Here is a 68,520-nt window from a genome sequence, read left to right as displayed (position 1 = left end):
AGAGAATTTGGCAGTACGTCCAACCGGCCTCACAACCGCAGACCACATGTATGGCATCGTGTGGGCGAGTGGTTTGCTGATGTTGGTTTGCTGAACAAAATGACATTTTATGGATGGTCATTTGAATGCACAGAGATACCGTGACGAGATCCTGAGGTCCATTGTCGTGCCATTCTTCCGCCGCCACCACCTCATGATTCAGCATGATAATGCTGAAGGCCCCATGTCACAAGGATCTGTACACAATTCTTAGAAGCTGAAAATGTCCCAGTTCTTCCATAGCCTACATACTCACCAGACATGTCATCCATTGAGCATGTTTGGGATACTCTGGAGTGAAGTGTACAACAACGGTTTCCAGTTCCCACCAATATCAGGAACTTCACACAGCCATTGAAGAGGAGTGGGACAACATTCCACAGGCCACCATTGCACTGCATGAGGCAAATGATGGTCACAGCAGATACTGATGGGTTTGCTGATCTACGCCCCTACTTTTTTTAAAGCTATCTGTGACCAACAGATGCATATCTGTATTCCCAGTCATGTGAAATCCATAGATTAGGGACCAATTAATTGATTTAAATTTACTGATTTCCTTATATGAACTGTAACTCAGTAAAATTGTTGCATGTAGCGTGTATATGTTTGTTCAGTATACACTACCATTCAAAGGTTTGGGGTCACTTAGAAATGTCCTTGTTTCTGAAAGAAAAGCACATTTTTTGTCCATTAAAATAACATCAAACTGATCAGAAATACAGTGTAGACATCATGTAAATGACTATTGTAGCTGGAAATGGCTGATTTTTAATGGAATATCTACATAGGCGTACAGAGGCCCATTATCAGCAACCATCACTCCTGTGTTCCAATGGCACGTTGTGTTAGCTAATCCAAGTGTATCATGTTAAAAGGCTAATTGATCATTAGAAAACCATTTTGCAATTATTTTAGCACAGCTGAAAACTGTCATGCTGATTAAAGAAGCAATACAACTGGCCTTTAGACTAGTCGAGTATCTGGAGCATCAGCATTTGTGGGTTCGATTACAGGCTCAAAATGGCCAGAAACAAAGCACTTTCTTCTGAAATATATATATACCCTTACTATGTCTATGCACACCAGGTAAGACCTGGGCGGACCATCCCCTGTATTTTGGTTAGTGTGCTAGTTACAGTTCAAATCAGAAGTTTACATACACTTAGGTTGGAGTCATTAAAACCCATTTTTCATCCACTCCACAAATTTCTTGTTAACAAACTATAGTTTTGGCAAGTCGGTTAGGACATCTACTTTGTGCATGACACCAGTCATTTTTCCAACAATTGTTTACAGACAGATTATTTAACTTGTAATTCACTGTATCACAATTCCAGTGGGTCAGAAGTTTACATACATTAAGTTGACTGTACCTTTAAACAGTTTGGAAAATTCCAGAAAATGATGTCATAGCTTTAGAAGCTTCTGATAGGCTAAAAGACATCATTTGAATCAATTGGAGGTGTATCTGTGGATGTATTTCAAGGTCTACCTTCAAACTCAGTGCCTCTTTGCATGACATCATGGGAAAATCAAAAGAAATCAGCCAAGACCTCAGGGGATAAAAATTGTAGACCTCCACAAGTCTGGTTCATCCTTGGGAGCAATTTCCAAATGAATGAAGGTACCACGTTCATCTGTACAAACAATAGTACGCAAGTATAAACACCATGGGACCACGCAGCCGTCATACTGCTCAGGAAGGAGACGCGTTCTGTCTCCTATAGATGAACGTACTTTGGTGCGAAAAGTGCAAATCAATCCCAGAACAACAGCATAGCACCTTGTGAAGATGCTGGGGGAAACAGGTACAAAGGTATCTATATCCACAGTAAAACGAGTCCTATATCGGCATAACCTGAAAGGTCGCTCAGCAAGGAAGTTCAAACTTGGTCGCAAATGGGTCTTCCAAATGGACAATGACCCCAAGCATACTTTCAAAGTTGTGGCAACATGGCTTAAGGACAACAAAGTCAAGGTTTTGGAGTGGCCATCACAAAGCCGTGACTACAATCCTATAGACAATTTGAGGGCAGGAACTGAAAAAGTGTGTGCAAGCAAGGAGGCCTACAAACCTGGCTCAGTTACACCAGCTCTGTCAGGAGGAATGGGTCAAAAATCACCCAACTTATTGTGGGAAGCTGGTGGAAGGCTACCCAAATCATTTGACCCTAGTTAAACAATTTAAAGGCAATGCTACCTAATACTAATTGAATGTTTTCAAACTTCTAACCCATTGGGAATGTGATGAAAGAAATAAAAGCATCAATAAATAATTCTCTCTACTATTATTCTGACATTTCACATTCTTAAAATAAAGTGGTGATCCTAACTGGCCTAAGACAGGGACTTTTTACTAGGGTTGAATGTCAGGAATTGTGAAACTGAGTTTAAATGTATTTGGCTGGCCTCCCGGGTGGCGCAGTGGTTAAGGGCGCTGTACTGCAGTGCCAGCTGTGCCACCAGAGACTCTGGATTTGCGCCCAGGCTCGGGACGTAACCGGCCGCGACCGGGAGGTCCGTGGGGTGACGCACAATTAGCCTAGCGTCGTCCGGGTTAGGGAGGGTTTGGCCAGTAGGGAAATCCTTGTCTCATCGCGCACCAGCGACTCCTGTGGTGGGCCGGGCGCAGTGCGCGCTAATCAAGGATGCCAGGTGCACGGTGTTTCCTCCGACATATTGGTGTGGCTGGCTTCTGGGTTGGATGGTGCTGTGTTAAGGAGCAGTGCGGCTTGGTTGGGTTGTGTATCGGAGGACGCATGACTTTCAACTTTCGTCTCTCCCGAGCCCGTTGTAGCGATGAGAAAAGATAGTAGCTACTAAACAATTGGATACGACGGAATTCGGAAGAAAAAGGGCTAAAAATTAAAAAAGATATATATATACAGTGGGGCAAAAAAGTATTTAGTCAGCCACCAATTGTGCAAGTTCTCCCACTTAAAAAGATGAGAGAGGCCTGTAATGGCTGTATCGTCACAGAAACAAGATACCGTTCACTTTTAAATCAGTGCGATGGTTGATTTTCTTTAGGCTTGCCTGGGTGTCTGTCTGTAGCAAGTGCACAAACAGATCTGGGACCATCCTCAATGAATGGCAACCACATTTTCATTAGTGAGTTTCTGGGTAAAATTGAATTGGTTTATTTACAGTGGAGCAAAAAGGTATTTAGTCTGCCACCAATTGTGCAAGTTCTCCCACTTAAAAAGATGAGAGAGGCCTGTAATTTCATCATAGGTACACTTCAACTATGACAGACAAAATGAGAAAACAAAATCCAGAAAATCACATTGTAGGATTTTTTATGAATTTATTTGCAAATTATGGTGGAAAATAAGTATTTGGTCACCTACAAACAAGCAAGATTTCTGGCTCTCACAGACCTGTAGTAACTTCTTCTTTAAAAGGCTCCTCTGTTCTCCACTCGTTACTTGTATTAATGGCACCTGTTTGAACTTGTTGGACCGCAGAGTGAAGGAAAAGCAGCCAACAAGTGCTCAGCATATATGGGAACTCCTTCAAGACTGTTGGAAATGCATTCCAGGTTACGCTGGTTGAGAGAGTTGTGCAAAGCTGTCATCAAGGCAAAGGGTGGCTACTTTGAAGGATCTCAAAAATAAAATATATTTTGATTTGTCTAACACCTTATTGCCTACTACATGATTCCATGTGTGTTTGTCATCGTTTTGATGTCTTCGCTATTATTCCACAATGTAGAAAATAGCAACAAAAAAAAACTTGAATGAGTAGGCGTGTGCAAACTTTTAACTTTTAGATTACTTGTTAGATATTTCTTTATGGTCGGAACTAGAAGCACAAGCATTTCGCTACACTCACATTAACATCTGCTAACCATGTGTATATGACAAATAAAATTTGATTTGATTTGGTACTGTGTGTATATATATGTAATTTTTTATGTTTAAAAAAATGTGGTGTGTGTATAATATGTATATTTATGTTGTATCATGCAGGGCACATTTGAAAAAGAGACCTAGGTCTCAATAAAATAAAGGTTAAGTAAATAAATAATACTGATAAAAAGTCTTACCATCCCTATCAGAGGGTAAGAAGCTACCATAATACGTATCCTATCAAATCCTTTTATGTTTCTCAAATCAAATCAAAACCATTTTGATTTGTTACATGCGTCGAATACAAATACAACACTTTATGCATGATGGTGTTATAGCATTCACTTTTCACAGGTCGAAAATGTTTGTTTACTCCTTTGGGCTATGGTCACCGGTTGCTGGCATTCTCCATTTGTGGAATTTACAGTGCCGTTTCAGAATAAAAGTCCCACATTAAAAGTGACACAAACGAAATCAAATAGTGCAATCGTTCCATGTTTGAACTATATAATTATTAAAACAAGGTTGGAATGTTGTTGCATAATTTAAAGTCATATATAAGACTTAATTAGTTTGACAAGAAACAGAAAATAACTGTTTAAATTCCATTAGACTGCATATTGAACTCTATGGATTGTGCACCCATAAAATGGTGTATCAGCCTACTCAGTGACACCCACAGAACACAACTATGCAGAGTTTACACAAGTATTAGTGTCATAGCTTTTACTACAGGACCTTACCGTGAAATGCTTACTTACAAGCCCTTAACCAACAATTTAGTTTTAAGAACAATAAGTTCTTAATATTTACAAATTAAAGTACAAAATTAAAGAACAACAATCAAAGAACTATGACAAGGCTATATACAGGGGGTCCCAGGACTGAGTCAATGTGCGGGGGTACAGGTTAGTCGAGGTAATTGAGATAGCCATTTGATTAGATGTTCAGCAGTCTTATGGCTTGGGGGTAGAAGCTGTTCAGATGCCTTTTGAACTTACACTTAGCACTCCGGTACCGCCTGCTGTGTGGTAGCAGAGAGAACAGTTTATGACTAGGGTGGCTGGAGTCTTTGGCAATTTTTAGGGCCTTCCTCTGACACCGCCTGGTATAGAGATCCTGGATGGTAGGAAGCTTGGCCCCAGTGATGTACAGAGCTACCTACATCCGACGAGCGTCAGAGCCGGTTTAGTAGGATTCAATCTTAGTCCCTTATTTATGCTTTGCCTGTTTCTGTCTGCGGTCACAACTTGCAGACTTGTTTTCGAGTTGCTGTGCATTTTGTTGCCAACCTATTTTGCTACCTGACAACTTTACGGTTTTTACTTTTTAATTACTGTTTATATTTTTGTTTTTTTCCCTCAACTTTTTCACTCCGGACGCTTTATCTGGACACGATTCGTCAGGACCTCCAACAGCCGAAGCTAAGTTGTAACATTAACATGATGCCTTCTAATTGCAGTCGCTGTACTCACCTTACGGCGAGGATAGCTGTGCTACAAGCCCAGCTTCAGACGCAATCGTTAGGCAAGGGTAATTTCAGTGTAGTAAAGGATGAAACAGCGTCTGTGCCACCAGTAAGTACAGATAGTAGTATAAATCCCCTGGAAGGAAATGCTGTAGGAACGCTCAACCGGTGTCGCTCATTCAGCTGACAGAAACTTTCAACCGGTTTTCCCCATTAAGCAGCGATACGGAGTCAGAGGCCGAGTCTTCTCTGGTCTCGACTCCTCCCGTTATGGGGTCTGACACGCCGAAGCTTCCCACCATTAGCTCTGACAAATTGAAAACTAGTCATTGGCGACTCCATTACCCGCAGTATTAGACTTAAAATGAATCATCCAGCGATCATACACTGTTTACCAGGGGGCAGGGCTACCGACGTTAAGGCTAATCTGAAGATGGTGCTGGCTAAAGCTAAAACTGGCGAGTGTAGAGAGTATAGAGATATTGTTATCCACGTCGGCACCAAAGATGTTAGGATGAAACAGTCAGAGATCACCAAGCGCAACATAGCTTCTGCGTGTAAATCAGCTAGAAAGATGTGTCGGCATCGAGTAATTGTCTCTGGCCCCCTCCCAGTTAGGGGGAGTGATGAGCTCTACAGCAGAGTCTCACAACTCAATCGCTGGTTGAAAACTGTTTTCTGCCCCTCCCAAAAGATAGAATTTGTAGATAATTGGCCCTCTTTCTGGGACTCACCCACAAACAGAACCAAGCCTGACCTGCTGAGGAGTGACGGACTCCATCCTAGCTGGAGGGGTGCTCTCATCTTATCTCCCAACATAGACAGGGCTTTAACTCCTCTAGCTCCACAATGAAATAGGGTGCAGGCCAGGCAGCAGGCTGTTAGCCAGCCTGCCAGCATAGTGGAGTCTGCCACTAGCACAGTCAGTGTAGTCAGCTCAGCTATCACCATTGAGACCGTGTCTGTGCCTCGACCTAGGTTGGGCAAAACTAAACATGGCGGTGTTCGCCTTAGCAATCTCACAAGGATAAAGACCACCTCCATTCCTGTCATTATTGAAAGAGATCATGATACATCACATCTCAAAATAGGCCTACTTAATGTTTAGATCCCTTACTTCAAAGGCAATTATAGTCAATGAACTAATCACTGATCATCATTTTGATGTGATTGGCCTGACTGAAACATGGCTTAAGCCTGATGAATTTACTGTGTTAAATGAGGCCTCACCTCCTGGCTACACTAGTGACCATATCCCCTATGCATCCTGCAAAGGCGGAGGTGTTGCTAACATTTACGATAGCAAATTTCAATTTACAAAAAAAAAAGATGTTTTTCGTCTTTTGAGCTTCTAGTCATGAAATCTATGCAGCCTACTCAATCACTTTTTATAGCTACTGTTTACAGGCCTCCTGGGCCATATACAGTGTTCCTCACTGAGTTCCCTGAATTCCTATCGGACCTTGTAGTCATAGCAGATAATATTCTAATCTTTGGTGACTTTAATATTCACATGGAAAAGTCCACAGACCCACTCCAAAAGGCTTTCGGAGCCATCATCGACTCAGTGGGTTTTGTCCAACATGTCTCTGGACCCACTCACTGTCACAGTCATACGCTGGACCTAGTTTTGTCCCATGGAATAAATGTTGTGGATCTTAATGTTTTTCCTCATAATCCTGGTCTATCGGACCACCATTTTATTACGTTTGCAATTGCAACAAATAATCTGCTCAGACCCCAACCAAGGAACATCCAAAGTCGTGCTATAAATTCACAGACAACACAAAGATTCACTGATGTCCTTCCAGATTCCCTCTGTCAACCCATGGACGCCAGAGGACAAAAATCAGTTAACCACCTAACTGAGGAACTCAATTTAACCTTGCGCAATACCCTAGATGTAGTTGCACCCCTAAAAACTAAAAACATTCTCATAAGAAACTAGCTCCCTGGTACACAGAAAATACCCGAGCTCTGAAGTACCGTGCAGTACCGAAGAGCCCTTACTGCTGCTTGATCATCCTATTTTTCTAACTTAATTGAGGAAAATAAGAACAATCCAAAATTCCTTTTTGATACTGTCGCAAAGCTAACTAAAAACCAGCATTCCCCAAGAGAGGATGACTTTCACTTTAGCAGTGATAAATTCATGAACTTCTTTGAGGAAAAGATTATGATTATTAGAAAGCAAATTACGGACTCCTCTTTAAATCTGCGTATTCCTTCAAAGCTCAGTTGCCCTGAGTCTGCACAACTCTGCCAGGACCTAGGATCAAGAGAGACGCTCAAGTGTTTTAGTACTATATCTCTTGACATAATGATGAAAATATTCATGGCCTCTAAACCTTCAAGCTGCATACTGGACCCTATTCCAACTAAAATACTGAAAGAGCTGCTTCCTGTGCTTGGCCCTCCTATGTTGAACATAATAAACGGCTCTCTATCCACCGGATGTGTACCAAACTCACTAAAAGTGGCAGTAATAAAGCCTCTCTTGAAAAAGCCAAACCTTGACCCAGAAAATATAAAAAACTATCGGCCTATATCGAATCTTCCATTCCTCTCAAAATTTTTAGAAAAGGCTGTTGCGCAGCAACTCACTGCCTTCCTGAAGACAAACAATGTATACGAAATGCTTCAGTCTGGTTTTAGACCCCATCATAGCACTGAAACGGCAATTGTGCAGGTGGAAAATAACATTTTAATGGCATCGGACCGAGGCTCTGCATCTGTCCTCGTGCTCCTAGACCTTAGTGCTGCTTTTGATACCATCGATCACCAAATTCTTTTGGAGAGATTGGAAACCCAAATTGGTCTACACGGACAAGTTCTGGCCTGGCCTGGTTTAGATATTATCTGTCGGAAAGATATCAGTTTGTCTCTGTGAATAGTTTGTCCTCTGACAAATCAACTGTAAATTTCGGTGTTCCTCAAGGTTCCATTTTAGGACCACTATTGTTTTCACTATATATTTGACCTCTTGGGGATGTTATTCGAAAACATAATGTTAACTTTCACTGCTATGCGATGACACACAGCTGTACATTTCAGTGAAACATGGTGAAGCCCCAAAATTGCCCTTGCTAGAAGCATGTGTTTCAGACATAAGGAAGTGGATGGCTGCAAACGTTCTACTTTTAAACTCGGACAAAACAGAGATGCTTGTTCTAGGTCCCAAGAAACAAAGAGATCTTCTGTTGAATCTGACAATTAATCTTAATGGTTGTACAGTCGTAAATAAAACTGTGAAGGACCTCGGCGTTACTCTGGACCCTGATCTCTCTTTTGAAGAACATATCAAGACCATTTCAAGGACAGCTTTTTTCCATCTACGTAACATTGCAAATATAGAAAATTTCTGCCAAAAATGATGCAGAAAAATGAATCCATGCTTTTGTCACTTCTAGGTTAGACTACTGCAATGCTCTACTTTCCGGCTACCCGGATAAAGCACTAAATAAACTTCAGTTAGTGCTAAATACGGCTGCTAGAATCCTGACTAGAACCAAAATATTTGATCATATTACTCCAGTGCTAGCCTCTCTACACTGGCTTCCTGTCAAAGCAAGGGCTGATTTCAAGGTTTTACTGCTAACCTACAAAGCATTACATGGGCTTGCTCCTACCTATCTCTCTGATTTGGTCCTGCCGTACATACCTACACGTACGCTACGGTCACAAGACACAGGCCTCCTAATTGTCCATAGAATTTCTAAGCAAACAGCTGGAGGAAGGGCTTTCTCCTATAGAGCTCCATTTTTATGTAACGGTCTGCCTACCCATGTCAGAGACGCAAACTCGGTCTCAGCCTTTAAGTCTTTACTGAAGACTCATCTCTTCAGTGGGTCATATGATTGAGTGTAGTCTGGCCCAGGAGTGGGGAGGTGAACGGAAAGGCTCTGGAGCAACGAACCGCCATGCTGTCTCTGCCTGGCTGGTTCCCCTCTTTCCACTGGGATTCTCTGCCTCTAACCCTATTACAGGGGCTGAGTCACTGGCTTACTGGGGCTCTCTCATGCCGTCCCTGGAAGGGGTGCGTCACCTGAGTGGGTCGAGTCACTGATGTGGTCATCCTGTCTGGGTTGGCGCCCCCCCTTGGGTTGTGCCATGGCGGAGATCTTTGTGGGCTATACTCTGCCTTGTCTCAGGATGGTAAGTTGGTGGTTGAAGATATCCCTCTAGTGGTGTGGGGACTGTGCTTTGGCAAAGTGGGTGGGGTTATATCCTTCCTGTTTGGCCCTGTCCGGGGGTTGGGGGGTCATCGGATGGGGCCACAGTGTCTCCTGACCCCTCCTGTCTCAGCCTTCAGTATTTATGCTGCAATAGTTTATGTGTCGGGGGGCTAGGGTCAGTTTGTTATATCTGGAGTACATCTACTGTCCTATCCGGTGTCCTGTGTGAATTTAAGTGTGCTCTCTCTAATTCTCTCTTTCTTTCTCTCTTTCTTTCTCTCTCTCGGAGGACCATAGGACCATGCCTCAGGACTACCTGACCTGACTCCTTGCTGTCCCCAGTCCACCTGGCCGTGCTGCTGCTCCAGTTTCAACTGTTCTGCCTTATTATTATTCAACCATGCTGGTCATTTATGAACATTTGAACATCTTGGCCATGTTCTGTTATAATCTCCACCCGGCACAGCCAGAAGAGGACTGGCCACCCCACATAGCCTGGTTCCTCTCTAGGTTTCTTCCTAGGTTTTGGCCTTTCTAGGGAGTTTTTCCTAGCCACCGTGCTTCTACACCTGCATTGCTTGCTGTTTGGGGTTTTAGGCTGGGTTTCTGTACAGCACTTTGAGATATCAGCTGATGTACGAAGGGCTATATAAATACATTTGAATTTGAATTTCTGTGTGTGCCAATCTTTATCAAGATTATTGAGGGTAGACCAATTTTATAATCTACCATGCAACATATTATTTTGGAGTGAGACAGATTGTGCTCCATTTATTAACTGGAAGCTATGTGAATTGACAAAATATTTTTGGACTAATAGTGCCTCCGTGTGGATTAAGTCGCACCGCTCAAAGTACCCCTCACCGCAGCACACTGAACATGGCTGGTCGGCTGTGGGCGGAAGCTGCCTGATCCGGCCCCGCCCACCACAGGTTTTCATTGGTTGAGGTGCATTCGCATTCCATCCGACACAACGTAGCATGCATGGTGATACTTCAGCAGTCACTGCATCATGTAACTGTGTTTTTCCACACTCAAGCTAACAATACAAATATTTGTTTTCTTATAAATGTTGGAATTATTAATTTATGATGACTGTAAATGCGTTTTATGCATGATGGTGTTATAGCATTCACTTTCCACACGTCGAAAATGTTTGTTTACTCCTTTGGGCTATGGTCACCGGTTGCTGTCATTCTCCATGTGTGGAATTTGCGGTGCGGTTTCAGAATAAAAGTCCCACATTAAAAGTGACACAAACGAAATCAAATAGTGCAATCGTTTCATGTTTGAACTATATAATTAATAAAACAAGTTTGGAATGCTGTTGCATAAATTAAAGTCATATATAAGAATGAATTATTTTGACAAGAAACAGAAAATAACTGTTGAAATTCCATTAGACTGCATATTGAACTCTATGGATTGTGCACCCATAAAATGGTGTATCAGCCTACTCAGTGACACCCACAGAACACAACTATGCAGAGTTTACACAAGTATTAGTGTCATATCTTTTACTGCAAGACTCTAAAAACACTTTGAAATGAGCCACATATTTTAAACTTCAATTAATAGCCCAGGTGTTTATTTGCTTAAATCACTGAATACAACATGCGCTTATTAGAGACAGGCTTCTATTTGAGCCAGGCGTCTATTTCCTTAATGTACACAGCTTTTGCTCATTTGTATAGTTAATAGTTTAATTCCAGAATTAATTTCCAGAATTGTAATCTATTTCTTCATTTCCTCCACTAATGTGTTATCATTTACACACTGTGCCCCGTTTATTTTGTCTTGGTATACCTCTATTTAAAAAAAATAAAAAATAATAATAAATAAAAAAATCCTTGACAGAATAATTATTCTCCTCTTTTCGGCTGTGCATTTATGGCAGTTCTTACTTTCGCCACTAGAGGACGACGGCCATTTTCCGTGGGTCTGTACTCCCGAATTGGTTGACAGTTCTCGTACTTGTCAGTTAGCTAGGTGTTCCCAGCTGTTAGCAGCAAATGGCAGTTTCTTACTGGCGATGAAAACGGATGATTGCCATCATTTTTGTTGAGTCATTACTGAATTATTTAATGCAACAAATCAAACATTAAACCGTGTAAAGAATGAATGGTAATTCATGGTAACCTGGTAAACAATTCATTTAGACTCAGGAGGCTGAAAATATTTGGTATGGGTCCTCAGATCCTCGAAAACTTCTACAGCTGCACCATCGAGAGCATCTTGACTGGCTGCATCACCACCTGGTATGGCAATTACACTGTCCTTGACCGCAACGCGCTACAAAGGGTGATGCCGGCAGCCAAGAACATAACTGGGGTCGACCTCCCTGCTATTCAGGACCTCTATATCTATTTCAGAGGAATGCCCAAGAAATTGCCCAAGACTCCAGAAACCCAAGCAATAGACTGTTCACTCTATATAGCTCAATTATTGTGCATTTGATTTTATTCCTTGTGTTAGTTACTTTTGTATATTATATATATATATATTTTAGCTCTGTTGGGATGGGTTTGTAAACAAGCATTTCACAGTAAAGTTTACACCAGTTTTATTTGGTGCATGTGATAAATCAAATGTGATTTTATTTGACTTGCTGTTTATTTGAAACAGGCCTTTATTTGCTGCAATGTGTGTCATTGCCCAGCTGAAAGGGACAGGCGGCTTTTGAGACAGCAGTTAATTGAAGTTTTAGGGTAAGTATGCCTCCAATGCAATTATGCAGTCTAACACATCCACAATGGGATTTCAACAGCCTTTTATGTTTATTGTCAAACTAATGAATTATTGTATTTCATTTTAAATTATGTAACAACATTCCAGCCTTGTTTAGAATTATCTTGTTCAAATATGGCACAATTACACTATTTGTATACGTTTGCATCACGTTCAATGAGGGACTTTTATTTTATTTTGAAGGATCGACCTCCAATTTCCCTATTGTTGGTAATCGTTATTGTGGCTAGCTTCACATAAATTGGGACAAGCGGATACCAGGGCCGCGTTCAACTGGAGAACGCAGACAACATTGGCCAACATTCAGATATAAATATAGAATGTGAACAAACATGCCTATCTGATTCTAAGAATTCATGTCAGAATAATTAATGCCATCTCTACCAACGCTCCAAACCGTTTTTTTGTACTGAACCTGCCCAGGCGAACCCACTGAACTATATGAGCGCCGCTCTTGCCCACAGCTTGTCTGTCTGGAAAGCCTCCGCAAATGAAAACGTTTGGGGGATGGGGTCGGCCCCGGCAAGAACTCGCCCATAACTAATCCCGCCCCGTTCGGTGGGGAAGGGCTACTACACCGAGGTTATCAAATAAACGTGATACAATGCAGCGTAGGCTGTCATAAGCGTTGTCTCTTTCCTGCCTTGCCTTGGACGAGGAAGGCGGTGTATTAACAGTGTTCATTTGACCAACAAGTTCATCTACGAACATCAGGCAAAATGGTAAGTCGAGTTTGAAGTGTTTTACCATAATTAGGTGAACCGGAAAATCTGTGTTGTCAGTGGGTAAAGAGTTGGCTCATGTCCTTCGTCCGTGACCGGTGAAATTAACCGGGCCGGGTGAATCAGCCTCCGAACCGAAGATGGATGCTCGTCTGTTCGAACGGCATGACGATGTTTATAACACCGCGGCAGACAATGCTAAATAAACCTCAATTTGAGTTACTGATTTGAAAGCTTCCAATTTCTCTGAATAATTTCGTTTGAGGAATATGAGGGATGTCTGAATCTACGCAGCTGTCATGCTGGTTTTTATTATCTAGTTAGCCATCTTTAGAGGTTGTCTTGTCTGTAACTGGGCCCCTACACAAAGTAACTGTCACCCGCTTTGCTTTTGGGAGGACAGGACTTTACGTTGTTTTTGACAACAGTAACTTTAACTGTTCACAAGTGTCATTGCATCGGTATTCAAAACAGTTGGTAACTGTGTCCCGTGTCTAATTGTAAATGAATGACGTACATAATGTTCAAGTTCTCTAAATTGGCCACCTAACAGTAAAACGTCCAGTTATTTGGTCAAAGGGGGCATGTAATGGCATTACTTTGTTTGAGAGAAATTGGCTAGTTACAGGTATGTGATGGAATCGCAAAAATGTAGGCCTGCAAAGTGCAGCGTGATGCAGTTGTGCACAATGGGCAATTCCCTTTAGTGCGTCACCGTTTTCTATTATAGTAGGCTGGACACATTAACTGTTTACATGCTCTGATTTAAAATGAGTTTATTGCATCCGCCATGGAGCCAAGTTTAATAATGCCCTAGCTGCTTGCCGTAGTTTTGAAGTAATCGCGAAAAAACACATAATTTGAGTGAATTTTCACCCCCCCCATCTCGTATTAACACCGTGGCACCAACTCGCCTCCCGAACGTTCTGTTCCCATCCCATTGTTCTGCGTCACATTGCAGCTTCTCTATTGTTAGCAATGAGATCTACCCGCGTAAACCTTGTAACACAGGAGGTTGGTGACATCTTAATTGGAGAGGACAGGCTCGCGATAATGGCTGGAGCGCAATATGTGGAACGTGTCAAATACTTTAAAGAAATGGGTTCCATGTGTTTGATTCCATTCGCTCCTCTCCAGCCATTTATGAGCCGTCCTCCCCTCAGCAACCTCCACTGCCTTGTAGGCTTCCAATCTAATTGTATTATTCACATGTGCTGAATACAACCAGTGTAGACCTTACTCTGAAATGCTTACTTACAAGCCCATAACCAACAATACAGTTCAAGAAATAGTTAAGGAAATAATGACTAAATAAAGGAAAGTTAAAAAGTAATACAATAACAAGGCTATATACGGGAGTACTTTTACCAAGTCAATGTGAGGGGGGTACAGGTTAGTTGAGGTAATTTGTACATGTAAAGTGACTGCATAGATAATAAGCAGCGAGTAGCAGCAGCGTAAGAACAATGTAAATAGTCTGGGTGGCCATTTTTTATTAATTGTTCAGCAGTCTTATGGCTTGGGGGTAGAAGTTAAAGGAGCCTTTTGTACCTAGAGGTGGCGCTCCGGTACCGCTTGCCATGCGGTAGCAGAGAGAATGTCTATGACTGGAGTCTTTGATCATTTTTGGGCCTTCCTATGACACAGCCTAGTGTGTATATAGGTCCTGGATGGTAGGAAACCTGGCCCCAGTGATGTATTGTAGCGCCATACGGTCTGATGCCGAACAGTTGCCATTCCAGGCGGTGATGCAACCGGTCAGGATGGTGCAACTGTATAACTTTTTGAGGATCTGGGGACCCATGCTAAAGCTTACCTCAGGTAAGTTAAAGTGGAACTGAATGTTTAAACTACTTTGCAGATATGAAAATAATCATATCAGTCAGAAATATCAAATTCCTGGTTTATGCTTCAAAACTTTATAAGAGGTTTTAAAATAGGTTGGTTCTATTTGACTCAAAATCCCATCCATGACATACAGTAAGGTATTGCTGGCAGAAAAGATGGATGCAGTTCAATACATTTCTTGGTATTCCCCAAAAATATTGCTATCAGGTTGTAAATCATAGCTGGCCTGTACATTGTTTGCTGCCTTCACCTATTCAGCATGCACAAGGCCTGTGGGCTGACTAGGACACACAAGCGAGTGTAAATTAGTTGTCATCTACTACTTACAGCCTGAATTAGAAACAAGCAAGTCTATTATTACAACATTTGAGCAGTAGTCTAGGTTGGCTACTCGACTACAATACATTTTGAGTGCATGCTGTGAATTCACTTGTGTTTTCTCTAATATGGTCCGTGCTAATGTTCCCATTCAGTTGTTAAAAATGTGGGTTGGGGCAAGCTGCAGAAGGATGAGTGGGCTACTACTTCCCACTGTTTATCAGTGCAATTTTTGACAGCAACTAGCTGAAAGTTTGAGAAGGTTCATCTAATGTTCCCTCGTAAGATTTTTAGCTCTTCTGGCTAGCATTAGTTGTTGATGTGCATAAGAAAGTGAGGGGGAGAGAGAGCCTACCTTTTTGTTCATGTTTAATTTGATCAATAGGATTGTGATGTTCCCTAATGTAAGAGGACTCCCTTGGTATTTACATATTTGCACAAATCCATTCAGGTGGCTGTTGGCGAATGTGTTCTAACGATCTTAATTTGAGCTGTGGCTACTGCCTGTAATTCTCAGTTCAAAGTGAATGATGGCAGGCCTGTGTGGTAAATTGATTTATTTACATATAGGTGTACTGTAGCTCTGATTGGCTGTAGCACGTCCGCGTAGACTCCGGTCCTGGACAATATGTTTTTATTTATTTACTGTCGTGTCTATTTATCCAAAAGCACGGCTGCTTTCCTGCACTATATTGCTATAGAATTTTTAGATGCCTTTTCTATGTGTAATTCCCCTAAATTCTATGAATTTGTGAAAATGTGAAGGATCATATCTACAGTGCATTTGGAAAGTATTCTGACCCCTTGATTTTCCACATTGTTACATTACAGCCTTATTCTAAAATGTATTAAATTGACCCCCCCCCCTTCAATCTTCACACAATACCACATAAAGACAACGTAAAACCCATTTAAAAAATGTTTGCAAATGTATAAAATAAAATAAATCACATTTTACCCAAGTATTCAGACCTTTTACTTCAGCCTCCTGAGGTTGAATAGGCGCTGCTGCGCCTTCTTCACGACGCTCTCAGTGTGAGTGGACCAATTCAATTTGTCTGTGACGTGTATGCCGAGGAACTTAAAACTAGTTACCCTCTCCACTACTGTTCCATCGATGTGGATAGGGGGGTGTTCCCTCTGCTGTTTCCTGAAGTCCACAATCATCTCCTTAGTTTTGTTGACGTTGAGTGTGAGGTTATTTTCCTGACACCACACTCCGAGGGCCCTCACCTCCTCCCTGTAGGCCGTCTCGTCGTTGTTGGTAATCAAGCCTAACACTGTTGTGTTGTCCGCAAACTTGATGATTGAGTTGGAGGCGTGCGTGGCCACGCAGTCGTGGGTGAACAGGGAGTACAGGAGAGGGCTCAGAACGCACCCTTGTGGGGCCCCCGTGTTGAGGATCAGCGGGGAGGAGATGTTGTTGCCTACCCTCACCACCTGGGGGCGGCCCGTCAGGAAGTCCAGTTGCACAGGGCGGGGTCGAGACCCAGGGTCTCGAGCTTGATGACGAGCTTGGAGGGTACTATGGTGTTAAATGCCGAGCTGTAGTCGATGAACAGCATTCTCACATAGGTATTCCTCTTGTCCAGGTGGGTTAGGGCAGTGTGCAGTGTGGTTGAGATTGCATCGTCTGTGGACCTATTTGGGCGGTAAGCAAATTGGAGTGGGTCTAGGGTGTCAGGTAGGGTGGAGGTGATATGGTCCTTGACTAGTCTCTCAAAGCACTTCATGATGACGGAAGTGAGTGCTACGGGGCGGTAGTCGTTTAGCTCAGTTACCTTAGCTTTCTTGGGAACAGGAACAATGGTGGCCCTCTTGAAGCATGTGGGAACAGCAGACTGGTATAGGGATTGATTGAATATGTCCGTAAACACACCAGCCAGCTGGTCTGCGCATGCTCTGAGGGCGCGGCTGGGGATGCCATCTGGGCCTGCAGCCTTGCGAGGGTTAACACGTTTAAATGTCTTACTCACCTCGGCTGCAGTGAAGGAGAGACCGCATGTTTCCGTTGCAGGCCGTGTCAGTGGCACTGTATTGTCCTCAAAGCGGGCAAAAAAGTTATTTAGTCTGCCTGGGAGCAAGACATCCTGGTCCGTGACTGGGCTGGATTTCATCTTGTAGTCTGTGATTGACTGTAGACCCTGCCACATGCCTCTTGTGTCTGAGCCATTGAATTGAGATTCCACTTCGTCTCTGTACTGACGCTTAGCTTGTTTAATAGCCTTGCGGAGGGAATAGCTGCACTGTTTGTATTCAGTCATGTTGCCAGACACCTTGCCCTGATTAAAAGCAGTGGTTCGCGCTTTCAGTTTCACGCGAATGCTGCCATCAATCCACGGTTTCTGGTTAGGGAATGTTTTTATCGTTGCTATGGGAACGACATCTTCGACGCACGTTCTAATGAACTCGCACACCAAATCAGCGTATTCGTCAATATTCCCATCTGACGCAATATGAAACATGTCCCAGTCCACGTGATGGAAGCAGTCTTGGAGTGTAGAGTCAGCTTGGTCTGACCAGCGTTGGACAGACCTCAGAGTGGGAGCCTCTTGTTTTAATTTCTGCCTGTAGGCAGGGATCAGCAAAATTGAGTCGTGGTCAGCTTTTCCGAAAGGGGGGCGGGGCGGGGCCTTATATGCGTCGCGGAAGTTAGAGTAATAATGATCCAAGGTTTTACCACCCCTGGTTGCGCAATCGATATGCTGATAAAATTTAGGGAATCTTGTTTTCAGATTGGCCTGAGTTAGGGCCTGAGTTACAGGCAGTTAGATTTATGTCATTTAGGCAAAAATTGAAAAAAGGGGGCTATACCTAAGAAGTACCAGTAGTAAATGTTATTTTATCAACCTATAAGTATTAGCTTTTTTAAATGATTTTTTATTGTAATGGTATTGTATTATTGCAAGGCAAAACAGTTGATAAACAAGCCACATTTTTAAAATGTTATTTATTTCAAATGTGGTTTGAACTGGGTGTGACCAAGTAACCTCGGTGAAACTCCAGCAATTGGCGTAGGATAGGTGGGGCTGGGGCGCGTCGGTTTAAAGTCACTACAGACCCAGGTTCAATCCCAGGCTGTGTCACAACCGGCCGTGAATGGGAGTCCCATAGGGCAGCGCACAAATGGCCCAGCATCGTTTGGGGAGGGTTTGGCTGGGGGGGCTTTACTTTGGCTTCCGGGTTAAGACACGCGGTTTGGCAGGTGAAGTTTTGGAGGACGAAGGACCAGACCGCCACTTCTCCTGAGCCTGTCGGAGAGTTGCAGTGCTGAGACGATCAAAAAAGTAAACAAAAGAAATAAGGATAAGTGGGGCAGGTTTGAGACTGGTCTCAAATAATATGAAAATATACGTTATTTCTAAGTTGCCTCCAGTGTCTTTACGGTCTGCTGTAAATTAATAACTTTTATTTGCTAAATATTTCCAAAAGATGGCAGCATAAAGCCACGAGGCATCAGTAATAGGCTACAGTTGAGGCCAGTTGGACTTACTACCAAGTTCTCTAAAACGACATTTGAGACATATGGTATTGAAACTAACATTACATTCTCTGGCAAACGCTGTGGTGGACATTTCTGCAGTCAGTATGCCAATTGCATGCTCCCTTAACTTGAGACATATGTGTTATTGTGTTGTGACACAACTGCACATTTTAGTGGCCTTTTATTTTCCCCAGCACCTGTGTAATGACCATGCTCTTTAATGAACTTCCTTTGGCAGTTTTTCAGCCCTGGATTCATTTTTACTCATTGTCCAGATGACTTATAACACATCATATTTCAAAGGTCTAGGACGGTTTATGAACTAGCGCTGACCCGTTCAGTTCAAAGGATAATTGATCATTATAGTGTCAACAAGTAAAACAGCATATGTTGGTGGTCTGTCCCTAAAATAGAGTAATGGGTTAAATTCTAGTCTGTGAGCCAGACCGTTCTATTCTACTTATAGTGTCATGCCACCCACCCACCAAGATATGACATACCACCTCACCCCATATGACCAGATGTCTGACTAAGCCTAAGCTAAGGCAAATGTCAGCATCCCACACTGATGTGCCTTCTAAAAGAGCTAGATCATTAGTCAACGTGTTGTTGGGTGTGGTTATCAAATGAAAATGTATGCTGACAGTCCATCAAAGATAATTTCGCTTTCATTGTTGTTTATTTGGGGGTGGGGGTTACTGCTGTTAAATATCAAACGCATATGCACAGTACAAATAAAGAAGTGAAGCTTAATGGCCACTCACATTTTCACTTGGGGTGGATTTAGTAACATTTACATTTAGTAAAGTATGTCAGATCTTTTTCTAACATCAGATTTGCTACTTTTCACACTAGCCTTGGGTATGGCTACAGTCTTGCTTCTCGTGAGTACAGTGTACCATAATAAATAGATAGCAATACAGGAGCTTTTCATCTAAACCATATTGTACATAGTGTTGCGCAATGATTTGCATTTTTGTTAACGGCAAAAATGCTGTCTACTGGTATTAAGGTAATTCTTCTAGGGAGATGTGATGTGGGAGAGCCATTATCTTTACACTATTCCTCAGAGGAGGGTATGTGGTGAAGATGTCTCCCACATTACCTCCGGAGGTATCCCTTAAAGAGATTTGAATCTAGATCTCTCTTTACACTATGCAATTATCTCACTTGGACCTAGTTTGTGTCTTCAAAGTAATGTAAAGAGTCCCATAGTCATGCATGTCATTGGGAGATGTAAGTGAGCATTTGACATACGTGAGTTAGGGTTCGCCCCCCAAATGACTGAATTAACCCTTTTATTTAGCTGGGCTTGTCATCAAGACGAGAGCATATTATATTTTTTACAATAATGTCTTGATTGATCTGTGCTCTTCAGGTGAACTTCACAGTGGACCAGATTCGTGCGATCATGGACAAGAAGTCCAACATCCGTAACATGTCTGTGATCGCTCACGTGGACCACGGCAAGTCCACGCTGACTGACTCCCTGGTGTCTAAAGCCGGGATCATTGCAGGGTCTCGCGCCGGAGAGACTCGCTTCACAGACACACGCAAAGACGAGCAGGAGCGGTGCATTACCATCAAGTCCACGTAAGTAGTACAGGGTCGTATTCATTAGTGCACACTGTTGCAAAATGTTTTGCAACTAAATTCGAAAGCAAGGGTTTCTTAATGGGACAAGTTCATGTCGTCCGTCCCAGTTTTGGCCCGTTTGCCTCGGTTTCATTCATAGAGAATAGAACCCAGGAGTGCGTGTGTTTGGATCTTACAACCTATCAATTCCTATACTGTAGATGTATGTTGCTTGAGTTTTTTTTAAAGTACATTGTTAAAATCATTGACATTATGACTTGTTGGCCTTCATCTGAATACTTGTAAATAATTTAAGTAATTTCTCAAACTTGAAGAGCGAGGTCTTCACCACCCTCATGTGATCTTCTATAGACTACAGGTCGGTTTCTGATCACTGTCTTTTCCCACGGTTGTATATTTCTGTCATATGAACAGTGTTGTACGGAGGACAGTGTGTTGTAAAATGTACACTTTAATATGGGCTTAGCTAGCATACAGTGCCTTCAGAAAGTATTCAAATCCCTTGACACATTTTGTTACACCTGAATTTAAAACGGATTAAATTGAGATGGCCACTGGCCTACACACAACACCCCACAATGGAATTATGTTTTTATTTATTTTTTTACAAAAGCTGAAATGTCTTGAATCAAATATTCAACCCTTTATGGTAAGTGTAAATGAGTTCAAGAGTAAAACTTTGCTTAGTAAGTTGCATGGACTAGTGTTTAACTTTTATTTTTAATGACTACCTCAATTCTGTGTGTGGGGTACAGAGATATCTGTAACATCCCTCAGTCGAACAGTGAATTTCAAACGGATTCAACTACACAGGGAGGTTTTCTAATGCCTAGCAAAAAAAGGCACCTATTGGTAGATGGGTAAAATAAAAAAGACAGGATATCCCATGGTGTTAATTACACTTTGGATGGTGTATCAATACACCGTGTCTTAATACACCCAGTCACTACAAAGATACAGGCATCCTTCCTAACTCCGTTGCTGGCGAGGAAGTAAACCCCTCAGGGATTTCACCATGATGCCAATGGTGACTTTAAAACGGTTAGAGTTTAAAGGCTGTGATAAGATATAACCAATGGATCAACAACATTGTATACTGAACAAAAAATATAAGTGCAACAATTTCAAAGATTTTACTGAGTTAGTTCATATAAAATAAATTCATTAGGCCCTAATCTCAGGATTTCACATGACTTGGCAGTTGGGGCCACCCAATCAGAATGAATGATTTTTTTTTTCCCACAAGGGCTTTATTACAGACAAATACTCATCAGCACTTTTTGGGATAAAAAGAAACAGAATAGAGCTAAGCACAGAAAATCCTAGAGAAAAACATGGTTTTCAGACACTGGGAGAAAATTCACCTTTCAGCAGGACAATAACTTAAAACACAAGGCCAAATATCTACAATAGTGTTGCATTGAATGAGTCTCCTAGTTTTGAATAAAATCGGCTCAAATCTATGGCCAGACTTAAATGCTGTCTAGCAATGATCAACAACCAACTTGACAGAGCTTGATGAATTTTAAAAATGCTAATATTGTAAAATCAAGGTATGCAAAGCTCTTAAACTTACCCAGAAAGACTCACAGCTGTAAATGCTGCCAAATGTGATTTTCTAGCATGTATTGACTCAGGGGTGTGAATTCAGGCTGTCAAAGGGTATGACTACTTTCTGAAGGCACTGTATGTATGGCTGAAAACAACACTGCCTATACTTATGCCCGAGCTGAAGATGCCAGATTACAGGTAGAAAACAATTACTTACCATGCTTTGTCTTTGGCTTTACACCGATGACAAACAACAAAGCAGGATAAGTTACAGTGCAGCTTGTTCTGTCGTTCCCCCTGCACACTAACTTGACTACTATCCCTGTTAGTCTGCATCCCACGGCTGACAGGGACACTTGGTTTTGGACACTATGTCATTTAATGTTGAAACATCTACCATTTACCTATCCTCTCCCTCACTCTTCTCAGGGCCATCTCTATGTACTATGAGCTGGGGGAAAATGACATGGCCTTCATCAAGCAGACTAAGGATGGGCTTGGTTTCCTCATCAATCTGATCGACTCCCCGGGCCACGTGGACTTCTCCTCTGAGGTCACAGCCGCCCTCAGGGTCACAGACGGCGCACTGGTGGTGGTCGACTGTGTCTCAGGTTGACTCTCCTTTCTTACTCACTGTCTTTGTTTCTCTTGCTCTCTCCTTTCTCACTGGGAGATTCTCAATTGCAAATGTTTACAGAGGTGGAATTCCAAATGAAATGTATAAAGTAGTAAAAATGATCTTTAGCCAGTTGTGCAACATTTTCCAGATGAAAGGATAAGTAGCATGTCATTTTTTAAATATGTGCATACTTTTCTCCTCTGAAAAAACATCTGATTCAAAGGGGGTGTTGCGGATTTCAAAATCCGAAGGACTGGTAGGATATTCTTGTGCTTCCTTGACGGGAGGAGGCGAGGACACTTCCGTTAACCTACTAACTAATTTTCCTTTTCTATATTTGATTTGCTCAACTCCTGCGTGCTCCCTTGCCTCCTTTTGGAGAAAAAAAAAGTCAAAGGCTCCCGAGAGGGGTGGTCTAAGGCACTGCATCTCAGTGCTAGAGGCGTCTCTACAGACACCCTAGTTTGAATCCAGGCTGTATCCCAACCGGCTGTGATTGGGAGTCCCATAGGTTGGCGCACAATTGGCCAAGCGTTGTCCGGTTTAGGATTTGGCAATGGTAGGCCGTCATTGGGGCGGCAGGGTTAGAGCATTGGACTAGTAACTGGAAGGTTGCAAGTTCAAACCCCCCGAGCTGACAAGGTACAAATCTGTTGTTCTGCCCCTGAACAGGCAGTTAACCCACTGTTCCTAGGCTGTCATTGAAAATAAGAATTTTTAACTTAACTGACTTGCCTAGTTAAAAAGTTAAAATAAATAGTCAAATTGAGGCGGAGAGGGTGTGGACCAGAAATGGAATTAAACTCCTTCCCCACTCGCGCATCATCAGGCAAATTACGTTTACAGGGGTGGATCCCAAGAAACTACATTAATTTAAGACATTTCATAGATAAAAAGATGAGTAGCTCATTGTTTTTTAACATGCTGATTTAAAGTGGGTGTGGCAGATTGCAAAACGCTTCCGCGAAGGACTCTGGTAGGATATTATGGCCCTATAAAATCTGCGTTAAATAGATCACGGATGGAATCACTGAATCCAGACATTAAAACGGAATTCGACAATATCAAACATTTTATTGAACTTATTAGTAGAAAATCAACTTTATGTTGAATTTTAGAATATACATTATTTTTCCCAAGATTATCAAAATGCATCAGTGATTCATATTTTCCTTCAACTCTCTGAATAGGCAACGGCACAGGAATGCCCCGGTCTGTGTGCATGCATTTGTCTACCACTTTGTAGCTGTTAGTGACGATGCTAATGTAATGATGACCGTCTTCTAGTTGTTTTGGGGAACCTCTCCATCTTTCTCAATTAACTGTTAACTACTAGCTTATGCCTGCCTTGCAGAATGATATCATGATTATTTACATCAATCCAGTGGCCAGTAGTTTTTCCAACTTTGCAATCACATGAGCGCTACAAAAACATTGTTAACACCCCCCAAAATAGGCTGGTGCACAATTGACTTAGTGTAACTAACTACACCTCAAAATCCATAAAACGACTTTCCTGGACCTCAAAAGTGGTCTGATGTGGTTTATTAAGCATTGTGGACATAAATGTTTTAATATAATAAAAAATGCAAAACTGTATGACGGAAACCCGTTTAAAACAAAACTGAACCGGATTTGGGAAAATTAAACTTATTCGATATGGCCCTAGGATACACATAGCTAACCTTGATTAAATGTGGCTATCGGGGAGGGGAGAGGACCCTTCTGTTCACCTACTAACGAATTTACTTCTCCTCAACCACATCTATCGGTTTCCGGGTCAAGGAGGAGAGGGTGGAGGACAGACCTTTTGCCCATTGTCCTTCTTTCTCTCGCTCAGGCCTTTCTTGATGTCCTTTCTCTCGCTTCCTCTCTCTCATTGTTCCGGTCTCCTTTCTCTCAGGGCAGACTTTCTTGCTCTCTCAATTTCTGTGTTTGGATTTTCATATAACACCCTCGTTCTCCATCCCCTGTTCAGGTGTGTGTGTGCAGACAGAGACTGTGTTGAGGCAGGCCATTGCAGAGCGCATCAAGCCGGTGCTGATGATGAACAAGATGGACCGGGCCCTGCTGGAGCTGCAGCTGGAGCCTGAGGACCTGTTCCAGACATTCCAGCGCATCGTGGAGAATGTCAACGTCATCATCGCCACCTATGGAGAGGATGAAGCAGGACCAATGGGTGCCATTATGGTGAGGGACACACACCTGACAAGAATAAGTCTAAGTAGTGATCAGTTGGATTGAATTCCTTGTAAATTCCTGCCAATTTAGGAGTGGAGTTGCACCGCTATAGAGAGAATTCATGTCTAGTTCAACTGACAGATTTAAATGGGACTTGTCTCCAAACTCTGACATGATCAAAGGGAAACATGTTTGGCCTAAGACAACGACATGGTCCTCTTGTCGTCCCTCAGATTGACCCTGTGATCGGTACCGTAGGGTTTGGGTCTGGCCTCCACGGCTGGGCCTTCACCCTCAAGCAGTTTGCTGAGATGTACGTGGCCAAGTTTTCTGCTGGCAAAGACACCCAGTTGGGACCAGCAGAGCGATGTAAGAAGGTGGAGGACATGATGAAGAAGCTATGGGGAGAGAGGTACACACACACATATATATATATATATCTCTATCTATATATATCTCTATCTATATATATCTCTATCTATATATATCTCTATATATATATATCTATATCTAGATCTACACACAGACTGTACATGCATACACACACACCACACTGTATGTACTTGCATACGTAATCGCACACACATTGTATGAGTAAACTTTGGACACATGCTTATTAAAGGGTTTTACATAGTTTTAAGGTCTTCACTATCATTCTATGAAATAACACACATGGAATCATGTAGTAACCAAAGTGTTAAACAAATCCAAATATATTTTAGATTCTTCAAAGTAGCCACCCTTTGACTTGATTACGGCTTTGCATACTCTTGGCATTCTCTCAACCAGCTTCACCTGGAATGATTTTTCAACCGTCTTGAAGGAGTTCCCACATATGCTGAGCACTTGTTGGCTGCTTTTCCTTCCCTCTGCGGTCTAAATCATCTCAAACCATTGCAATTGGGTTGAGGTTGGGTGATTGTGAAGGCCAGGTCATCTGATGCAGCAGTCCATCATTCTCCTTCTTGGTCAAATAGTCTTTACACAGCCTGGAGGTTTGTTGGGTCATTGTCCTGTTGAAAAACAAATGATAGTCCCACTAAGTGCAAACCATTTGTGATGGCGTATCGCTGCAGAATGCTGTGGTAGCGATGCTGGTTAAGTGTCTTTCATTCTAAACTAATCACAGACTGTGTCACCAGCAAAGCACCATCACACCTCTTCCATGCTTCACAGTGGGAACCACACATGCGGAGATCATCCGTTCACCTACTCTGTCTCACAAAGACACCGGCGGTTGGATGCGTAAAATCTCAAATTTGGACTCATCAGACCAAAGGACAGATTTCCACCGGTCTAATGTCCATTGCTCGTGTTTCTTGGCCCAAGCAAGTGTAATTTTATTAGAGTCCTTTAGTAGTGGTTTCTTTGCAGCAACTTTACCATTAAGACCTGATTTCAGGCTGGTGACTAATGAAATCCTAGGCATCAGAGGTAACTCTGGGTCTTCCTTTCCTGTGGCGATCCTCATGAGAGCCAGTTTCATCATAGCGCTGGTTTTTGCGACTGCACTTTCAAAGTTCTTAATTTTTCGGATTGACTGACCATGTCTTAAAGTAATGATGGACTGTCGTTTCTCTTTGTTTATTTGCACTGTTCTTGCCATAATATGAACTTGGTCTTTAATAGGGCTGTCTTCTGTATATCATCCCTACTTTGTCACAATAGAACTGATTGGCTCAAATGAATTAAGAAGGAGAGAAATTCCCCAAATGAACTTTACAAGCCACACCTCTTAACTGAAATGCATTCCAGGTGACTACCTCAGGAAGCTGGTTGAGAGCATGCCAAGAGTGTACAAAGTTGTCATCAAGGCCAAGGGTGGCTACTTTGAAGAATCTAAAATATATTTTGATTTAACACTTTTTTTGTTACTACATGATTCCATGTGTTATTTCATAGTTTTGATGTCTTCACTATTCTAACATGTAAAATTTATTTTAAAAAATATGGAAAAGAGTAGGTGTCAACTTGACTGACAGTGTACATGGACAAACGCATACTGTACATGTGTAAACACACAAGTGTAATAAGATGGAGGACTTGATGAAGAATCTGTTCACAGTAGGATCTATGCATCTGACCGAATAGTGGGCCAAGAGGTACATGCAGAGCTGAAAGAAGGGTGGGAGATACAATGTAGACAGGTACACACTGACTTGGATTACGTTCCAGATAGACATTCTCTGCGACCTGTGCAGGTTGCAAGATCTATACAATGTCTTGAAGTAACATCTCAGGAATCACACGAATGTGGAGTGATCCTATAATTTCTACAGAGCTGCACTGAGAATTTGTATCTGGAATGCACATTCTCCATCTCTCTCTCTGGGCACACTTGATTTAGAACGCCTATCATGCTGGGTAGGTATAGCTTGTACCTTAGGACCAATGAAATGTTTCCAAAGGGGATGACGCCACCTACCCCAGCATTTCGGACTTATTAAATTAAGTGTGCCTGTTCTCTCTCGCTTTCTCAATCACACGCACACAGGTGAGGGCGTGGCAATATTGAAAAGTGTTTGCAGGTATGTTACGTGACGCGGGCAGCCACCTATATGTACAGGGATTCTCTCTGTATGGAGACCTGTTGAAGACAAAGTAAACCCATTTGGGAGCCTAAATTGCAGGTGCGCACTTCTCTTATGCTGGCAAACAATCTGACGTGTTGCAAAAATGTCTTGTCTTGGGTTGTTGACTTAACAAAGCTGATTGTATCGTACTGAATGTAAATGCTTGCGAGTTCCTGGCTGTCATAGTGATATGAAATGTAGTTAACTGTTGAACTTGTCTTTTTTCCTTGACTCTTAATAGCACTGGTTTTCCATTTAACTTCCTGAATAGAGAGACTTCAATTGGAATGGATCTCAACCAAGCTTGCAACTTGTTGAATGCACGTTTTGTTGAAATGTGGGCTGCTCTGGATAAGAGTCTGCTAATTGACTGAACTGTCAATAAAAAATATTTGTGTAAATCTATCCCTCCATCTGGCAGGTTTTTTGACCCAGCCACTGGGAAGTTCAGTAAGACTGCCACTGGCCCCGATGGTAAAAAGCTTCCCCGCACCTTCTCTCAACTCGTGCTGGATCCAATCTTCAAGGTGAGACCGGCCATGATGACCCTAAGTGTTTAACTTGATTAATTTATGCAATGCATTGACTAATATTGGTCAATGCATTGCATTAATATTGATGTATCAATATTTTATTTTGAAAGGATGAAAATCAACTGTCTAAACCCTCACCCATTCTCCCTCCCTCCAGGTATTCGATGCCGTCATGAACTTCAAGAAGGACGAGACGGCCAAGCTGATAGAGAAGCTGGACATCAAGCTGGACACGGAGGACAAGGAGAAGGAGGGCAAGCCCCTACTGAAGGCAGTGATGCGTCGCTGGCTCCCAGCCGGAGAGGCTCTGCTCCAGATGATCACCATCCACCTGCCCTCCCCCGTCACCGCCCAGAAGTACCGCTGTGAGCTGCTTTATGAGGGTCCAGGAGACGACGAGGCCGCCATGGGTGAGGACAGGCACGCACACCGAGACATGCTTCCCCAAACAACTGACTGGGGGCAGAGAAAAGTACACTGCCTGTCCTAATTAGGCCCCCTAATTACCCCTCCCCCCTTTCCCTCTTCTCTCAGGTATCAAGAACTGTGACCCCAAGGCACCTCTGATGATGTACATCTCTAAGATGGTGCCCACAACAGATAAAGGTCGCTTCTACGCTTTCGGCCGTGTCTTCTCTGGCTGTGTGTCCACCGGTCTGAAGGTGCGCATCATGGGACCAAACTTCACCCCCGGGAAGAAGGAAGACCTCTACATCAAACCCATCCAGAGGTGTGTGTGTGGTACCATTTAGAGTGCCAGATACGTGATTGAAGTGAACTTTTAAATATTGTATATTCTCTCCCTTCAATCTCTTCTCGTCCTCCCTCCGTAGGACCATTCTGATGATGGGGCGCTACGTAGAGCCCATTGAGGATGTACCATGTGGAAACATTGTTGGTCTGGTTGGAGTAGACCAGTATCTGATTAAGACGGGGACCATCACCACCTTTGAACAGGTAGCTTGTACATCATCACATTATACTATAGGAAAACTGAAGGCCACATTGACTTTTAATGGCAAAGAAGGATTTTCCACTCCCAGACTTTTGCTCTGGTCAAAAGTAGTGCACTATATAGGGAATAGGGTGCCATTTTGGATGAACAATAGATGAATATTTCTCCCATCTTGTATGCTCGTCCAACAGGCCCACAACATGCGTGTGATGAAATTCAGCGTTAGCCCCGTGGTGAGAGTGGCTGTGGAGGCCAAGAACCCAGCTGACCTGCCCAAGCTGGTGGAGGGCCTGAAGCGTCTGGCCAAGTCTGACCCCATGGTGCAGTGTATCATCGAGGAGTCTGGCGAGCACATCATCGCCGGGGCCGGAGAGCTCCACCTGGAGATCTGTCTCAAGGATCTGGAGGAGGACCACGCTGGCATTCCACTGAAGGTGAGGGAGGGGGAGGAACAGACTACATATGAGATGGGTTTGAATGCGCTTTCTCCAAGTACAGTACAAATGGTGCACTACAGAGAAAAGGGGATTTTGTTTTCCACTGCCTAACAAAGATAATCTGCCATAGGGAGTGGGTGTCTTTACTCTGTAGACATTACACGATGTGGCAAGACTGCCGTCAACGAAATATGTCTTAACCTCTCTGGGATATGTGGGACGGTAGCCAAAAATGTCATTTTACATTGGCGCGTTATGTTCAGTATTTCTAAAACATGTGGTGATTGTGCAGAGAGCCACATCTATTTACAGAAATACTCATTATAAATGTTGATGAAAATACATCTGTTATGCATGGAATTAGAGATATACTTTTCCTTAATGCAACCGCTGTGTCAAATGTTTTAAACTACGGAAAAAACATCTGAGTACAGCGTTCAGACAACAAAGCAGCCAAAAAGATATCCGCCATATTGGGTGGTCGACATTAGTCAGAAATGGCATTATAAATATTCACTTACCTTTGATCTTCATTAGAATGCACTCCCAGGAATTGCAGTTCCACGATAAATGTTTGTTTTGTTAGATAATGTCCATTTGTGTCTAAAATAGATTATTTTGTTAGGGCGTTCGGTTAAACAAATCCAAAAGCGCGTTCAGGTCCTGTCGGACGAAAAGTTGTAAAAGTTACGTTATACAAGCCCGTAGAAACTTGTCAAACTAAGTATAGAATCAATCTTCAGGATGATTTTATCATTAATCTTCAATAATGTTCCAACCGGAGAATTCCTATGTCCGTAGAAAAGCAATTGAACGAGACCTAACTCTCTCGTGACCGCGACTCAGAGCCTGTGGAAATCTGCCAGACACCTGGCTCATTCCTCTCTCATTCGGTCCCACTTCACAGTAGAATCCTCAAACAAAGTTCTAAAGACTTGACTTCTAGTGGAAGCCTTAGGAAGTGCAACATAACCAATATCCCACTATCTACAATAGGGGCTGAGTTAAAAAAAACTACAAGCCTCAAATGTTCCACTTCCTGGTTGGATTTTTTCTCAGGTTTTTGCCTGCCATATGAGTTCTGTTATACTCACAGACATCATTCAAACAGTTTTAGAAACTTCAGTGTTTTCTATCCAAATCTACTAATAATATGCATATATTAGCATCTGGGACAGAGTAGCAGGCAGTTTACTCTGGGAACCTTATTCATCCAAGCTACTCAATACTGCCCCCCTGTCACCAAGAAGGTTAGGCTAGGTTTGGGCATAGTAATTAAAATATCCAAATGAGCGTTAGTATTCGAATACTTGCGAGAGTTCTTTTTTTTGGGGGGGGGGGAATCATAGGCCTATTTTAACAATAAAGGCTTTGTCTAAAGAAGAATATACCATGACATTTGAAATTCTTAATTCAATCAAATAAGCGTTTGAATGTAGTTTGACGTCCATACTGTAGCCTCGGATTTCACACACTACCTCATAATGACAAAGAGAAAAACATTTTATTTTTTGCAAATAGACACCTTATTTACATATGTATGTACTATTTTTTTTAAATATTTTTTTATTATTATTATATATTTTTCTGTGTTATTGACTTGTTAATTGTTTACTCCCCATGTGTAACTCTGTTGTCTGTTCACACTGCTATGCTTTATCTTGGCCAGGTCACAGTTGTAAATGAGAACTTGTTCTCAACTAGCCTACCTGGTTAAATAAAGGTGAAATAAAAAAATACATTCAGACCCTTTGCTGTGAGACTCAAAATTAAGCTCTGGTGCATCCTGTTTCAGTTGAACATCGTGAGTCCACCTGTGGTAAATTTAAATTGATTGGACATGACAGATTGAAGCCACTCCTCAGTAAAAGGCATATGACACCCCACCTGGAGTTTGCCGAAAGGCACCTAAAGGACTCTGAGCATGAGAAATAAGATTCTCTGGCCTGAATACCAAGTGTCACATTTGGAGAGAAACTGGCACCATCCCTATGGTGAAGCGTGGTGGCAGCATCATGCTATGGGGATGTTTTTCAGGGACTGGGAGACGTCTGGATTGAGGTAAAGCTGAACAGTGCAAAGTACATAGATCTTTGTTGAAAACCTGCTCCGGACCTCAGACTGGGGTGAAGGTTCACCTTCCAACAGGACAACAAACCTAAGCACACAGCCAAGACAACACAGGAGTGGCTTCGAGACAAGTCTGTATGTCCTTGAGTGGCCCAGCAGGTGCCCGGACTTAAACCAGATCAAACATCCCCTGGAGACCTAAAAATAGCTGTGCAGCAACGCTCCCCTTCCGACCTGACAGAGCTTGATGATCTGCAGAGAAGAATAGGAGAAACTCCACATACAGGCGTGCCAAGTAGGGATGCATGATATCGGAATTGTCCAAAATGGCAACATCTGTATCGGCCTGACGTCTAGTTTAACAGCAACATTAATAAAATGTCAAAGCGAGGCCTCCCGGGTGGCGCAGTGGTTAAGGGCGCTGTACTGCAGCGCCAGCTGTGCCACCAGAGACTCTGGGTTCGCGCCAAGGGTCTGTCGTAACCGGACTGGGAGGTCCAGCGACGAGACTGGTAGCTACTAAACAATTGGATACCATGAAATTGGGGAGTATGTCGTTGACAGTGACGCAAATTAATACAAATAGTAGAATTATGCCATGCTTTTATTTAAGGCTAACTGCAAAGTCCACTATTACATTACATTTAAGTCATTTAGCAGACGCTCTTATCCAGAGCGACTTACATTTTGTGGCTAATCCTTATTGTGGCTAGCATCACATAGCTGGGTCCGACCACCATTAATCAAATAATGACTGTTTTATAAATTAGGGTTATTTTAGATGATGACATCTAGACTATGTCGTTTTGCTATGTTTTTTTTGGGGAACATTGTTTGCATCCATGAGCTAGCTAGCTTTTTTTGACCAGCACTAGGTGCGCGAGACAACTTTACCAGCATCATAGCATGCGTATCGATGAATCGTTGTGACATATGAGTGATTGTGTAATAACTACGTAAAAGTGGATGAACGCGTTAAATTATGTGAAGTGCAGTCCTGATAGGTCAAATAGTGTTTCAGGCGCATCTTTTTTTGACACGCAAAGACCCAAACGGCGTTCCATAGAAATCCTGGTTGAGAATGAAACAACTGAACAAATGAACGATGAAACAGCAAGTAAGTTAAATAAATAGCTTTGATTATGTTTTCCTGGTAATGGGGACATGAGTACATGCCATCAAAATAACTTGTGGTGTGTGTTTTTTTTATTTAACTAGGCAAGTCTATTAAGTAAAAATTATTATTTACAATGACCACGCTGGGCCAATTGTGCACTGCCCTATGGGGACTCAATCACGGCCGGATGTGATACAGCCTGGATTCGAATCGAACTGTAGTGACGTCTCTTGCACTAAGATGCAGTGCCTTAGACCGCTGTGTGTGTGTTAATTGTACTAGAATGCTTAAAAGGCCGCTAAAAATTGTAATATTGGTATCGCTTTTTTTTTTTTTTTTGCATGGAAAGTATCGGACAAAAATGTCATATCGGTGCATCACTAGTACCAAGCTTGTAGCGTCATACCAAGAAGACTCTGCTGTAATTGCTGCCAAAGGTATTTCAACAAAGTACTGTAAAGGGTCTGAATACTTATGTAAATGTGATAGTTTAGTTTTTTGTATTTTGCACATCTCTAATCTGTTATTTGTCATTATGGGGTATTGTGTGTAGATTAAGTCCATTTTAGTATAAGGCTGTCAAGTAACTGTGGAAAAAGTCAAGAGGTCTGAATACTTTCTGATGACACCGTAGCTGGCTAGCTTCTTTAAATTGATTTGATGCAGTCAAGACAGGCACTACCAGATGGGATGATAACCTATCTGTATGGCTACTCTCTCCAATATCAAACTCACCATCCACTGTCCATTCCCCGCACTTCTGTAAGCAAAGGACTTCTCCCAAGTCGCGCAGCAAGCCAGTTCCCAAGTTGTCTTTTTTTTTTAATCACGTATTTAGACTATCCAGGTATCCCAAAAAATGTCATGATATTAGTGAAGTTGTTTAAAATTTCCATCCCTAGTCCTAACCTGACCTCTCACTCTCACAACAGAAATCAGACCCGGTGGTGTCCTACAGGGAGACTGTGTCTGAGGAGTCTGAAGTGATGTGCCTGTCCAAGTCCCCCAACAAGCACAACCGTCTGTACATGCGTGCCAAACCATTCCCTGACGGCCTGGCCGAGGACATAGAGAAGGGTGACGTCAGCCCCCCGGCAGGAGCTCAAGATCCGTGCCCGCTTCCTGGCTGACAAGTACGAGTGGGACGTGTCGGAGGCCCGTAAGATCTGGTGCTTTGGTCCCGACGGCACCGGGCCCAACCTGCTGATGGACGTGACCAAGGGAGTCCAGTACCTGAACGAGATCAAGGACAGCGTGGTGGCCGGCTTCCAGTGGGCTGTCAAGGAGGTGGGTTTAGGTTTATGTTTAGTTAGTTAAGCTTGACAACCAACTAAGGCACAGTCCATTTTCCTTGCTTATTGAAGCATTGCAGTTCAAATCTGCATTCATGACTTCAGTGTGTAAGTAGACTTGAATCTGCAGTTTAGGCCACGCTACAGGTAACACATTTGCTTAGTCTTTTCTCTATCCTGAGTTGTGACGTGGTGTTCCTTCTTCCCTCCTACAGGGTGTGCTGTGCGAGGAGAACATGCGTGCGATCCGCTTTGACATCCACGACGTGACCCTGCACACAGATGCCATTCACCGCGGTGGCGGACAGATCATCCCTACCGCCCGCAGAGTGCTGTATGCTTGCCAGCTCACTGCACAGCCAAGACTCATGGAGCCTGTCTACCTGGTCGAGATCCAGGTGTGTGTGTGTGCGCATGCGGGTGGTGTGCGACTACTTTGACACTTGAACTTGACCACTGTCTTACATTGAATTGTATGCTAGTCTATTTGGAATCAAGTGTGACATGACGGAGTCATGCGTTTCCTGTCTCTGCAGTGCCCAGAGCAGGTAGTGGGCGGGATCTACGGCGTGCTGAACAGGAAGCGAGGTCACGTGTTCGAGGAGTCCCAGGTGATGGGCACGCCCATGTTCATCGTCAAGGCCTATCTTCCTGTCAATGAGTCATTCGGTGAGTGAGAGTTAACTTTATCCATGGCTTACCAGGGAAACTTTTAATTTCAGTGTACTTGACGGAATTGAAATGTAACTGACCCTAACCCAGTGTAGGACATTTATTCTTATTTGATGGGCGATGTATAGAGATTACCCATTGCCTTGACACAACCTTCTGAACATTTCACTGTTAACTCTCAAGCTACCAACTTATTTTACATACAACAATTACTAACTGGGGTAATTTTGACCCCAAGAAACTATTAGAATCGCAGCAACAACTTTCTTATCAAAACATCCTTAAACATGTCATTAATGTTATCGGAGTGAAGAAAAGACTTAATTGTTTTTGTATGTTCTGTAAAACTTGTGTAGCTTTTTTTCCAAAGTAAAATCCACATTAGTACTAAACTTAATTTAACATCTGAATATACTATCATTGAGTTTTCAGAATGTATGTGCTAAAAACCACTGCCATTTAAAGGGACAGTACACCAACATTTTGAAATGTACTTAATTTGATTTACAAAAAGTTAAAATCACTTCAAAAAGTGATCCTGAGAAACAACAAATTGCATTATTGCTGTTAGTGAAACAATGTTAGCCGTACGGCTATAGCAGCATGCCTAAAATTGATGTGCGTTAGTTAGTTTACATCAAATGGTATAGCACCCAAAATATCCTAAGCTACACAAAGAATATTGGATATGAATTCTGGTATTTTATTTAACATTTTCAGTGTTTTGGGAGAATGCACAGCAATATTCTTTACATTCAGAGGGTAGCTGGTTTCAACAAGTATTCATACCACTGACAGACTTATGAGCTGTTTTGACTGCAACTTATTCATATATCTAAAGGTAATTTACATTTTGTACACAGTTATAACCATAAGTGAGTACTAGGGATGCAACGACTCACGGATAGGCATCAGTCCCCAACTTAAAACATCGGTCGGTGGACCCAGTCAACTATCTACAAGGGGGGCAAAATATAGGCTACGTTGTCACCCCTAATCTGATAGTGGTAGATTCCTAGTTTCCCTTATGGCTCAGATCAGTAGTGGTAGATTCCTAGTTTCCCTTATGGCTCAGGTCAGGTGCCTACTAGGGGCAGGATTGTTATGTTGGGCCTCAAGTTTCCACTCTGATGCTATGTTTGTAGCCTAGTGGTTAGAGCGTGGGACTAACCGAACGGTTGCAAGATCGAATCCCTGAGCTGACAAGGTACAAATCTGTCGTTCTGCCCCTGGACAAGGCAGTTAACCCACTGTTCCTAGGCCGCCATTGAAAATAAGAATTTGTTCTTAACTGACTTGCCTAGTTAAATAAAGGTTTAAAATAAATGTGGGAGGTGGAAATTTACTAGTTATGAAGTGGTAACTACCATTTGGCTGCATTCATGTGATTTGAACTCGTTGAGAAAAGCTGATTGGCCAACAAACTGTCAACCATAAACTAAAAGTACAGATATCATGCTTGTAAACAAATCAGTTCAAAAACCACATTAATAGATTGCTTTTTATAAATAATTGTTGTTGCTTTTTATAAATAATTGTTGTTGCATTTTAACTGCCAAAAATGCTGTTGGAGGCCATTTAGTTAGTAGGTGACGTCAGAGGTCGCCATGTGGGAAAAGTGGGTGCTCAGGATGATAGACAAGTTTCCCACTAGTAATTACCAGTTGGACGGCTGTTCAAGTTGTATTTTGGTTACGAGCTCAACATAACACTGCCTCCTTCAGTGCCAGATGCACACTTGTGACTCATAAAGGGAAGCGTGTCTGTAGCACAGTACATCTCCCAGTCCGTGGTAATGTAATGAGCTGTTCAGTAAGCACAACACAGGGTGCATTGGCCAATTCATTGAAAGCTTTAGCTTTATAGAGTGGGAACTACCCGTTTGCTGAAAAGGGTGCAAGAGTGAAACCCCTTTCTCAACCACCGAGAATGGGCGCATATGTGCAGCTATAAACCAAAGACTGTAAAAAAATATATAGATAAATAGCCTACTTATTACTTGTCATTGTATTTGGCTCGGTCAGAATCAGCTGCTTGAATGCAGAGGGGAGACCGTTTCTTTGCTTTTCCATCTTGCACCTGTATACTGGGGTGACGTCAGCGTGAATGTGTCAACATGTTTGAGGTGTTGGCAGCTGCAGAGGCTGCCAACACTCATTGATCATAATGTGGATCTCATTGATCATGGTGACATACTGTTAATGTTTTATCCACAATTCTATGTCCGCCTTCAATTAAAAAGGCAAGTCGGTTAAGAACAAATTCTTATTTACAATGACTGCCTAGGAACAGTGGGTTAACTGCCTTGTTCAGGGGCAGGACAACAGATGTTTACCATGTCAGCTCAGGGATTTGATCTAGCAACCTTTCGTTTCTGGCCCAACACTCTAACCACTAGGCTGCTTGCCTAGTGATTTTAAAAGATTGTAGAGAATCTTCCAATTCTGATTTATCGAAGTAGCGTATGAGATCTGTCTTTCTAAACTGATATTTTCATCAGTCACATGAAATCGTTTTATGGGCAGTGCCCTTGACAATAGTGTTTTCCTGTTAATTGTGTTATGGAACGAACATCCTCGTGTAACCTCCTTTACTTGAGCGCATTGTTGGGCTTATATGAAGAAATTATTTTTATCAACATTTTAAGCTAAACTTCCTGATCTGGGTGGGGGGGGGTGTAGCCTTGGCCTACTAGTTGTATGAATTTGGGATCTATCGTCCCACAACTGTCCCAGAGTCTGTTTTGGAAAAGGCTATTTATTTCTTGACAAGCTGACCAATAGAATTGGTAGCCTACATGTTTCTACTATAGTACATTGACAGGCTACCGATTTGAGTTTGTTACTTGTCGTGTTGGCTGAGGAATAGTAAATGTGTAGTTATCCCCGTGTTCAAAGTGCACATCAGAATTCAGTAAGCAGGACCGCACGTTGCTACATCCTCGACTTGCATGTTCTGTTAATATCATCTTCACCCCCCCTCTCCTCCCCCAGGTTTCACAGCTGACCTGCGCTCCAACACAGGTGGCCAGGCCTTCCCCCAGTGTGTGTTTGACCACTGGCAGATCCTCCAGGGGGACCCCCAGGACCTACCACCAAGACTGCCATTGTGGTGGCAGAGACCAGGAAACGCAAGGGACTCAAAGAGGGCATCCCCGCCCTAGACAACTACCTGGACAAACTGTAAATGCTAATTCTGAATCCCAAATGGACCCCTAGACACAACAACCCCCTCTAGGCACTACAATTTAAGTTGTTGGCTAGGCATAAGCAATATGGGGTAGATTTCACCTAGCCTATCAGAGGGTAATGTGGATCTGTAAGTATATTGCTTATGGTATACCGATCTGACCCTTTCAGATCTACAGTGCCTAAAGGAATGGACTAGGGGTTGGTTTGGAATTTAGTGGATGTCTGACCATTCCTCCCCCCATTCCTTCTATTCCTCCACTGTACGAGTGAGGGATGGGACTGTACAGTGCGCAATGGCGCTTGCCTAAATGGAAACCTGGTGAAAATAAACCAAGGATACAAATGTGTAAATCATAATAAAGATTAATAGAAATTGTACTTGGGGTGGACTTCTGTTCATATGCTGGTTAACGTTTTTATAAAAAATATTACTGGTCAGAGTTGGTACTGTTTCGGGACCTAAAAGGGATAGACCGCAGTTGCTACATCCATTTTTTATGTACCCATATTCTTTTTAAGCTAAACTTTTATAAATGCCTCGAGCTTAGTTCAACTGCTGTACCTCATCAGAACCACAAGTTCGTTTACTCCCAATGATTGTAAAAAGTTAATGTAGACAACCATGTTGAGGTTATAATTTAACTTTAGTTTTCGTATCCTGGATGGCCAGTCCTTGCATCCATATATATGAATGAGTGGCTACATTTCTTCAGCCCCATCCTTCCGCTTTTTACTGAAACCGGCACAAAATGTTTTGTTTCTACTGCTGATTGAAGCGTTAACTACGTTAAGGTCTGGATTCAATTAGTAACATTTTAGCGCGGCTCTAACACGATAAGGTAATTTCAGATTGAGCCGCCATAAACAGAATTAACTGAACGCCGTCTCCGCGACCAAAATAACATTGCCTTTCATTGTCAATCGCGTTATAAACCACATCTTCAGTGTTAGGTTTTAAATAGGGTCCGTGCTATGTGGGCTACTTTGGGACGTCCCTGCCGCGTATGACATTTAAAACGGTGAAAGGGTTTCATTGAGGGCATGGACGTCCCTAAGGATCCCAGATATCACTAACCGATTTGAATGGAGCTATATCGAGCTCAAGTACAAAATGGCAGTGTAGGATCTAGATATAAATAATGACAAGAGAAAGAATGTTAATTTGAAAGGGGAGATTTATAGCCTCAGTCTGAGGTGTTACAATAGAACATCACGCATTCGAGGGTTTGAACTTGTAACGCGGCTGCAAAGGATATGCATCTCATGAATGTGCGATAGGTAACTTGCTGACTAGACCTGGGCGCGCCATCGCACGCATGTTGATTTTTGTCCATCCACACAAGGACAAACTGGTTGAAATATCACAACGAACTCTGAACCAACTATATTAATTTGTTGCTAGCTAATTTGTCCTGGGATAAACATTGGATTATTTTACCTTAAATGCACAACGTTCTCTACTCCGACAATTAATCCACAGATTAAGTTCCAAATAAAGTCTTCACATGGCGGTTGGCAACCAGCTAAACTGCATTACCGACTGGAGTGTGGACCTCAATTCATCTTTCAATCACACTCGTGGGTTTATGCTCTTAGAAGCCAATGATGGGAGAGGCGGGACTTGCAGCGCATCACAAATGGAACCGAGTTCTATTGAATAGACGGTGGCACCATCGGCTGCGCACGTTGATTTTTGTCCCCCCACACAACGTGATCACGACACGCAGGTGGTATAACAGTATAGACTTTACGTCCGTCCCCTCGCCCCGACCTGGGCGCGAACCAGGGAAGCGCTCCACAAAAGCCGCGGCCCTGCAGAGCAAGGGGAACCACTACTTCAAGGTCTCAGAGCAAGTGGCATCACCGATTGAAACGCCACTAGCGCGCACCACCGCTAACTAGCTAGCCATTTCACATCGGCTACAGTTGCAATATTAAAAACAAACTATGAACCAGTTATATTAATTTGGGGACAGGTTGAAAAGCATTAAACATTTGTCAATGTAGGTAGCTTTACAGTTGCTAGCTAATTTGTCTTGGGATCTAAACGTTATATTTTACCTCAAATGCACAAGGTCCTCTACTTCGACAATTCATCCAAACATAAAACGGTCAACCAAATAATCTCCTTCCAGGCTTTTTCTTTGGACTTTATATTGTAATTGGCAACTAACTTGCATAAGTATTACAACCACCGACCTCTGTCTTTGTCACCCATGTGGGTATCTGCTTCTATAAACCAATGAGATGGGAGAGGCTGGATGCAATCAGCTCACAAATAGAAATGACTCCTATTTTAGCACTGGGCAACGCAGACGCTCGTTAGCGTGCAATAATTGACATTTATTTTGCGACATGAGCGTGGATGTCGGCTAGTGTGGATCTGATCGAATCGAGCCCTAGGTTTACACAAATAATTTAATGGCTGGAGTTGTTACAAGGCCTTACCAAGTGCTGAATATCCTGTAGCCTTGTCTTCACCCGATACAAACTGAATAATAAAAGGGACAATCACACAAACTAACATTTTAATCCATTGTGAATTCAAACTACATTAATGTTAAATGCCAGTATAATATAGAACCCACAAACTTATTTTGTGAAAGCAAAGAATTTTCCCAGCTGGACATTTCAAGACAAGGCTGTTAAAGATGGATTTACACTAGCTCGTATTCATGTTTAAACAGGCAGAACAAACAAATCCAAAAGCTTTGTTTTAGTGCTGAATATCCTGGGAGAAGACATTTCGATATGGTGACCTGATGGTTGAAATGTTGTCTTAATAAAATATCAGGTAGGAGGGCAGATATTTCCAAGTTTCATTAAGTGTAACTCAGAGGACTCATCTTTATCTGTGCCATTATAGCCTCAATGGTACTGCCCATGCTATCTCCATTTTGAAGTAGTCAATATTACTCTTCACAATTGGCTGATGATCCAGTTGGACATGTCACCAGGAGGGATCGGCCAATTTAGTTGGAAGTCCAACCCAGTTGACTACATTAAAATTGTGGAAGCCCATGTTAAATACAGCTTTTTGGCCACTAGTCTATGGTGTAACTCCAGACTGTCACATGGCCCTGGGCTGTGACTCCCCATTGAAGCAGGGAGAGACTGGGTTATTTCCATGACAAAGAGGCCCAATCCCATTCGAGTCTCTTATTTCCTTCCGTGGTACAGATTTGAAGAGAGGAAAAGTATAAGCTTGTGATTGCCCCCACCAGCCCTTCAATAGGCTGAGTAGAAAACTTCCACACATTTATCCAGTCCATTCATATTTGTACTCCCTGAAGAGCTAGAGCAAAGGAATAGCGACTGGAGTAGTCTGAAGTATGGTGGGTCACTGATCAGAGATGGAGCCTATTTGAAGAAACCCTTGGTAGTGTAACAGTCTATACATACATTAGAGCTCCTGGATACATCTCAATCATTCGTATGCTTTTGGATACAGGCAGACAGAGGGTGGTACTAAATGCATGCCAAGCTTTCTTCCTTTTCGCATGTAAATACTTCTGACAAGTTTAAGACTCTTCCACCAGTCCATTCTGGGACTTAACCCCAGGACTCTGGAAGCAGACAAGACGACTCTCATAGTAACAGTAAAAACAAGCCGACTCAGAATTTACTCCCCCTCAACATCAAACAGGCTCCTCTCCACGTTTGGTGGGTAATGGAAGGGGGAGTTGAGAGAAAGAAAAATACCATGTTTGAATAGTTGACAAATGCCCTCCCTCCGACAGGTCTAAGTGCGTGAAAGCAATGTTTCCCTGTACATTTAACAATCACCTACGATCAGAGATACTGTACATCACCAAGGAAGGTCCACAGGGTGAAGATAGGCATTTGATACATATTCAAACAGGGTCAGAGTCTCAGCAGTCCTGTGATCCCCGAGCCCCCTGAGGTCAGGTCAGAGGGGACTATGTGTAAAAGATGACCTCGGGGATCTGTCCGTCCTCTACCGAGGTGCCGTTGTTGTTGCCCGCGGCGTAGCAGAAGGTGAAGCAGGTCTTGGTGCCGGTTGAGGAAGACTCGTGGGTCACCTTACGCATGCCCTTGGTCCCGTAGTGAGAGTCAGGACCCTGAGAGAGAAAGGGAGGGAGTGGGAAATGAAAGAGGGGAACAAGGGAGGGATGGAAATAGGAAGAGAGAATAAAGAGGGGGATAACGAGAGAATCACTATGGTTACTCACATAGCCAGAACAGGACCACAGCTATCCAGTGAGGAAATAACATCAAAACCTAAACAAACATGTACAGTAAAGCCTGTACCTTGAGTGTGGCGCAGGCTGTGTAGTTGACGTTGGGCAGGATCTCCACCGGCTCCTTGAACATGACTCTGAAGGTGTTGGACGAGCCATCGCAGCTGAAGCCTGTGTCGTTCTGACCCAGCACTGTGTTACTGTCTGTATGGATGATCTGGGACGGGAGAGGGACACATTATAGAAACATCACCTGAGCCCCAAATGGCACCCAATTCTCTTTATTGTGCACTAATATGGGCCCTGGTCAAAAACCGTGCAATATAAAGGGATCCGGTCGCTATTTGGGACACAGATGTCACACATTCTGTCCCGACACACAGTTGATATACATGTATACACAGAAACATATATACTTTCATCAATGATTTAGGAGAGACAAATATCTGAGAGGGAGGGGAAGGGAGTCTTCTTTCCAATGTATTTTGTCTATACAAATTAAAATGTGATTGACTGATTTGGTTAGTTGAGGTGGAAATTACCTGGATGTTGACTTGGTAGTCTGTGGGGCCGTGTATGGAGCCATAGAGGCCAAAGCCCACCACGAAGATCCTCCTGTTCACTGAAAATCTGGGAGGAGGAGGATAGGTGAGGCTAAGCGGGATAAATGATGTCCAGAGGCAATATTTTCCTAATAAAAATGAGTATCTTTGTGTGTGTCATTGTTAATTTGGGTCTGTGTGTTCTCACCTTATGCGGTCACTGGTTCCGCTGTAGCCCCAGCGGCTCTCCACCTGTCCGAAGCGTGTGATGCTGCACTCCTTCCCCCGGAGGCAACAGCGAGGCCGGTCGATGAACTCTACGTGGGGCTTTGGGTTCACTGTGAAGTGAAGAAACAGACTCACCACCTCCCTGTCTGTCAGGATACTAGACTGGGCCGGCCCTGGTTGAAGACACACAGCGGGGAAAGGAGGACACGTCAGCGTGAGTGTGTGTTCGTGTGAGAGAGATAGTAAGAAAGAGACATAACCCCTGCAGGAGACGGTAAAGGTTCTGCATTCTAATAGTGCAAAATGTACTAAGTGTCTTACCTGCAGCGAACTCCTCAATAGTCATGAGTGGGAAGCGGATCAGGGCGAGGGCCTTGCCCAGGACCCTGCGTTTGTTCTCTGGAGTGGGCTGTAGCTGCTGTCGGTGGGCCTCTGCCTCTGCCCAGCGCACCGCCGCCACAAAAAGACGCACCTCCCTCACCCCTAGAGTGTCCCTCTCCAGCACAGCCACCAATGTATCTGAAAGATGGAGAGAGTGAACAAGATGGAAAGAGAGGGAATGAGACAAGAGGATAAGATGACCGAGGGGGAGAAGAGAAGGAAAGAAGGGATGGCAAAGATAGAAGGGGAGAGAGTGAAATGGAAGAAAAGCAAAGTCATCATGATACACAGAAACATTGCCTTTCAATATGAAGAGTGAACTACAAAATCTAGATTGAACTACAATACCCAGATCTATGTCCGTGAAGCCCTCAGCGGCGAGTGCATCTCCAGTGTTCTTATCGATGTTCTCTAGACACAGGCTGGCAAGCTGGGGCTCATCGAACAGTCGAGCCTGAAACACATGCGGTTATACATTGATCAGAGAGACACACACAAGTCAACACGAATGCTGCTTTGGGACTGACGGGTGCTATTGTCTTGAGACAAATAGACAGACTTGTGGAGTTGTTTTGATACTGGGTCAAGCCACACAATCAGACACTGGTGAGTGACTTGTTTAGACACTGCATCCCAGTCAGACATTACAGTAGTAGCTGACCTGAGTGAGCAGCATGAAAGCATTGTCTGCCCGCAGGTTCTTCTTGAGGAACTCCACACAGTGGGCCTCCAGGGCTGGCACTGCATACTTCTTAGCCGTGTACAGAGTGGTCATCACTGTCTCAGGTCCTATCTGAACCTCATCAGAGTACAGAAACCTGGAGGGGGACAAGATTCTATGACTAATAGCAGGGGACCTATACACTCAATGGACTAACAGTCTGAGCGGCACAAATGACCTGGGTTCAATACCAGGTCAGTGTAAGGCTATATTCTGCATACTATATAATGCCAATACCACTTTTGTGTAAAATACTTAGGGTGCGAGTGTATTTAGCCTATTATGATAGAATAATTTCTAAACTAGAAGCCATTTCTTACTTCAGTAATGCCAGAAAGGCTGCAGGTTCGACATCTGGCAGTTCGATTTCCGTTGAAGTGGTCGCCATACCCCCGTTGAACATGGCATCGAAGACTGCGCTGCCCACAGCAAGAACGAATCTAACCAAAACAAAAGCGAAAAGATATCAAAACAATGCCTTTCACCAATATACATCAACGTCGCTTGGATTAACACAAACAAGACACATTTCTGAACGCTCTACTAACCATACATTGTTGACTAACTATATAGTTATAAAGGAACAGCCACGTTCGCTCTTACCGGTGTGCGGGTATTCGCTGCACTCCCATACCTTTCCCCACCAGAAAATGAACGTCACTCAGAACCTCGTTATTGAACAGGAAAGCAAACCGTTCCTTAACGGTACTTTTCGTCGCCTGCCAATTGTACACGGGTTCCCGGTAAACCAAAACAGCAGCGGCCGCTGGTGCTGACAATAACGAGGAATGGGTCGTTGGTACACTCGCAGCCGAAGCATTCGACGTCATGTTCGTAGCGGAGGTCTCCATCGCTCTTGCCGAGGCGCTTTGAGCTAGCGCTTGCTGAATCGCGTTATGTGCAGTCGGTGGAGTTCCAGCAACAACACCGGCGCTTTCACCTCCGCCAGGCCCCGACTGCGGGTTGGGGCGCCTTGCAGCCCCCTGAGCCCCTCCGGTCGCACCAACAGGCCCGCCGTTGGACATAGGCATTGAATAAGCACTGTTGCTTGGCTGGCCATTTCCTAAAGGCCCTGGGCCGGATAAATTTAGGCAGGGAGGCCTGCCGCTGTTATCCCCAGCAGCCATCTTGAATCTGATAGAATGTGGGAGTTGCGTGACGTAGACATAAACAAAACGGTCATAACTCTTACCCAGTGGTGTAAAGTATAGTAAAAAAAAACTTGCTCATTTAATTTTTGACAACTTTTACTTCACGTATGTTAAATTCCTAAAGGGAGTAATGATTACTTGACACCCAAAAGTACATTTTGAATGCTTAGCCGGACAGGGAAATAGTCAAATTCACGCACTTATCAACAGAACATCCAGAACATACTGCCTCTGATCTGACGGACTGACTAAACACACGTGCATCGTTTGTAAATGATGTCAATGTTGGAGTTTACCCCTTGCTTTCCGTACATTTTTAAAACAAGAACATTGTGCCATCTGGTTTGCTTAATATAAGGAATTAACATGTATTAAGGGGGTGAACATAAAACACCCTAGATTAACCATTATCCACAACAGCATTCTTTCTTCATTGACCGGTTTTGCCAATGTAGCGCCGCTGTGTCTGCCAGTAGCGAAGGCCGGGACAGAGCTATATGCCGGAGTGGCTCATGTACTGAGGAAGGAAGGATGGAGGGGATGTAATAATGTCATATTTGGTAGTTAAAATCCCAATGTCATAAAGTTACCGTCTTCATTACATTACCTTGTTAGGAAGTTTAAAAAATCTCAGATTTACAGACAGCTAATTTGGTTTTGTTAGTGGTACACTGAATAATTATAGCTAACGCTAGATGGCTAAACTTTGATCAGCATGGACATCCGAAAATGACTGGGCACTGCCAAGTCCAAAAAAACGGAGGACCACCACAAGTCGAGACTGTGGTGGTTGAAAAGCCTAGCAAATGCAATTTGAGGTTAACATCACAAGCACCTCCGTTACCCCAGCCACTAGCACCTGACGAACTCGGTGATGATGAGCCAGCACAGGTTTACCCGAGACTAGAAAGTTCATAATTGACTTGCAGCCTGTACATTTAAATAGTGGATAGGCATAGGGAGATTGATGGGGAAATGATATGATGGCATTTTATAAACCTTGAATGAAAGGAACAGCATTCCAAAATATACACACTCCCAAGAGATTAGGTAGGTTTCCATCCAATTTGCAACAGATTTTCATGCAAATATTCTCAAATCTGCATAAAACAATATGCGCATTTTCGCACCAGAGATGATTAGAGAAAACTGACTTTTGGCGCATAAAATGCTGTTTGTGATGACGTAGTGCATATAAAAATGACTTTTGCCGTTAACTGACCATGTACCGAAAAAATATTTAATGGGACTTCATCGCATTTTCAGCTCTACTGATGGTTTTGTCACTGTTTTGGCTTCATGCGTCAGGCAAATCACCTGCATGAAATGGTTGGATGGAAACGTTGTTAGTGTTGTGTAAATGAACCATTGGTGGGAAAAGTACCCATCTGTCATACTTAAGTAAAAGTAAAGATGGCTTAATGGAAAATGACTCAAGTAAAAGTGAAAGTTACCTAGTAAAATTCTACTTGAGCAAATACTTTTTGACTTTTAGTTTTATATATACTTAAGTATCAAAAGTAAATGTAATTGCTAAAATATCAGTATCAGAAGTAAAATTATAAATAATTTCACATTCCTTAACAGCACTATTTTATTTAATTTTTTTAAAATTTACAGACAGCCAGGGGCACACACCAACACTCAGACATAATTTACAAACAAAGCATTTGTATTTAGTGAGTCCGCCAGATCAGATGCAGTAGGGATGACCAGGGATTTTCTCTTTAAGTGTGTGAATTAGACCATTTTCCTGTCCTGCTAAGCATTCAAAATGTAACTAGTACTTTTGGGTGTCAGGGAAAATGTATGGAGTAGAAAGTACATTATTTTCTTTATGAATGTAGTGGGGTAAAAGTTGTCAAAAATATAAGTAGTAAAGTAAACTACTTATCCAAGATGGCGTAGCAGTCAGACGTGTTTTTGTCTTGTCCAGTCTTGTCCCATGTAAATAGTCGGTTTCGTCAAGTTTTTTTTCGTATTTATTTTTAATGTCACTTTCCACCTACGATCTAAATATACTTTCCTGCAACCCGCCTCCCCAATCAAATCAAATCCAATCAAATGTATTTATATAGCCCTTCGTACATCAGCTGATATCTCAAAGTGCTGTACAGAATCCCAGCCTAAAACCCCAAACAGCAAGCAATGCAGGTGTGGTACGGATCTGCTATTTTTATACGTTATAACTGGAACCTCCATCAAAAGCTACCCAGCTAACTAGCTACTAGCTAGTAGTCACTGTTAGCCACGGCTAGCGTTCTTCACCTTTAGCTCAGACACCAGCCAGCTTTGCTCGGTAAATACCTGCCAGTCTGCACAGTGCGATATCAACCCAGAGCATATCGGACTGCTTTTCTCCACCACATCACCGGATTCCTGCCGCAAGTTCTGGGCCATTACACCGGATCATCGCAGCTAGCTAGCTGCTACTGCTGGCTAATGCTTCTGTCCCGAAGCAAGCACCAGTTAGCCTTGGGCTATCCTCGAGCTAGGCCCATCTCGCGGCTAGCCGAAGAGGTATACCCGATAATTCGCGGGCTACAATACCTATTTTGCCAATTGGCCTGGACCCTTTATTGCCGACACGGAGCCCCAGCCGATCCATCATGACTGGTCTGCCGACGTAATCGTCTGATGTGGTTTCAACAGGCTTTTCCGTTGTGATGTCGCCTTAGACCCATCTGCTAGCCCCGGCCCGCTAGCTTTCCGAACGGCATGCTTCCTGCTCGCCTATCATAGTAGCGACTACCAAACGGCTACCTGACACACCTCATTGGACCCTATGATCACTCGGCTACACATGCCTAAATTTGAGTTTATTCACTGCTTTAGCACACTCCACCAACCCTGATTTCCTAGCCGTGTCTGAATCCTGGCTTAGGAAGGCCACCAAAAATTCTGAAATTTCCATCCCTAACTACAACATTTTCCGTCAAGGTAGAGCTGCCAAAGGGGGCGGAGTTAGCCTGCAGAATTCTGTCATGCTATCCAGGTCTGTGCCCAAACAGTTCGAACTTCTACTTTTAAATATCCACCTTTCCATAAATAAGTCTCTCACTGTTGCCACTTGTTTTAGACCCCCCTCAGCCCCCAGCTGTGCTCTGGACACCATATGTGAATGGATTGCCCCACATCTATCTTCAGAGTTCGTACTGTTAGGTGACCTAAACTGGGATATGCTTAGCACCCCGGCCATCCTACAATCTAAGCTAGATGCCCTCAATCTCACACAAATGATCAAGAAACCGACCAGATACAACCCTAAATCCGCAAACATGGGCACCCTCGTAGATATCATCCTGACCAACTTGCCCTCTAAATACACCTCTGCTGTCTTCAACCAGGATCTCAGCGATCACTGCCTCATTGCCTGTGTCCGTAATGGGCCCACGGTCAAACGACCAACCCTCATCACTGTCAAACGCTCCCTAGAACACTTCAGCGAGCAGGCCTTTCTAATCGACCTGGCCCAGGTATTATGGAATATTGACCTCATCCCATCAGTAGAGGACACCTGGTTGTTCTTTAAAAGTGCTTTCCTCACCACCTTAAATAAGCATGCCCAATTTAAAAAATGGAGAACTAAAAACAGATATAGCCCTTGGTTCACTCCAGACTTTACTCACCTTGACCAGCACAAAAACATCCTGTGGCGTACTGCATTAGCATCGAATAGCCCCACGTGATATGCAACTTTCCAGGGAAGTCAGGAACCAGTATACACAGTCAGTTAGGAAAGCTAAAGCTAGCTTTTTCAAACATAAATTTGCATCCTGTAGCACTTATTACAAAAAGTTGTGGGACACCGTAAAGTCCATGGAGAATAAGAACACCTGCCCACTGCACTGAGGCTAGGAAACTCTGTCACCGCCAATAAATATACGATAATCAAGAATTTCAATAAGCATTTTTCTACGGCTGGCCATGCTTTCCACCTGGCTACCCCTACCCCGGCCAACAGCTCTGCACCCCCCCGCAGCAACTTGCCCAAGCCCCCCCCCCCGCTTCTCCTTTACCCCCAAATCCAGATAGCTGATGTTCTGAAAGAGCTGCAATTTGGATCCCTACAAATTAGCTGGGCTACACAATCTAGACCCTCTCTTTCTAAAATTATCTGCTGAAATTGTTGCAACCCCTAACCTGTTCAACCTCTCTTTCATATCGTCTGAGATCCCTAAAGATTGGAAAGCTGTCACGGTCATCCCACTCTTCAAAGGGGGAGACACTCTACACCCAAACTGTTATAGACCTATAGACATATATCCTTCCTGCGATGCCTATCTAAAGTCTTCGAAAGCCAAGTTAAAAAACAGATCACCGACCATTTCGATTCCCACTGTACCTTTTCAACTATGCAATCTGGTTTCCGAGCTGGACATGGGTGCACCTCAGCCACGCTCAAAGTCCTAAACTATATCATAACAGCCATAGATAAAAGACTACTGTGCAGCCATTTTCATCGACCTGGCCAAGGCTTTCGACTGTCAATCACCGCATTCTTATCGGCAGACTCAATAGCCTTGGTTTCTCAAATGACTGCATCGCCTGGTTCACCAACTACTTCTCAGATAGAGTTCAGTGTGTCAAATCGGTGGGCCTGTTGTCCGGACCTCTAGCAGTCTCCATGGGGGTGCCACAGGGTTCAATTCTCGGGCCGACTCATTTCTCTGTATACATCAATGATGTCGCTCTTGCTGCTGGTGATTTTCTGATCCACCTCTACGCAGACGACACCATTCTGTATACATTGGGCCTTTCCTTGGATACTGTGTTAACAAACCTCCAAACAAGCTTCAATGCCATACAACACTCCTTCCGTGGCCTCCAACTGCTCTTAAATGCAAGTAGAAATAAATGCATGCTCTTCAACCGATTGCCGCCCGCACCCGCCCGCCTAGCATCACTACTCTGGATGGTTCTGACTTAGAATATGTGGACAACTACAAATACCTAGGTGTCTGGTTAGACTGTAAACTCTCCTTCCAGACTCACATTAAGCATCTCCAATCCAAAATTAAATCTAGAATCGTCTACCTCTTACACAACAAAACCCCCTTCACTCATGCTGCTAAACACACCCTCGTAAAACTGACTATCCCTACCGATCTTTGACTTCGGTGATGTCATTTACAAAATAGCCTCCAACACTCTACTCAGCAAATTGGATGTAGTCTATCACAGTGTCATCCATTTTGTCACCAAAGCCCCATATATTACCCACCACTGCGACCGCTATGCTCTCCTTGGCTGGCCATCGCTACATATTCGTCGCCAAACTCACTGGCTCCAGGCCATCTATAAGTCTTTGCTAGGTAAAGTCCTGCCTTATCTCAGCTCACTGGTCACCATAGCAACCCCCACCCGTAGCACGCGCTCCAGCAGGTATATTTCACTGGTCATCCCCAAAGCCAACACCTCCTTTGGCTGCCTCTACTTCTAGTTCTCTGCTGCCAATGACTGGAGCGAATTTCAAAAATTACTGAAGCTGGAAACTTATATCTCCCTCACAAACTTTAAGCATCAGCTGTCAGAGCAGCTTACCGATCACTGTACCTGAACACAGCCCATCTGTAAATAGCACAACCAACTACCTTATCTCCATATTGTTTTTTATTTTTTGCTCTTTTGCAACCCAGTATCTCTACTTACACATCATCATCTGCACATCTATCACTCCAGTGTTAATGCTAAATTGTAACACCATGGCCTATTTATTGCCTTACCTCCCTAATGTTATTATATTTGCACACACTGTACATAGATTTTTCTATTGTTATTGACTGTACGTTTGCTTATCCCATGCGTAACTGTTGTTGTTTTTGTCGCACTGCTTTGCTTTATCTTGGCCAGGTCGCAGTTGTAAATGAGAACTTGTTCTCAACTGGCCTACCTGGTTAAATAAAGTGAAGAAAAAAATATACTTTAAAGTATTTTTAAAGTGAACCTATGAGCCCCAGGCTCAAACTCAAATGAATGGAAGATGTAGACATCAAACAGGGATTTGAATATACCAAATAAATAGTGAGATGGCATTGTCAGTGTGCCTCCATGCTTTGCAAAAGTTCTCATATTCTAAAATCAAATATTTTCTCTAACAGGTTGGGACCAACATGGTTGAGTACCTGCACCAGGTGGAGGTGACCAGACCCTACCCATTTGTGTTGGTTCTTCGGGACTGCTCACGGATGTTTACAGTCATTAGTGGACCGGCATTGGAGCAAGGTTCACTGCTTGGGTCACAGGTCACAGCATCTGCCTCTAACCCTAGGAAGCTCTTTGCCACCTTCTCCTCCCTCCTGAATCCTCCTCCCCCTCCCCCCCTCTCCTCCCTCTCTGCAGACGACTTCGTCAACCATTTTGAAAATAAGGTCGACGACATCCGATTCTCGTTTGCTAAGTCAAACCACACCGCTGGTTCTGCTCACACTGCCCTACCCTGTGCTCTGACCTCTTTCTCCCCTCTCTCTCCAGATGAAATCTCGCGTCTTGTGACGGCCGGCCGCCCAACAACCTGCCCGCTTGACCCTATCCCCTCCCCTCTTCTCCAGACCATTTCCGGAGACCTTCTCCCTTACCTCACCTCGCTCATCAACTCATCCCTGACCGCTGGCTACGTCCCTTCCGTCTTCAAGAGAGCGAGAGTTGCACCCCTTCTGAAAAAACCTACACTCGATCCCTCCGATGTCAACAATTACAGACCAGTATCCCTTCTTTCTTTTCTCTCCAAAACTCTTGAACGTGCCGTCCTTGGCCAGCTCTCCCGCTATCTCTCTCTGAATGACCTTCTTGATCCAAATCAGTCAGGTTTCAAGACTAGTCATTCAACTGAGACTGCTCTCCTCTGTATCACGGAGGCGCTCCGCACTGCTAAAGCTAACTCTCTCTCCTCTGCTCTCAGGCACCTCAGTACCTCCAGGCTCTGATCAGGCCCTACACCCAAACAAGGGCACTGCGTTCATCCACCTCTGGCCTGCTCGCCTCCCTACCACTGAGGAAGTACAGCTCCCGCTCAGCCCAGTCAAAACTGTTCGCTGCTCTGGCCCCCCAATGGTGGAACAAACTCCCTCACGACCCCAGGACAGCGGAGTCAATCACCACCTTCCGGAGACACCTGAAACCCCACCTCTTTAAGGAATACCTAGGATAGGATAAGTATTCCCTCTCCCCCCCCTTTAAGATTTAGATGCACTATTGTAAAGTGACTGTTCCACTGGATGTCATAAGGTGAATGCACCAATTTGTAAGTCGCTCTGGACAAGAGCGTCTGCTAAATGACTTAAATGTAAATGTAAATGTAAATGTGTGCTTCAAGTCTTATTATGTGTTTGATATCAACTTTCCCACTTTGCCCCAGCATAGGAATTCCTATAGACCATGGTGTATCAGCTGCCAGATACAGTATCTCCTGCAGTAAGACTGTTGCGAGCATGTATTTTTTCCACTGAACAATAGTGGATAAGTATCTGCTCTTGTATGTAGTGTGAGAAGGGACCGGAGGAAACAAGTGTTCCTGTGAATTAATAGATCAATGGATGGATGGATGAGCCACAAGGTTCTCATTCCATTGCTCTTAAGGCACTATCTGTTTAAATTGCATTTGTGCCTGCTTTTTGCCTACAGTACATCTCATTTGCCTTTAGTATAACTACTGAAGCATGTTCTGGTACATATTCATTCTATCGTAACAATTTATTTTAAATACAAATGTTACATTTTGGGGATTGTGATTGAGTCATTAGTCCATGTCCTTAGTATAGTGACCTTCAAATGTAATATTTTACACTTGTTCTGTGTAACAATGTTTTAATTCGACCCAAATGTAGACCATTATTGTATGGCAAAACAGCATGTGTGTGCTGTCACCTAAGATAGTCGAAGTGTGTCAGTGAACGTGAATATCTACTGATTTACCTCTGCCTTAAGTGGCATTTTTTTTTACCTTTATTTTACTAGGCAAGTCAGTTAAGAACAAATTCTTATTTTCAATGACGGCCTAGGAACAGTGGGTTAACTGCCTGTTCGGGGGCAGAACGACAGATTTGTACCTTGTCAGCTCTGGGATTTGAACTTGTAACCGTCCAATGCTCTAACCACTAGGCTACCCTGCCGCCCCCCACAGATCTGTGTTAATACCACTTAAGACAGACAGTGTCACATGCACGCATGCTTTGTTTTTTCTCCAATTCCAAGTGTGTACATCAATTTCAACTGAGGCTTTAGTCTGATGTTTGGAATGTTTGGTTCATGAAATAATATAAATACATTCTAATAATCAATCCTATTTTATGAAATCTTATCTTGTGAAATAATACACACAGTATTTAGACAATAGGGCTTTGTTTCAATGTGCTATTTAAAAATATATATATTCTTGTACATTCTCTGTCGTGATGTATGTTCTGAAATACAGTTAATAGAAGAAAAAAAATAGAAATTCAACATTGTATCTTGATTGTGTGTGTGTAGGGAAGGGATGGGATGCAAAAATATGCAAGCAAAATTGAAATTAGGATGACACTGAAACATCCCAAGGATAACATAAATTACCCAGCTGCTGGGTCAATCCCCCAACCCAACACACTGTTTTTTTTTAACCCCAGCAATATAGTCTAATTTACCTAGCAGTTGGGTCAAGCGCTCAACCCAAGACACTGGATTAGAAGCACAACCCAAACCTGCTGGGTTGAATTACGGCAATCTGTGTTTGGCCAGTATTGACCCAGTGCTGGGTTGTCAAAATTACCTAAATTGGGTTATCTTTAAAACCTCACCAAGGGTACGTGGGACGCTAGCGGTCCATCTGGCCAACATCCAGTGAAATTGCAGAGCACCAAATTCAAAAACAAATACTCCTTATAAAAATTAATAAAACATACAAGTGTTATACATTGGTTTAAAGATTAACTTCTTGTTAATCCAACCACGGTGTCAAATTTCATAAAGGCTTTACGACGAAAGCATACCATGCGATTATCTGAGAACAGCGCCCAGCAGACAAGTCATTGCAAACAGTTACCAGCTAAGTAAAGGAGTTACACAAGTCAGAAACAGAGATAAAATTAATCACTTACCTTTGATGATCTTCATATGGTTGCACTCACAAGACAACCATTTACTCAATAAATGTTTGTTTTGTACGATAAAGTCCCTGTTTATATCCAAAAACCTCCATTTTGTTCACACATTTTGTTCAGTAATCCACAGGCTCAAACGCAGTCACAACAGGCAGACAAAAAAATCCAAATAGTATCTGTAAAGTTCGTAGAAACATTTCAAACGATGTTTATAATCAATCCTCAGGTTGTTTTTAGCCTAAATAATCGATAATATTTCAACCAGACAATAACGTTGTCAATATAAAAGGTAAACAAGAAAGAGGCTCTTGGTCGCGCGCATGAAAGATCTCTGTGACACTGTAGGGTCCACTCATTCAGAGTGGTTTGACTCTCTCATTTTTCAGAATACAAGCCTAAAACCATTTCTAAAGACTGTTGACATCTAGGAAGTGTCATTTGAGTCCTAAGTCAATGGATACTGTAATGGCATTCAATAGAAAACTACAAACATAAAAAACATAAAACATGTTCTCAGGTTTTCGTCTGCCAAATTAGTTCTGTTATACTCACAGACATTATTTTAACAGTTTTAGAATCTTTAGAGTGTTTTCTATCCAACCAATTATATGCATATCCTAGCTTCTGCGCCTGAGTAGCAGACAGTTTACTTTGGGCACGCTTTTCACCCGGAAGTGAAAATAGTGCCCCCCTACCCTAGTGAAGTTTTAACCTAGCATTTTCAAATTTTTATTTAATGGTGGATCAGCTTAATATTGCTGATTTGTTGCTTCCATCAATGTAATTGTCTGCATCATTTCCAATCCCCCATATATACAGTTGAAGTCAGAAGTTTACACACACCTTAGCCAAATACATTTATCTCAGTTTTTCACAATTCCTGACATTTAATCCTAGTAAAAATTCACTGTCTTAGGTCAGTTAGGATCACCATTTTATTTTAGGAATGTGAAATGTCAGAATAATAGTAGAGAGGATGACTTATTTCAGCTTTTTTTAAAGAACCAATTAAACTGTCCTTCTTTAGACTAGTTGAGTATCTGGAGCATCATCATTTGTGGGTTCGATTACAGGCTCAAAATGGCTCAAAATGAATCAAATAACTTTCTTCTGAAACTTGTCAGTCTATTCTTGTTCTGATAAATGAAGGCTATTTCATGTGAGAAATTGCCAAGAAACTGAAGATCTCGTACAACGCTGTGTACAACTCTCTTCACAGAACAGAGCAAACTGGCTCTAACCAGAATAGAAAGAGGAGTGGGAGGCCCTGGAGCACAACTGAGCAAGAGGACAAGTACATTAGAGTGTCTAGCTTGAGAAACAGACCCCTCAAAAGTCTCAACTGGCAGCTTCATTAAATAGTAACTGCAAATCACCAGTCTCAATGTCAACATAGAAGAGGCGACTGGCCTTCTAGGCTGAGTTCCTCTGTCCAGTGTCTGTGTTCTTTTGCCCATCTTAATCTTTTATTTTTATTGGCCAGTCTGAGATATGGCTTTTTCTTTCCAACTCTGCCTAGAAGGCTAGCATACCCGGAGTTGCCTCTTCACTATTGATGTTGAGATTGGTGTTTTGCGGCTACTGAGGTGCAGTTAACTCTACTGAACTTATCCTCTGCAGCAGAGGTAACTCTGCATCTTCCTTTCCTGTGGTGGTCCTCATGAGAGCCAGTTTCATCATAGGGCATGATGGTTTTTGGGACTGCACTTGAAGAAACTTTGAAAGTTCTTGAGATTTTCCATATTGACTGACTATCTTAAAGTAATGATGGACTGTCGTTTCTCTTTGCTTATTTGAGCTGTTCTTGCCATAATATGGACTTGGTCTTTTACCAACTAGGACTATCTTCTGTATTCTAGCACAACACCACTGAATGGCTGAAATGCATTAAGAAGGAAAGAAATTCCACAAATTAACTTTTAACAAGGCGCACCTGTTAATTGAAATGTAATTCCACGTGACTACCTCTTGAAGCTGGTTGAGAGAATGCCATGAGCAAAGCGGTCATCAAGGCAAAGGGTGGCTACTTTGAAGAATCTAATTTAAAATCTATTTTGATTTATTTAACACTTTTTTAGTTACTACATGATTCCATATGTGTTATTTCATAGTTTTGATGTCTTCACTATTATTCTACAATGTAGAAAAGTGTGTATATATGAGATTGAGATTCTACTTTGTCTCTATACTGACGCTTAGCTTGTTTGATTGCCTTGCGGAAGGAGTAGTTACACTGTTTGTATTCGGTCATGTTTCCGGTCACCTTGCCCTGATTAAAAGCAGTGGTTCGGGCTTTCAGTTTCACTCGAATGCTGCCATCAATCCACGGTTTCTGGTTTGGGAATGTTTTAATCGTTGCTATGGGAATGGCATCTTCAACGCACGTTCTAATGAACTCGCTCACCGAATCAGCGTATTCGTCAATGTTGTTGTCTGACGCAATACGAAACATATCCCAGTCCACGTGATGGAAGCAGTCTTGGAGTGTGGAATCAGATTGGTCGGACCAGCGTTGAACAGACCTCAGCGCAGGAGCTTCTTGTTTTAGTTTCTGTCTGTAGGCAGGGATCAACAAAATGGAGTCGTGGTCAGCTTTTCCGAAAGGAGGGCGGGGCAGGGCCTTATATGCGTTGCGGAAGTTAGAATAGCAGTGATCCAAGGTTTTTCCAGCCCTGGTTGCGCAATCGATATGCTGATCAAATTTAGGGAGTCTTGTTTTCAGATTAGCCTTGTTAAAATCCCCAGCTACAATGAATGCAGCCTCCGGAAAAATGGATTCCAGTTTGCAAAGACTCAAATAAAGTTTGTTCAGAGCCATCGATGTGTCTGCTTGGGGGGAATATATACGGCTGTGATTATAATCGAAGACAATTCCCTTGGATGATAATGCGGTCGACATTTGATTGTGAGGAATTCTAAATCAGGTGAACAGAAGGACTTGAGTACCTGTATGTTGTTATGATAACACCACGTCACGTTAACCATGAAGCATACGCCCCCGCCCCTCTTCTTACCAGAAAGATGTTTGTTTCTGTCGGCGCGATGCGTGGAGTAACCAGCTGGCTGCACCGATTCCGATAGCATCTCTCCAGTGAGCTATGTTTCCGTGGAGCAAAGAACGTTACAGTCTCTGATGTCCCCCTGGAATGCTACCCTTGCTCGGATTTCATCAACCTCGTTGTCAATAGACTGGACATTGGCGAGAAGAATGCTAGGGAGTGGTGCACGATGTGCCCGTCTCCGGAGTCTGACCAGAAGACCGCTCCGTTTCCCCCTTTTACAAAGTCGTTTTTTTGGGTCGCCGGCTGGGATCCATTCCGTTGTCCTGGGTGAAAGGCAGAACACAGGATCCGCTTCGCGAAAGTCATATTCTTGGTCGTACTGATGGTGAGTTGACGCTGCTCTTATGTTCAGTAGTTCTTCTCGACTCTATGTAATGAAATCTAAGATGACCTGGGGTACTAATGTAAGAAATAACACGTAAAAAAAAAAAAAAAACTGCATAGTTTCCTAGGAACGCGAAGCGAGGCGGCCATCTCTGTCGGCGCCGGAAGTTTAACTGAGGTAAACGACTACCGCCCTGTAGCACCCACTTCCGTCATCATGAAGTGCTTTGAGAGACTAGTCAAGGACCATATCACCTCCACCCTACCTGACACCCTAGACCCACTCCAATTTGCTTAACGCCCAAATAGGTCCACAGACGATACAATCTCAACCACACTGCACACGGCCCTAACCCATCTGGACAAGAGGAATACCTATGTGAGAATGCTGTTCATCGACTACAGCTCGGCATTTAACACCATAGTGCCCTCCAAGCTTGTCATCAAGCTCGAGACCCTGGGTCTCGACCCCGCCCTGTGCAACTGGGTACTGGACTTCCTGACGGGCCGCCCCCAGGTGGTGAGGGTAGGCAACAACATTTCCACCCCGCTGATCCTCAACACTGGGGCCCCACAAGGGTGTGTTCTGAGCCCTCTCCTGTACTCCCTGTTCACCCACGACTGCGTGGCCACGCACGCCTGCAACTCAATCATCAAGTTTGCGGACGACACAACAGTGGTAGGCTTGATTACCAACAACGACGAGACGGCCTACAGGAAGGAGGTGAGGGTTCTCGGAGTGTGGTGTCAGGAAAATAACCTCACACTCAACGTCAACAAAACTAAGGAGATGATTGTGGACTTCAGGAAACAGCAGAGGAAACACCCCCCTATACACATCGATGGGACAGTAGTGGAGAGGGTAGTAAGTTTTAAGTTCCTCGGCGTACACATCACAGACAAACTGAATTGGTCCACCCACACAGACAGCATCGTGAAGAAGGCGCAGCAGCGCCTCTTCAACCTTAGGAGGCTGAAGAAATTCAGCTTGTCACCAAAAGCACTCACAAACTTCTATAGATGCACAATCGAGAGCATCCTGTCGGGCTGTATCACAGCCTGGTACGGCAACTGCTCCTCCCACAACCGTAAGGCTCTCCAGAGGGTAGTGAGGTCTGCACAACGCATCACCGGGGGCAAACTACCTGCCCTCCAGGACACCTACACCACCCGATGTTTCAGGAAGGCCATAAAGATCATCAAGGACAACAACCACCCGAGCCACTGCCTGTTCACCCCGCTATCATCCAGAAGGCGAGGTCAGTACAGGTGCATCAAAGCTGGGACCGAGAGACTGAAAAACAGCTTCTATCTCAAGGCCATCAGACTGTTAAACAGCAACCACTAACATTGAGTGGCTGCTGCCAACACACTGACTCAACTCCAGCCACTTTAATAATGGGAATTGATGGGAAATGATGTAAAATATATCACTAGCCACTTTAAACAATGCTACCTAATATAATGTTTACATACCCTACATTATTAATCTCATATGTATATAATGTACTCTATATCATCTACTGCATCTTTATGTAATACATGTATCACTAGCCACTTTAACTATGCCACTTTGTTTACATACTCATCTCATATTTTTTATTTTTTATTTATTTCACCTTTATTTAACCAGGTAGGCAAGTTGAGAACAAGTTCTCATTTACAATTGCGACCTGGCCAAGATAAAGCAAAGCAGTTCGACAGATACAACGACACAGAGTTACACATGGAGTAAAACAAACATACAGTCAATAATACAGTATAAACAAGTCTATATACAATGTGAGCAAATGAGGTGAGAAGGGAGGTAAAGGCAAAAAAGGCCATGGTGGCAAAGTAAATACAATATAGCAAGTAAAACACTGGAATGGTAGTTTTGCAATGGAAGAATGTGCAAAGTAGACATAAAAATAATGGGGTGCAAAGGAGCAAAATAAATAAATAAATTAAATACAGTTGGGAAAGAGGTAGTTGTTTGGGCTAAATTATAGGTGGGCTATGTACAGGTGCTGTAATCTGTATGATGCTCTGACAGTTGGTGCTTAAAGCTAGTGAGGGAGATAAGTGTTTCCAGTTTCAGAAATTTTTGCAGTTCGTTCCAGTCACTGGCAGCAGAGAACTGGAAGGAGAGGCGGCCAAAGAAAGAATTGGTTTTGGGGGTGACCAGAGAGATATACCTGCTGGAGCGTGTGCTACAGGTGGGAGATACTATGGTGACCAGCGAGCTGAGATAAGGGGGGACTTTACCTAGCACTCAATACCATCTACTGTATCTTGCCTATGCCGCTCTGTACCATCACTCACTCATATATCTTTATGTACATATTCTTATCCCCTTACACTTGTGTCTATAAGGTAGTAGTTTTGGAATTGTTAGCAAGATTACTTGTTGGTTATTACTGCATTGTCGGAACTAGAAGCACAAGCATTTCGCTCCACTCGCATTAACATCTGCTAACCATGTGTATGTGACAAATAAAATGTGATTTGATTTGATACGTTTTTTGATATTGTTTGGATTTTAGAAATGTTTTCTAGCTTTCGTTTCTGTAAGTTCTGTTTTAGAGAATTTGGCACTACATCCAACCAGCCTCACAACCGCAGACCATGTGTAACCACGCCAGCCCAGGACCTCCACTTCTGGCTTCTTCACATGCAGGATCGTCTGAGACCAGCCATCGGACAGCTGATGAAACTGTTGGTTTGCACAACCGAAGAATTTCTGCACAAACTGTCAGAAACCGTCTCAGGAATCTCATCTGCGTGCTTGTTGTCCTCGCCAGGGTCTTGACCTGACTGCAGTTTGGCGTCGTAACCGACATCAGTGGGCAAATGTTCACCTTCGATGGCCAATAGCATGCTGGAGAAGTGTGCTCTTCAACTGTACCGGGCAGATGGTATGGTGTCCGGGTATGGCCTCGTGTGTGAGCTGTTTGCTGATGTCACTGTTGTGAACAGAGTACCTCATGGTGGCGGTGGGGTTGTGGTATTGGCAGGCATAAGCTACGGATAATGAACACAATCGCATTTTATCGATGGCAATTTGAATGCACAGAGATACAGTGACGAGATCCTGAGGTCATTGTTGTGCCATTTATCTGCCGCCATCACCTCATGTTTTAGCATGGTAATGCACAGCCCCATGTCACAAGATTCTGAACACAATTCCTGCAAGCTGAAAAAATGTCCCAGGTCTTCCATGATCTTCATACTCACCAGACATGTCACCCATTGAGCATGTTTGGGATGCTGTGGATTGATATGTACAACAGCGTGTTCCAGTTCCCGCCAATATCCAACAACTTCACACAGCCATTGAAGAGGAGTTTGACAACATTCCACAGGCCATAATCAACAGTCTGATCAACTCTCTGCGAAGGAGATGTGTCATGCTGCATGAGGCAAATGGTCACACCAGATACTGACTGGTTTTCTGATCCTCGTCCCTACCTTTTTTAAAAGATATATGTGACCAACAGATGCATATCTGTATTCCCAGTCATGTGAAATCCATAGATTAGGGTCTAATGACTGATTTCCTTATGAACTGTAACTCAGTAAATTCTTTGAAATTATTGCATTTTGCATTTATATTTTTGTTCAGTGTATATAAACCACAGGGAAACCAAGCTGCTTACCTATTGCAAATTCAGATTTTCAGGGAAATCACGTTGTCGTATGTACTGGGCCAGCAGTAGAATATTGTTATTTCAGTTTCTCTTGACTCCTGCAAAGTTGAAGTCTTTATTTGGTAGCCTATTTATATTATGAATTGGATCTTGGACTCTCACTAGAGGAACTGCCACTATTCTCGACGGGAGAGGAAGATGAGGAGCAAGGCCACTGTAATTGCAGGGCCCGGGAAGTGAGGTCTCTGTCGGAACTGGGAGCTTGCTCGTGGTGGCTGCATAAGTAGGCCTAATAGCTTCCAATTGCGATGGTGTTTGTTCAGTCAAGGATGAGGTGGTAGCTTTGCTGATGTGGTTACCTTCAGTCAATTGACACGAGCTTGATCAGATAAAGCTTTTTTACTATGTTTTTGTGCACCACTTGGTCTTGCCTTTTGTTAATCCATCTTGAACAATACACTCACTCTCCATCGAAGTCGACCTGATTCATCTAACTTTTTTGAACGTGATAGCCATTAGGTGAGGAGGCCGATGCAGGCAGCGACGCTGAGAAGTAAGGTGTCTGTCTGTCTGACTCAGCTACTACCAATGTAGATTGGACCGCTACATGTGGAAATTAAAAAGGAGGTTTACTGTCAAAATTATTTAAAACTTTTATAACATTTTAACATATAAGGTTTGGACACACCTACTCATTCAAGGGGTTCTCTTTATTTGTACTATTTTCTACATTATGGAATAGTAGTAAAAACATCAAAACTATGAAATAACACATATGGAATCATGTAGTTACAAAAAAGTGTTAAAAAAAATCTAAATATATTTGACATTTGAGATTCTTCAAAGTAGCCACCCTTTGCCCTGATGACAGCTTTGCACACTCTTGGCATTCTCTCAACCAGCTTCATGAGGTAGTCACCTGGAATGCATTTAAATTTATAGGTGTGCCTTGTTAAGTTAATTTGTGGAATTTCTTTCCTTCCTAATGCATTTGAGCCAATCAGTTGTGTTGTGACAAGGTAGGGGTAGTATACAGAAGATAGCCCTAACTGGTAAAAGACCAAGTTCATATTATAGCAAGAACAGCTCAAATAAGCAAAGATAAACAACAGTCCATCATTACTTTAAGACATGAAGGTCAGTCATCCTGGAAAATGTTAAGAACTTTGAAAGTATCTTCAAACCATCAAGTGATATGATGAAACTGGCTCATGAGGACGGCCACAGGAAAGGAAGACCCAGAGTTACCTCTGCGGCAGAGGATACATTCATTAGCGTTAACCGCACCTCAGATTGCAGCCCAAATAAATGCTTCACAGAGTTCAAGTAACAAACACATCTCAACATCAACTGTTCAGAGGAGACTGCGTGAATCAGGCCTTCATGGTCAAATTGCTGCAAAGAAACCACTACTAAAGGACACCGATAAGAAGGAGAGACTTGCTTGGGCCAAGAAACACGAGCAATGGACATTAGACTGGTGGAAATCTGTCCTTTGAGTCCAAATTTTAGATTTTTGGTTCTAACCTTTGCGGTCTTTGAGACGCAGAGTACGTGAACTGATGATCTCTGCATACATGGTTCCCACCTTGAAGCATGGAGGAGGAGGTGTGATGGTGTTTTGCCTGTGACACTGTCTGTGATTTATTTAGAATTCATCAAGGCACACACCAGCATGACTACCGCTGCAGGCTACCACAGCATTCTGCAGTGATACGCCTTTCCATCTGGTTTGCGCTTAGTGGGACTATCATTTGTTTTTCAACAGGTTGCCCCCTGCCCCACATCACCCCTCCGCCTAGAGCTCTCGACCGCCTCAAACTCCCACCACATTCGTCCAGGTGGTGTAAGGGCAGTTTGACCAAGAAGGAGTGTGATGGTGCTGCATCAGATGATCTGGCCTCCCTTATCACCTGACCTCAACCCAATTGAAATGATTTGTGATGATTTGGAATGCAGGGTGAAGGAAAAGCATCCAACAAGTGCTCAGCATATGTGGGAACTCCTTCAAGACCGTTGGAAAAGCATTCCTCATGAACCTGGTTGAGAGAATGCCAAGAGTGTGCAAAGCTGTCATCAAGGCAAAGGGTGGCTACTTTGAAGAATCGAAAATATATTTGGATTTGTTTAACACTTTTTGGGTTATTAAATGATTCCATATGTGTTATTTCATAGTTTTGATGTTTTCACTACTATTATTCTACAATGTAGAAAATAGTAAAAATAAGGAAAAACCCTTGAATGAGCAGGTGTGTCAAAACTTTTGACTGGTACTGTAGGTGAGAGATGAAGGGCACATGGGCACCCAGAGCTCATAGGTCTCCCGCCTCGCGGAGGCTGCGGTGGATTCCGCTTCGCCAACGCCCGGTGTTCAGTAGCACGAGGTGCCGCGTAGTAACCACCGCTTCCCATTAATTTTCAGTGGCGTACAGGGCACGGAACCTTTGGGTGGTGCGAACGTGGTGTGGGAGGCAGTGAAAAATATAAACTTTCTCAACTTTATGCAAATCACCAGCGGAGACCGCTGGGCGATGACCAATCATATCGAGTAGTTCCCATGACGAATTTGACGCTATGCGACCCAAGGATGGAGATTTTCTTCAACAAAGGTGGCTGACAAAAATACTAGGATGTAAGCAAACGTGATAACGTCATAACGAATCATGCAAAAAAATGTACAGTTGAGAGAAATATGTTAGTTAATGTAGAGACAAACAATAATGCTTTTTTTTGTCAAAGTTCATTTACGAAAATCGCGATTTAGCAAGCTAGCTGATTAGCTTTATGGGTGTTGTGACATGAGAATGAAATTGTAATTCTGGTTGTTTTAGGGACTCCTGAAACAACCAGCAAACTAGGCTGTCATCTTGTGAAACAGTGGATGTAAAGAATCTAGCTGCTAAATCATTTACTGCAAATTGAATGTACAATTTTGTAGGCTTGCCTTGCAGATATTCGCCATGCAATGCAGATAGATGAAGTAACGTAGCTAGCTAACTATGTTATTGCTTATTGTGCAGTGGAGAATAAAAAATACCTTTATGCCTGTGGATGTGTAGCTAGCTATGTTGCCGATCTGTGTCTAAAGCGTTTGGTATACATATTAGTTCAGAACCTAGCTATAAACCTCAGCTTCCATAGCCAGTTGTCAACTTCAAAACAGTGTGAATGACATTAATGAAGCCTATGCATTGCGTAGAAAAAAATATAACTGTGTCAAGGATGCAAGTCGTATATATACATGTAGTTATTACCAAGCATGAGATCCCCACATTGTAGCCTGTACATTTAATATATTCACTGATCATGTACTCTACTTTGGCAAATAGAGGTGCAGTTCAGGTGTGAATGTCTCTGAGATTGTTTTTCAGTCATATCCAATACCAGGAGTATCAAATTCCAGTCTTTGAATGATGCTGAGTCTGCATGTATGTATTACAGTTATACACTTCAACAGTGTTTGGTCCTGGGACATCAACGATTACACATTGTAACTATGCAATAGTCTAGAAACATGATTTAGCTAGTTAAAGGCTGATTTGTAATTAATATATGCAGAAATAGAATTTTTAAAAACAGTACACTACACTTCCTATGCATCATGCAAATACTCTAAAACCGGTTCATCTCAATATCTAATTTTCTTGATCTGTATTGATCTGATAAAAACAGAATAGGTATAATATTTCATCAAATGAGAGACTTAATTTAAACCCTTAGAGCATGTAAAATGCTTTAATGAAAGAAGTTCTTTATCCAAGTGTTATAAATACATAATACATGCATTATAAATATTACAATTGTAATATTATAAATACAAATTCAATCTGTTGTGCATTATAAAAGCAGAGGAAGAAAGAGGTGGTGGCGAGAGAGGTGTAAAAGACAAAGGGAAAGAGGTAAGAACATAGGAGCAGGGAAGGTAGCATATGATTAATGAATCACAGTGCTACTCCAATATTCTCTCAGTTCATCACATAATACTGTCCCTAGTGGTGTCTCCTAACCAGCCTTGGGCTCCTAGTCGGCCCGATGGTTATCTTAAGAGCGGGTGAGGTGGCAATGATGGGACTGGGGGTTGGCATCCTCTCTCACATCAAAACATACATGCAGACAAGAGACAGATGGAGAAAGAGAGAGCATGTTAAAACCTTGTGTTTTTTCTTTAGTCGAACACTGTAAGTCATCAATCATCAGGAGGTGAAATGCAAAACTTACCTTGGATCATTAATTCTGGGACTACTGTATCTCTATCTGTATTTCAATGTAAAGCATTTTGTTAATAATACTTCCTGTTGACCCGACCAAGTGACCTCTGATCATGCTGTGCCCTCTATGTAGCCAGTTTAAATGCGGGAGGGGTTCACCGACAGTGCTGATATAACCTAGAGGATTTAGGGAGAAGGGGAGAGAGGGATGAAGTGAAGGAGAGAGACATATTGAGAAAATAAGGTAGTTAAAGAGACCGTGTTCAACAGGAATCTGCATGTGTGGCCTCACCTGGTATCCACACTAAGTGGCTGCAGAGTACTTTATGCTGAAAAACATGCAGACACACGAGGACAAACAATATAGCGTAGTTATAGAAATAATGAAGTGTCTTACTATTCTCCATGGTTGTCCTTCTTGCCTATTCTTTGAAGGTGGAAGGAGCCACAGTTATACACCTGAGCCTGCTTACTGCACAACACAATCCATCAATCAGATTGACACATGAGTATGTTGGTTATAGGGTGTCTAATTGTTTAAAAAAAATCTAGATGGGTGACTTAAAATAGCCTCTTTTGTTTTGTACAGACATCACACCCTTACCTAAACAGCACCCTCTCCTGAGAAGAGAAACTGGGAATTGAATAACTGCAGTTGACATAGCTTGAAGAATATTCTTATTGCAATGTGGATGGCTCTTACGAGGCTTTGGTTGTGCATAGTGTATGTATGACAACAGCCAGTGAAAGTGCAGGGCGCCAAATTCAAAACAACAGAAATCCCATAATTAAAATTCCTCAAACATACAAGTACTGTATTTTACACCATTTTAAAGATACACTTCTTGTTAATCCTACCACAGTGTCCATATTTAAAAAAGGCTTTACGAAGAAAGCAAACCAAACGATTATGTTATGTCAGAGCCAAGTCACAGAAAAACAGCCATTTTTCCAACCAAAGAGAGGAGTCACAAAAAGCAGAAATTGAGATAAATGAATCACTAACCTTCGATGATCTTCATCAGGGGACACTCATAGGACTTCATGTTACACAATACATGTATGTTTTGTTCGATAAAGATCATATTTATATAAAAAAATCTCAGTATACATTGGCGCGTTACGTTCAGTAGTTCTAAAACATCCGGTGATTTTGCAGAGAGCCACATAAATTTACAGAAATATTCGTAATAATCATTGATAAAAGATACAACTATTATGCACGGAATTATAGATACACTTCTCCTTAATGCAACCGCTGTGTCAGATTTCAAAAAAGCTTTACCGAAAAAGCACACCATGCAATAATCTGAGTACGGCGCTCAGAGACCAAAACAACCCAAAACATCCACCATGTTGTGTAGTCAACAGAAGTCAGAAATAGCATTATAAATATTCACTTACCTTTGATGATCTTCATCAGAATGCACTCCCAGGAATCCCAGTTCCACAATAAATGTTTTTTGTTCGATAATGTCCATAATTTATGTCCAAATACCTCCTTTTTGTTCTCGCGTTTAGCCCAGTAATCCAAATTCATGACGCGCGATCACTAGGAGCAGACAAAAAGTCAAAAAGTTCCGTTACAGTCCATAGAAACATGTCAAACGACGTATAGAATCAATCTTTAGGATGTTTTTAACATCATACATCTTCAATAATGTTCCAACCGGAGAATTCCTTTGTCTTCAGAAATGCAATGGAACTCAAGCTAACTCTCACGTGATTGCGCGTGGCCAGCTCGTGGCTCTCTGCCAGACCTCTGACTCATTCCCCTCTCATTCCCTTCCCCACTTCACAGTAGAAGCATCAAACAAGGTTCTAAAGACTGTTGACATCTAGTGGAAGCCATAGGAAGTGCAATTTGACCCCATATACACTGTGCATTCGATAGGGAATGAGTTGAAAAACTACAAACCTCAGATTTCCCACTTCCTGGTTGGATTTTTTCTCAGGTTTTTGCCTGCCATATGAGTTCTGTTATACTCACAGACATCATTCAAACAGTTTTAGAAACTTCAGTGTTTTCTATCCAAATCTACTAAAAATATGCATATATTAGGAACTGGGCCTGAGTAGCAGACAGTTTACTCTGGGCACCTTATTCATCCAAGCTACTCAATACTGCCCCCAGCCATAACAAGTTAAAAGAGGCTTTGGTTATGCATAGTGTAGTCTATGGTGTTGCCAAGGAACAGCACCTTCTTTGAAGAAGTAGGAGGTGAAGATCTCCCACACGGATTGCCTTTCTTGCTGCGTTGTTGGACCCCATCCTTGAAACATCCTGCAGTGTAGCAGACTTCTCCTTTGGCACACGGCGGCAAGCTGCAGATCCCCTCCTGATCCTCGTGTCCATCCTCATGAAGTTTTTCAGGAAACAGGTAGCCTTCATATGCCTGAATTCCTCCAGGAGGCAGTCCCAGGTTGGTAACCCAACCTTGCAGTGCCCTAAATGGTAACTGTAGACAATTGTTTTGAAGGAAATCTCCAGTGACAAGGTATCTGTAGGAATATGGAAGATAATGTCATTATTAGACTTTTACATAACCAGGTCATTGTGGATTACTAAAGTATAATATCCCTTTTAACAAATCATGAATACATCAGAATGATAGATACATGTGCATGTGCAGCATGTGACAACAGCAGGATCATATCAAGGATAGCATCACAAATGAATACATAAATACCACTTGAAGCTTGATGATGAGTTGATCATTTGAATCAACTGTGCAGGTCTAAGGTAAAAACAAAAATGTGCCCCTCTGAGTCTCCAGGACCAGGACTGGGGATTCAAACCACTGGTCTTCATTTGGACCTCTTCTGCAGACAGGCTTTCACAGCTCTCTGTATCTGAGGACAGAACATCTCACAAGAAACAGCCGTCATTATACTCAAATTAGACCATATAATACCTGCTGCCTCGCGTCACATTAACTGACGTCACGAAGCTGTCCTCGCGAGAGCTGTGGAGGAGCGCAATGAGGAGAGCGCGAGAGATGCGGCTTAGTGAGGGGAGCACTTCAACAGCAAGACAAATAGCTATATCACTGAAAAACGGACGGGTTCATTGTAATATGTCCTCGAAACGTTTTTGTATCTATTACTGGGATATTTAGCCTATGTTTTGATGCAGTCTACCTATGTAGCCTACACCGGGGAGGTAACTGTAGCCAAGCGAAACAGTGAAGAACAGGCGGCCGGTTGAGGACAGCCGGGGACTCTCACAGCTACTTTCAGAGATGTCCCTTCTCTGTGTCAGAGGTAAGAATACATGCACACTATGTTTATATCATTAATGTTACATTTCATTTTTATTTGAAGTGGTTGTTATATATTGTAGGCTACCTGCAAGGAGCTATAGCCGATTCGGTACGCCAATACGCAATTACCATGGTAGCCTTTAATGTTATTTTAAGAACGCGGTCCTTTGCAGAGAACTAGCTACAGGCTACTTGAGATGATTTTTTCTCAGGTGAAATACGTTTTTCTGATGACAGAGGTCCGTGTTTTTTTTAAGGGTGTCTGGCAGCTTTCTATGGAAAGAGGATT

General features: G+C 42.8%; 2 protein-coding genes and 1 pseudogene across 3 annotated transcripts in view; 2 read left to right on the top strand and 1 right to left on the bottom strand.

Annotated features, from left to right (window-relative positions):
* The first annotated feature begins 12,849 nt into the window (after positions 1 to 12,849).
* On the top strand, positions 12,850 to 37,821 carry LOC124041529 (annotated as a pseudogene). Its single transcript, XR_006839960.1, has 14 exons — positions 12,850 to 13,006; positions 20,035 to 20,249; positions 22,233 to 22,414; positions 24,401 to 24,612; positions 24,837 to 25,015; positions 27,598 to 27,703; positions 27,867 to 28,119; positions 28,244 to 28,439; positions 28,543 to 28,666; positions 28,856 to 29,098; positions 33,221 to 33,575; positions 33,796 to 33,978; positions 34,117 to 34,249; positions 37,246 to 37,821. The product of XR_006839960.1 is annotated as an elongation factor 2-like (transcript).
* Positions 37,822 to 39,954: 2,133 nt separating this feature from the next.
* LOC124041528 (BTB/POZ domain-containing protein 2-like) lies at positions 39,955 to 44,681 on the bottom strand. The gene is made up of 9 exons (XM_046359226.1): positions 44,121 to 44,681; positions 43,838 to 43,957; positions 43,458 to 43,614; positions 43,145 to 43,250; positions 42,737 to 42,934; positions 42,396 to 42,588; positions 42,188 to 42,275; positions 41,716 to 41,862; positions 39,955 to 41,525 (listed from the first exon to the last, which is right to left on the bottom strand). The coding sequence occupies exons 1-9, from the start codon at positions 44,642 to 44,644 to the stop codon at positions 41,364 to 41,366; spliced, it is 1,695 nt and encodes a 564-aa protein (XP_046215182.1). The 5' UTR covers positions 44,645 to 44,681; the 3' UTR covers positions 39,955 to 41,363.
* A 23,276-nt stretch (positions 44,682 to 67,957) lies between these two features.
* Positions 67,958 to 68,520, top strand: part of LOC124041527 (protein unc-13 homolog A-like) — a 64,667-nt gene continuing 64,104 nt past the window's right edge. The window contains exon 1 of the mRNA XM_046359225.1: positions 67,958 to 68,232. Within this exon, the coding sequence (XP_046215181.1) occupies positions 68,211 to 68,232 (22 nt within the window). The 5' untranslated portion in view covers positions 67,958 to 68,210. The remainder of the gene's footprint in view (positions 68,233 to 68,520) is intronic.

The sequence above is a fragment of the Oncorhynchus gorbuscha genome, linkage group LG08 (genome assembly GCF_021184085.1).
Source record: "Oncorhynchus gorbuscha isolate QuinsamMale2020 ecotype Even-year linkage group LG08, OgorEven_v1.0, whole genome shotgun sequence".
Lineage (NCBI taxonomy): Eukaryota > Metazoa > Chordata > Actinopteri > Salmoniformes > Salmonidae > Oncorhynchus > Oncorhynchus gorbuscha.
The sequence above is the reverse complement of the archived record's forward strand: the minus strand, read 5'-3'. Positions and strand labels throughout refer to the sequence as shown.

Coding starts and splice junctions, on each gene's coding strand:
- LOC124041528 (XM_046359226.1), bottom strand. CDS start 44,644: ATGGCTGCTGGGGATAACAGCGGCAGGCCTCCCTGCCTAAATTTATCC. Junction 43,251..43,457: donor CTTTCATGCTGCTCACTCAG/GTCAGCTACTAC, acceptor CATGTGTTTCAG/GCTCGACTGTTCGATGAGCC. Junction 42,589..42,736: donor TATTGAGGAGTTCGCTGCAG/GTAAGACACTTA, acceptor GTCTTCAACCAG/GGCCGGCCCAGTCTAGTATC.